General features: G+C 44.1%; 1 protein-coding gene across 1 annotated transcript; it reads right to left on the bottom strand.

Moving 5' to 3' along the window:
- Positions 1 to 33,151: 33,151 nt before the first annotated feature.
- GPA33 (glycoprotein A33) lies at positions 33,152 to 66,835 on the bottom strand. Its single transcript, XM_044916198.1, is given in 7 exon segments — positions 33,152 to 33,284; positions 33,734 to 33,860; positions 34,528 to 34,647; positions 41,417 to 41,569; positions 49,291 to 49,507; positions 64,419 to 64,573; positions 66,784 to 66,835. Coding segments are annotated over 7 exon segments (957 nt in total).
- Between the last annotated feature and the right edge of the window lie 5,254 nt (positions 66,836 to 72,089).

Here is a 72,089-nt window from a genome sequence, read left to right as displayed (position 1 = left end):
GCCACCCAGGCGCCCCAGATTGGATTTTTTAAAACCCAGTTATATGCGGTTTACAAATATACTGGAAGCAAATTTGATGGGAAAAAATGAAAAAAGGATAAAAAATACACATTTCCAGACAAAAACTTGCCTGAAATCTGTCCTACTAACATCAAACCAAAGAACGTTTAGGGTAAAAATCATTCACTTCGGGTTTTTTTTTTTTCTTCATAAGTTCATTGATTTTTCCTTTTATGCACCTAATATAATAGTTTTAAAAACTGCAAAGTAAAAGACAATAGAGCATAAGGAGAAACAGACATATTATCACATTGAAAGATTTAAATACAAGTCTTTTTTTTTAATTTTTTAAAAAAGATTTTATTTATTCATTCATGAGAGACAGAGAGAGAGGCAGAGGGAGAAGCAGGCTGCACGTGGAGCAGGGAGCCCGATGTGGGACTTGATCCCAGGACCCTGGGATCATGACCTGAGCCGAAGGCAGACTCTTAACCGACTGAGCCACCCAGGCATCCCTAAATACAAGTCTTTTATTGATAAGAATACTAGAAATCAGTAAATATAGACTAATTAGAAATATTATTAACAAACTCGAATTGGTAGTTTGTTGACTATAATCAAACACACGTGGACTTTTTTTCAAAAAATAGTAAAGGACCAAACTGCAAAATAAGTTTCAAATTTCAAGGAGTTGACAAGTCCTGTTCTTTCTCCACTATTCTATTAACAATATAGTTCTATGCTAGGAGGCAAGATGGTGGAAGTGTAGGGAACCTTGTTTCATCTGGTCCTTTGAATTTAGCTAGATAACTATCAAATCATTCTGAACACCTATGAATTCAACCTGAGATACAAGAAAAGAATTGCTGGAATTCTACAAATAGAAAAATGACCACTTTTTGCAAGGTAGGAGGCGTGGAGAAGTGAATCAGAGGGGATATATTGGAAGATAAATGGCAGGAGGAGGGAGCCTCCCTAAGCCTGCTACTAGAAAGTGATATAGCCTGGAGCGCAAAATTGGAACTTTTAGTTAGAAGTCTGCTCCAGTGAGAAATATCCCTGCCTGGAAGGTGCTCAGGTGGCAATGCAGTGCAGAATCCTAGGTGGGACAGTGTGGTCTCAGGATCTCCCCCGGTCACAGAAAAACAGAGGTGCCTAAACCAGCAGAGATCCCAAGCATCAGAGCAGGGAAACTGGCTATGGTCAGCGAGCCTGGGAATGGACTTTCAGCCCAGTTTTCCATAAACCACGAACAGCATCAGAACCGGTCGACCACTATCTGTGCGGGGGCCCTGCACCTTAAACCCGGGAGGGGTGGTGACTGCTCTTCGTTCAGGGGCCCTTCAAGCAGTGGACTATGGTGATCTTCCTCCCTCCCCTGAGAGGATAGGCGCGGGTGTGCACTGAAGGAGTTTGCAGAGTTTGGTGCACACAAAAGTAAAGACTGCTTTTCCCTGATGGTTTACTGAAGAGACAGAGCTACGATCTTTCAGGTCCAGGGCTGGAGATTGGAGCATGGCCATTTTTATTTTCATACTCTAAAGTGGTGCAGAAAGCCTTCAGGGAAAAAAAGCCACACAGAAGAAACCAAAGCAGCTTACACTGAGCCAGGCTCCCTGGCAAGGGGCGGTTCAACTACACCCAAGCAAAGACACCTGAGAATCAGCACAGCAGGCCCCTCCCCCAGAAGACCACCTGGAACATCAGGGGAATACCAAGTTTACCAAGCACATAAAACTGCAAAACTCCAGTGCTAGGGGAAAATAGTATATAGAATTTGAAGTTTTTTTCTCATGATTTTTTCATCTTTCAGTTTAAAATTTTCCTTTTTTTTTTTTTCTTTTCAACTGGTTTCTTATTTTATCAACTCTTTGTTTTTAAGGGTTTTTTTTAACTTTTATTTTTACATTTGCATTTTATAGATATAGTCTTCATTTTTGGCTTCTTTTGTTCAATTTTATTGTGTATATATGTTTTTGCTTCCTTTACAACTTTGGGATTTAGTGTCTTCTAACAAACAGACCAAAATATACCCGGGACCAAGTGGATCACCCTGTTTTGTCCACCTGGGAGATTATATTCTCTTTTCCCCCCAGTTTTTTTTTTCTTTTTTGGTTTCTGACCTTTTCAGATTTGTCTAGTGTGTATTTCATTTGGGTTGTGGTAGATATTTTTTATTTTGTTCTCTCATTCATCCATTCTTCACTGTGAAAAATGGCTAGAAAGAGAAATTCACAACAAAGAACCAGAGGTAATACTGTCTGCCATAGATCTAATTGATATGGATAGAAGTAAAATGTCAGAGCTGGAATTCAGGATAATGATTATGAAGTTACTAGCTGGGCTTGAAAAAACATAAAAGACACTAGAGAATCTCTTAGTGCAGAAATAAAATCTAATCATGCTGAAATTAAAAATACTTTAACTGAGATTCAGTCTAAAATGGATGCTCTAACAGCTAGAGTAAATGAGGAAGAAGAGAGAGTGACATAGAAGACAAGACGATGGAAAGGAAGGAAGCTGAGGAAAAGAGAGAAAAACAACTAATGGACCTTGAGGGGAAGCTTCAAGAAATCAGTGATACCATAAAGTGAAACCATATTAGAATTATTGGGGTCCCAGAGGAAGAAGAAAGAGAGAGGGACAGAAGATATATTTAAGCAAATCATAACTAAGAACTTCCCTAGCTTGGGGAAGGAAACAGGTATTCAAGTTGAAGGGTAGAGAGAACCCCCTCAAAATCAATAAAAATAGATCAACACGCCAACATATAATAGTGAAGCTTGCAAATTTCAGAGATAAAGAGAAAATCCTGAAGGCACCTTGAGATATGAGCTCCTTAACCTACAATGGTAGAAACATTAGACTGGCAGCAGACCTACCCACAAAGACCTGGCAGGCCAGAAAGGACTGGCGTGATATATTCAAGATATTAAATGAGAAAAACATGCAGGCAAGAATACTTTATCTAGCAAGGCTGTCATTCAGAATGGAAAGAGAGATAAAGAGCTTCCAGGACAAACAGAAACTAAAAGTATTTGTGATTACCAAACCAGCCCTGCAAGAAATGTTAAACGGATCCTTTACGTGAAGAGAGAGTCCCAAAGTAACATAGACCAGAAAGAAACAGAGACAATCTACAGAAACAGGGACTTTACAGGGAGTACAATGGCACTAAATTCATATCTGTCAATAATTATTCTGAATCTAAATGGGCTAAATGTTCCAATCAAAAGACACAGGGTATCAGATGGGTAAAGAAAACAAGACCCATTCATATGTTATCTAAAAGAGACTCATTTTGAACCTAAAGACACCTGATTGAAAGTGAGGGGGTGGAGAACAATTTTTCAGGCTAATGGACATCAAAAGAAAGCTGGGGTAGCAATCCTCATATCAGACAAATTAGATTTTAAACCAAAGACTGTAGTAAGGAATGAAAAGAGACACTATATCATACTTGAAGGGTCTATCCAACAAGATGATCTAACAATTATAAACAGTTATGCTCCTAATGAGGGAGCAGCCAATTATATAAACCAATTAATAAAATTAAATACATTGATAAAAGTACAGTAATAGTGGGGGACTTCAACACCCCACTCACAGCAATGGACAGATCATCCAAGCAGAAGATCAACAAAGAAACAAGGGCTTTGAATGACACACTGGACCAGAGGGACTTCACAGATATATACAGAGCATTCCATCCTAAAGCAACAGAATACACATTCTTCTTGAATGCACGTGGAACATTATCCAGAATAGATCACATACTGTGTCTCAAATCAGGTCTCAACCAGTACCAAAAGACTGGGATTCTTCCCTGTAATTTTCAGACCACAATGCTTTAAAACTTGAATTCAATCACAGAAGGAAATTTGGAAGGAACACAAATACATGGAGGTTAAAGAGCATCCTACTGAAGAATGAATGGGTCAACTAGGAAATTAAAGAAGAATTTTAAAAATTCATGGAAACAAATGAAAATGAAAACACAACTGTTCAAAACCTTGGGGATACAGCAAAGGTGGTCCTGAGAGGGAAGTACCTACCAATGTAAGACTTTCTCAAAAAATTAGAAAAGTCTCAAATACACAACCTGACCTTACACCTAAAGGAGCTGGAAAAAGAACAGCAAATAAAGCCTAAATCCAGGAGGTGAAGAGAAATAATAAAAATTAGAGAAGAAATCAATGAAATAGAATTCAAAAGAACAGTAGAACAGATCAACAAAACTAGGAACTGGTTTTTGCAAGAATTAATAAACCCCTAGCCAGACTTATCAAAAAGAAAAGAGAAAGGACCCAAATAAATAAAATCATAAATGAAAGAGGTGAGATCACAACCAGCACCAAAGAAATACAAACAATTATAAAGGATATTATGAGCAACTATATGCCAACAAATTAGGCAATCTGGAAGGAATGAATACATTCCTAGAAATATATAAACTACCAAAACTGAAACAGGAAGAAATAGAAAACCTTAACAGAGCCATAACCAGCAAAGAAATTGAATCAGTAATCAAAAATCTCCCAAAAAACAAGAGCCCAGGACCAGATGGCCTCCCAGCAGAATTCTATAAATAATTTAAAGAAGAACTAATACCGGTTGTTCTGAAGCTGTTCCAAAAAATAGACAGTGAAGGAAAACTTCCAAACTCATTTTATGAGACCAGCATTACCTTGATCCCAAAACCAAAGTTCCCACCAAAAAGGAGAATTAGAAACCAATATCCCTGATGAACATGGATGCAAAAATTCTCACCAAGATACTAGCTAATTGGATCCAACGGTGCATTAAAAAGATTATTCACCATGACCAAATGGGATGTATTCCTGGGCTGGAGGGGTGATTCAACATCCACATATCAATCATGATATACCACATTAATAAAAGAAAGGATAAAAACCATATGATCCTCTCAATAGATGCAGAAAAAGCATTTGACAAAATACAGCATCCTTTCTTGATTAAATATCTCCACAATGTAGAGATAAAGGGAACATACCTCAATATCATAAAAGCCATATATGAAAAACCCACAGCTAACATCATCCTCAATGGGAGGAAAACTGAGAGCTCTTCCCCCAAGGACAGGAACATGACAGGGATGTCCATTCTCACCACTGTTGTTCATAGTACTGGAAGTCCTAGCTTCAGCAATCAGACAACGAAAAGTAATAAAAGGCGGCATCTAATTCTGTGAAGAAGTCAAACTTTCACTCTTCACAGATGACATGAAACTCTATGTAGAAAACACAAAAGATTCCACCCAAAAATTGCTAGAATGGATACAGGAATTCAGCAAAGTCGCAGGATATAAAATCAATGCACAGAAGTCAGTTGCATTTCTATACACTAACAATGCAGCAGCAGAAAGAGAAATCAAGGGATCAATCCTATTTACCTTTGCACCAAAAACCATAAGATACCTAGGAGTAAACCTAACCGAAGAGGTAAAGGATCTGTACTCTGAAAACTATAGAACACTTGTGAAAGAAATTGAGGAAGACACAAAGAAATGGAAAAAACATTCCATGCTCATGGATTGGAAGAACAAATATTTTTAAAATGTCTATGCTATCCAAAGCAATATACACAGTTGATGCAATCCCTATCAAAACACCATCAACATTTTTCACAGAACTGGAACAAATAATCCTAAAATTCGTACGGAACCAGAAAAGACCCTGAATAGCCAAAGGAATGTTGAAAAAGAAAACAACAAAAGAAAACAAATCTAGAGGCATCACAATTCCGGTCTTCCAGCTCTATTACAAAGCTGTGACCATCAAGACAGTATGGTACTGACACAAAAACAGACACATAGATCAATGGAACAGAAGAGAGAATCCAGAAATTGACCCTCAACTCTATAGTCAACTGATCTTTGACAAAGGAAAGAATATCCAATGGAAAAAAAGACTGTCTCTTCAACAAATGGTGTTGGAAAAATTGGACAGCCACATGTAGAAAAATGAAACTAAACCATTCTCTTACACCATACAAATAAATTCAAAATGGATGAAAGACCTAAATGCAAGACAGGAATCCATCAAAATCCTAGATGAGAACATAGGCAACAACCTCTTTGACCTTGGCCACAGCAACTTCTTGCTAGATGGGGCAAGGGAAACAAAAGCAGAAATGAACTATTGGGACTTCACCAAGATAAAAAGCTTTCACACAGCAAAGGAAATAGTTGATAAAACTAAAAGACAACCTACAGATGGGAGAAGTTATTTGCAAATGTCTTATCAGGTAAAGGGTTAGTATCCAAAATCTATAAAGAACTCATCAAACTCAACACCCAAAGAACAAAGAATCCAATCAAGAAATGGGCAGAAGACCTGAACAGACATTTTTCCAAAGAAGACATCCAAATGGCCAACAGACACATGAAAAAGTGCTCAACATTGCTCGGCATCAAGGAAATCCAAATCAAAACCTCAATGAGGTACCACCTCACACCAGTCAGAATGGCTAAAATTAACAAGTCAGGAAATGACAGATGTTGGTGGGGATGCGGAGTAAGGGGAACCCTCCTACACTGTTGGTGGGAATGCAAGCTGGTGCAGCCACTCTGGAAAACAGTATGGAGGTTCCTCAGGAAGTTGAAAATAGAGCTACCCTATGATCCAGCAATTGCACTACTAGGTATTTACCCAAAGGATACAAACGTAGTGATCACAGGGGGCACCTACACCCCAATGTTTATAGCAGCAATGTCCATAATAGCCAAACTATGAAATGAGCCAAGATGTCCATTGACAGATGAATGGATAAAGAAGATGTGGTATATATACACAATGGAATATTAGCCATCAAAAAATGAAATCCTACCAACTGCAGTGACATGGATGGAAGTAGAAGGTATTATGCTAAGCAAAAAGAAAGACAAATATCATATGATTTTACTCATCTGTGGAATTTTGAAACAAAACATGATCATAGGGGAAGGGAGGGAAAAATAAAATCAGAGAGGAAGACAAAACTGTAAGAGACTCTTAACCATAGGAAACAAACTGAGGGTTGCTGGAGGGGTGGTGGGTGGGAGGATGTGGTAACTGGGTGACTGCCATTAAGGAGGGTACTTGATGTAATAAGCACTGGGTGTTATATGCAACAGATGAATCACTAAACTCTATCTCAAATTAATAATATACTATACGTTAATTAATTGGATTTAAATTAAAATTTTTAAAAATTAAAAAAAATAAAATGTCAGGGCCACATGGTTTAACTGGGAATTCTTAATTTTCAAGGAATAGATCTGTTCAATATTTTAAAAAAATAGTCTGGGGACACCTGGGTGGCTCAGTTGTTAAACATCTGCCTTTGGCTCAGGTCATGATCCCAGATCCCCACATGGTTCTCCCTGCTCAGCGGGGAGCCTGCTTTTCCGTCTCCTTCTGCCCCTCCCCCTGCTTGTGCTCTGTGTCTGGCTCGCTCTCTCTGTCAAATAAATAAATAAATAATAAAATAAAAATAAAAAATAGTCTGTATCCAATCTGGGTTTATTCAGGAGAGCAAAAGTGATTTAGCATTAGAAAATCTATAAATGTCAATTACTACATTAATAGACTCAAGGGAGAAAAGCATGTTATTATTAGAATGGATGGAGAAAAAAGCATTTGACTAAATTCAACACCTATTCATGATAAAAATTCCAAGCAAACTAGAAACAGGATTGGAACTTCCTTACACTGATGAAAAGCATCTACAAAAATTCTACAGTAAATATTGTTAATGGAGAAACTTTAAAAGCATCTCCTTTAAAACCAGGAATAAGACAAAATACCCTCTGTTTTGCTTCTATTCAACATTGTACTGGAGTTCCTATCACATACAATATAAGAAGGAAAATAAAAGATTTGAAAAGAAATAAATTGTCATTATTCACAGATACAGTTGTCTACATAAAAGCTCAAAAGATCTACAGATAATGGGCGGAAATAGTAAGTTTGGCTGGCTAAAAGATCAATGTAAAAAATCAAATGCATTTCTATACATCAGCAACAAATAGTTTGGAAAAATATTTTTAAAAAGAAAAGACAGCATTTATAATAGCAAAAAAAACCTGTGAGGTACCTAAGGAATAAATCTGGCAAAATAAGACATATAAGGCCCATATGTAGAAAACTATACAACTTTAGTGGAAAACATTAATAAAGTCCTACACAGAGATTGCTTTAATATTGAGTCTTTCTATAGATAGGTTATCTCTCTATAGATCAGTTTTCTAGCTATAAAAAACATAAAGAATTCAATTCTCCCTGGACTCATCTATAGATTGAATGCGGTTTCAGTTAAAATCCCAACCTTGTTTTTGTGGGACTTAGTAAGCCAATTCTGGGAAGAATTGAGGAAAAAGCTAGGACACTCCTGTAGAAGAATAATGTGGTAAGGAAGATGGGACTTGCTCTGCCAGATCTTCAATTTATTATAAAGATTATTATAATGATAATTAAGATTGTGAGATACTGCAGTAAGGATAGACAACAAATGGAACTGAGTCAAAAGACCCATGCATTTATGGAACTGATATATGACAGGAGTGACATTTCAGACCAATGAGACTATTTAGAAAATTGTCCACTTAGACAATTGTCTATTTAGAAAAAATTGATAAATGCATAAAGGGAAAACAACTGAAATTAGACCCCTTCCCTACTTTATTCAAAAAAGTAATTCCCGGGGCACCCAGGTGGCTCAGTCATTAAGCGTCTGCCTTCGGCCCAGGTCATGATCCCAGGGTCCTGGGATTGAGCCCTGCATCAGGCTCCCTGCTCAGCGGGAAGCCTGCTTCTCCCTCTCCCACTCCCCCTGCTTGTGTTCCCTCTCGCTGTGTCTCTCTCTGTCAAATAAATAAATAAAATCTTAAAAAAAAAAATTCCCCTTGGTCTAAGGATTTAAATATGAGAAGAAATTTTAAATTTTAGAAGACATATATGACTTTGAGGTCATAAAGATTTTTTGAACACATAATACAGAAAGAGTTCACTATAAAAAAATTGATACATGTGTTCGTTAAAGCAAGAACAAACTACAGAGATTGTGAAAAGACAATCCTCAGGCTGGAAATTATAAGCATGATGTAGTCAGGATAGTGATTGCCTCTGGGGAATGAAAGTGAGAAAGCAGAGAAATATATGTGTCAAATATTACATTTAAAGGGACAATACAAAGCAAATTTTAATAGAGGCTTTTTGGTGACTCCCGCAATAGTGAGATCGAGTTTCTTTCTCTCAAGTTACAATATTTTAATCTTTAAGACAGTTTCTGCTAGTTGGTATGGAAAAGACTAGAGTTAACGAGTCACCTGAAACTTCTACTTTAGAAGATAAAGGCATGGGGCGCCTGGGTGGCTCAGTTGGTCAAGCATCTGCCTTCAGCTCATCGTGATCCCAGGGTCCTTCAGGTCGTGATCCCAGGGTCCTGGGATGGAGCCCCGCCTTGTCCTGGGGCTCCCTGCTCGCTGGGGAGTCTGCTTCTCCCTCTCTCTCTGCCTACCGCTCCCCCAGCTTGTGCTCGCTCTCTCTCTTAAATAAATAAATAAATAAATAAATAAATAAATAAATAAATAAATAAATAAATAAAATCTTTTTTTAAAAAAAGGAAAGGAAAAGAGGATAAAGGCAGAAGTGCTCTATGTGATACATCAGTAAATTAGGTGTCTGCATCAGCTGCGGAGCTGAGACTTTGTGTCTTTCCTTGGTGTTAAGAAGAAAAACAAACCCAAAACTTTCTATCAGCCCCAGTTGGGTGCCACCTTGGGAATTTATTCACCCACCATTCTCAGTTTGAGGAACCTAAAAAGTCCATTTCTCCATTTGAGATGACAGACCAGGATAGCAATTTAAATAAATTTGGCTTCTCAGGAGCTGAGAGGCAAATCTGCCAGCACAGTCCAAAGAGCATCTACCATTTTTACTAGAATCTGCTAAAAATAACATACATCTTCTGTCTCCCACTGACACACAATGGAGTTAAGCACAATTATTTTACCGCCAGAACAGGTCACAAAGGAGGGTGATGAGCACTTAAAAAACCTTTAGTAGTATCAGGCCCTTGGCTTTTACCACATGCTATCCATGCTCTTGTGGAATTCTTCAAGTTTTCAGGCACCTGCTTTTAACCAGAAAAAAACTTGTTGGGGGCCAAAGTGCTGCTGAACATAACCTAAACTTAGAAATAAGCATACTCATTCCAGTTCCATTTGGGTATATTTAAATGAAATACAAGCACACTCCTGCTAAATTTCTACCAGCTCTTTCTAGCCAACAGAACATAATTTCATCTCTGCCTCTCTCAGGACACCTAACATTTTTCATCTTGTAGTAAAGCAGTGTATTATGTATATTTTGTCTCCCCAACTTGAGGACAAAAAGACATTCCTTTTAATATCACTACAATTATTTGGAATAGGTACTTTTTATACAAATACAAAAGATACAGAGGGTATGCCGAGCGGGGAGTCCGATGTGGGACTCGATCCTAGGACTCCAGGATCATGACCTGAGCCGAAGGCAGTCGCTTAACCAACTGAGCCACCCAGGCGCCCAAATCTTTTAAATATATTTTTACATATACTTGCTTCTCAGACTTCTAGAATTTCATTTTTCTATATTTTAATTTTTGATCCATCTAATTGTATCCTAAATTTTGATCCATCTAAATTGTCACAATGTGACATGGATTCAGATTACATTTTTTTCTAGGTGGTTACCAGTTTCCCCAGATCATTTTTTAAATCCATGTTTCCACAGTAATTTCAAAATGCTGATTTTTCATTTAATAAATTCCTATGTATATTTAGGTCTAATTCCCGACTTTCTGTTCTATTCATCTACTCATTGCCCTGTTTTACTTATAGCTTTACAACAAGTATCTGGTTGTATATACGTAATTATTTGGTATGGCAAAGGAAAGATTTTATTCGTTTTTAACCCAATCCCTACCGTACCGCAAAGTCAAGTTTGCTTATTTCATTTATCTACTTATTCATTCCATTCATGCACCCATTTATTTACTATTCAAACATTTATTAAATAGCTTCTAAATACTTGGCATCATGCCAGTGCAGGAGAGAAAAAGATGAACGGCAGTCCTTACTCTTAGAGAGTTCACGGAGAAGTGGGCACCCAGATGGTACCCAGTGAATGTCAAATATTGGTAGAGTTAGTGGTCGAGAGCATGGCCCTTGAGGCAGACAGTTTCCATTCAAATTTGGGCTTGACCACTTACTCACTGTATGGCCTTGGGCAAATTACTTAACCTCTCTGCTTCTCACCTAAAAGTGGTGATAGTAACACCTACCTGTTAGGGTTGTTATGAGGATTAAAAGATTTAGTATACTTAGAATATTCCTGGCACCAAGCAAGTTCTAGGTAAGACAACCTTGTCACCATTCCCCCCATCCAGCCTCTGGGGATGTCTCAGTGCTCTGATCAGATGTCCTCTGCCCCGCCTCCTCATCTCTGGTTGACAGGAATGTTACCACAGCCCAAGACCCTACCACTCCCTCACATCCAGCAGCTGTGAGTAGCTTCACCACCTCCTGTCTTGAGACTATTGAGACCAATCTCATTGGGCCATTTATTTCTGTTTACATCATCCACTCCCACCCCATGCTCCCAAACACAAGACTCTTAGGTCATCCTCTTTCCCCACATGAGGATCCCTATACAGCTCTGCACATTTCTTTTCTGGTCCCGTCTCCCAGCCCTCCCCATCTCATAAAACCCTTCTACTGGGACCTCTGGAGCTCAAGGGGGGTTGTGGGCGCATCCTCCATTATTTACCACCTCTTGTCAGAACATTCCCTTCTTCTTCATGTTTCTCTGTTCTCTCCGCTTCAGGTTGGCTCTTTCCCACCTTCCTCATACCCCTGGGCCTGGAGGTGAGAGGGGTGCTCCTCCTTTTCCCTCACCTCTCCCTAAGAACTTCCAGGTTGGAGTGTCCTGCGGATAGATTGTCACCTACCCCTCCTTGCTGTTGTCACCTACTCTGCCAGCACACCCACACTCATTCTTTGATGATTTCAGCTCCGGGCTCCCTGTCACACTCTCCGGTGCTACTTCTGCCGTGGTTCTTGGTGATTTCAGTCTCCATGGAGATGATCTTTTCAAATCCTGATGTCTCAGTTCTTTGACATCCTCTCCTCAGTGAACTTGTCCTGCATCCCACTTCAGTTACCCAATCTCCTACTCATATCCTGGTCCTTATAATTACCAGTAACACAACCCCAGAATACATTCATTTCAAATTCTGTGCTCTACTCACCACCTCAGTTTTTTAGTTCATATCTTCTGGCACCCCAAGTTCAACAATTCTTCTGTTGCATGTGGAACCTACAATCTATTGATTCAATCACCATTTCCCCCATCTCTTACCACACACAGTCTTCATTTTGCTTTTTACCATGTTAAAAATCCACAATCAAGTGTCACTCCCTTGCATACATTCTCATCTCCTTTGCTGATCTTTTCCTTTGTTTGGTACAATCCACTCCTTGCTAAACCCAATTCTGCCTACTCTTTGTCAACACCTGCACATCTGATAATAACTGGAGAAAGTCACATTACCAAGCTGCCCCATCTCACTATAAATTTATGATCATCACCTCAAAGGCACCCTTAATGCTACTGTATTCCCCTAGTCCCTCACTCTTCCACTCTTCTGGATGGCTCTTTCATACCTTCTCTTCTTTCCCCAAACCCCAACACCTCCTATTCCATCCTCACTCCTAGATTTGCGCTTTACTGAGAAAGAAGCAACATTCAGAAGAGAACTTATACAACTCCCACCATGCCATATACCCAGCCACTGGCCTCTGTCCTCTATCTGTGTCCTAGCCACCCCAGCCTGTTAGAAGGGATTATTTGCTCACACTTCTCCTTAAGGTCAACACCACTCCTTCTATCTAAATCTCATCCCTCTCACTCAGAGCATTGTACCTGCAGTTCTTTTTTCTCTCTTCATGCTTCCTTCTCTATTTGATAATTCCCATTACTCTATAAACTTGTTGTTATTTCTCCCATTAAAAATAAAAACAATTGGGGCACCTGGGTGGCTCAGTCAGTTAAGCATCTGACTCTTGATTTCAGCACAGATCATGATCTCAGAATCATGAGCTCAATCCCCGCGTCCAGCGTGGAGCCTGCTTGGGATTCTCTCTCTCCCTCTCCTGCAACCCCACTCTCTCTCTCTAAAAAAAGAAGTAAAATTTAAAAATAAATAAATAAAAACAAGTAATCCTTGTACTTCTCTATATTGCTCCATTATCCGCTCTCTTGGAGCAAAGCTTCTCGAAAGAATTGTCTTTTCTTCCTTTCCTCTCCCATTGTCTCCTGAGCTCAATAAGACATTTGCCTCTGTCATTCAGCTGTGATTATTCTTATCAAGGTCACCAGTGACTTTCATATTGCTAAGTTGAATGCTCAGTCTCAGTCCTCCTCTTAATTAACCTACAAGCAACATTTCTTAGACATAGTTGAAACAGGTTCTTCACTTGGTTTCTAGGACACCACATTCTCTTGGTTCATTCCTGTCTTACTAATTGTTCATCAGTCTTAGCTGTATTATCTCCCTTCCTCCAAATTTTATAGTTCCTCAGGGCTCAGCCTCCAGGAAGAATAAACCCTACTGACATCCTGATTTTGGACTTCTGGACTCCAGAATGTTGAGAGAATAAAATTTCTATTGGTTTAAGCCATCCAGTTTGTAGTAATTTGTATGGCAGTCCTAAGATATTAATACATACTTCAATAAACTACTGAAAAAGAGACCAACCTTTAATGGTGATTTCTATTTTAATTCATGTAACAGAGTCCTTTCTGTAGCCACCAAGACCCTGCACTACCTCTTTGACTTTGCTTCCCACCCCTTCCTTTGCTCGCTCTGCAGCAACCACACTATTCTCTTGCTGTTCCGTTAGCACTCCAGGCACACTCCTGCCATAGGGCCTGTGTGCTAGGTCCATCTGCCTGGAATGCTCTTCCCATAGATATCCATGCAGCTCTTCCCTTCCTTTCTTTACATGTTTGCTCAAATGCCATCTTCTCAAATGGATAAATTCCCAGAAACACACAAACTACCAAAGCTGAACCAGGAAGAAATAGAAAATTTGAACAGACCAATAACAAGCAAAGAAATTATATCAATAATGATAATAATTAAAAAAACCTCCCAACAAACAAAAATCCAGGACCAGATGGCTTCACAGGTGAGTACTACCAAACATTTAAAGAAGAGTTAACACCTATACTTCTCAAACTATTCCAAAAAATAGAAAAGGAAAACTTCCAAATGCATTCTATGAGGGCAGCATTATCCTATACCAAAACCAGGTAAAGACATCACAAAAAAAGAGAACTACAGGCCAATATCCATGATAACTCTTCTGTATAGATAAGTATTTTTATGATTTGTCCAGCAAACTGACCAGGTACCTAGACCTGCATATACACAGACAGGCTAAGGAATGTTTGTGAGACTCATGCTATATGAATAACCTTAGGAGCCTAATTGTTTAAAATATATTTTCTGGCCTCCAGGTCAGAACTGGCCCTTCTGTTCTGGACGCCAAGAGCTACAAATCTCATCTCATGTCCGCTCTTGCTCCAGGCTGGCCTGGCCCCCAGGAATGGAATTAGGGAGAGGAGGCAGACACACATAGCCCAGGCTCCTTGAAAATATAGAAACATGATAACATGAAAATGCAGCTCGCTCCAAACTGAACGTAGGGGAACAAATGTTTAATTTCAAGCTCTGTTATTTGCCCTATAAATATGGCCCTTATGGGGATGGTCAGTTGGAAGTCTCACCTGAGTGGAGGATGCTCTGCCCAGGCCTCTCAGTCAGGACTCCAGCCTGGCTGTTCCCACCGTGTTTCCCCAGCTGATGAGGTTGGATGTTTTAAGTACCAGGTTTGATGTAACATTGCCTTATTCTCATTTATGGCCTACTATTACCTTCATCTATATGTACCTTCCTTTCCTCTTCTGTTTCTATTAGGTTTCTAGAATAGTAATAATAAAGTTTTCTTTCCTTTTTGAACCCAAAACATAGCTATTGTGAATCTTTTGTGCAGAACATAAATATAGATGCAAAAATCCTCAACAAAAAACTAACAAACTGAATCCTACAATACATTTAAAAAATTATTTATCAAGATCAAGTGGGATTTATTCCTGGGTTGCAAGGGTGGTTCGATATTCACAAATCAATCAACATGATACAACATATCAGTAAGAGAAAGGATAAGAACCATATGATCATTTCAATAGACACAGAAAAAGCATTTGACGAAGTACAACATCCATTCAGGATGAAAATCCTCAACAACCATACACAAAAATAAATTCAAAATGGATTAAAGACCTAAATGTCAGACCTGAAACCATAAAAATCCTAGAAAAGAACACAGACAGTAACCTCTTTGACATCAGCCTTAGCAACTTTTTTCTAGATAGGTTTCCTGAGGCAAGGGAAACAAAGGCAAAAATAAACTATTGGGACTTTATCAAAATAAAAAGCTTCTGCACAGCAAAGGAAACAACCAACAAAACTACAAGGCAACCTACTGAATGGGAGAAGATATTTGCAAATGACATATCCAGTAAAGGGTTAGTATCTAAAATATATAAAGAACTGTTACAACTCAACACCCCCAAAAACAAAATCTGATTAACATGGTCAGAAGACATGAACAGACATTTCTCCAGAGAAGACATACACATGGCCAATAGACACATGAAAAGATGCTCAACATCATTTATCATTAGGGAAATGCAAATCAAAATCACAATGAGATATCACCTCACACCTATCAGAACGGCTAAAATCAACAAACAAGAAACAACAGATGTTGGCGAGGATGTGGAGAAAAAGGAACACTCATGCACTGTTGGTGGGAATGCAAGCTGGCGCAGCCACTGTGGTAGACAGTATGGAGCTTCCTCAAGTTAAAAATAGAACTACCCTACGATCCAGGAGTTGCACTACTGGTATTGGATATTTACCCAAAGAATACAAAAACACTAATTCAAAGGGATACATGCCCCCTGATGTCTATTGCAGCATTATTTACAATAGCCAAGATATGGAAGCAGCCAAGTGTCCATCAATAGATGAATGGATAGAGAAGTGGTGTATATATATATAAATGGAACATTATTCAGCTGTGAAAAAGAATGAAATCTTGCCATTTGCAATGACGTGAGTGTAGCTAGGGAGTATAATGCTAAGCAAAATAAGTCAGCCAGAGAAAGACAATACCACATGATCTCACTCATATGTGAAATTTAAGAAACAAAACAAATGAGCAAAGGAAAAAAAGAGACAAATCAAGAAGCAGACTCTTAATTACAGAGAACAAATTGATGGTTACCAGAGGAGAGGTGGGTAGGGGGATGGGTTAAATAGGTGAAGGGGTTTAAGGAGGGCACTTGTCATGAGCACCAGGTGATGTATGGAATTGTTGAATCACTATATTGTACACCTGAAACTAATTTTAACACTGTACTTAACTGGAACTAAAATAACTTAAAAACAAGAAAAAATTGTCGTCTTCGTGAGAACAACTTCTTCAAAATAACTGTTCCCCCACATTCTGTAGCTCCCTAGCCTGATTTACAGTCCACCATTGCAGTTAGAAGCAGCTGGCATACTTTGTTTCACTCACTCATTTTATTTACGATGGCCTTTTCCCATCATTAGAATGTAAGCTCCATGGAGACTGGGAATTTTTCCTTCTCTTCTGTTCACTGCTGTTTTTATGTTGTCTGGCAAGAGTTGATGATCAATAATTTGTTGAATGAATGAATGAATGAGGTTGCCTATTATTCCTTTTTTCAGTCAAAATAATGGGGCCATCTTGTTATTTGACACAGAGCTTTTGTTTTTTATTATAGAAATGTTCAAACATGTAAAAGTAGGATATGTAATGTACCTCTTACCCCAATTGAACAATTATCAATACAAGTTTGACCAATTTTGTTTCATCCATATTCCCACCCATTCCCTGTACCTCCCAGCAGATTAGTTTGAAGCAAATCCCAAACATCATATCATTAATTTGTAAAGATTCCATTGGGTATCTCTGAAAGATAAGGAGTCCTTTAAAAAGAACACTAAAAACAATTTCTTAATATCATCATATAATCAGTGTTCACATTTTCCCAATTGTGTTATGTTTTTGTTTTGTTTTTCACTTTTGTAGCTTGAATTTGGCTACAAATAAGGATATTCTAATTTGTTAGGTATCTATTAGGATATTCTGATTTGTTGATATGCCTCTTTTATTCTATAGGTTCTTCCTTTATATTCTGCAAATTTTTGGTTGAAAAAGCCAACTCCATATTATTAGTTTCTCATAATAGTACTGCATTTTCCCATAGTCTGGATTTTGCTGACTGCATGGCTGCATTCCTGAGTGTCCTTTAACGTGTTCCTTTGTCTCCTGTGTCACCTATGAACTGGTAGATGCTTGGTCACATTTTCGTTCTTCTGTTTTTCTCAAACCTGCTTTACTGGCAGTATTTGTACTTCTAATAGAAGGAACAGTCTCTAGTTTTCTCTCTCTCTCTCTTTTTTTTTTAGGGGTGATGATCACTGCCCAAATCCCGTAGTTTAGTAGTGTTTGAAAAATAGTGACATTCCTCCCCCTCTCTTTTTAGTTGAAATACTTCCACAAAGAGAAGCCCTTCCATATTCACCCCATATCAACTATCTGGTTTCTCTGATCATTTAGAAAAGAGAGAGAAAATGTTTCATTTACCTACTTCCAAATTAACGATTTGTGTTGCTCCTAGCATCTTCCGAAGGTGACCAATGAGTTGTGGTTATTTTAATACCATTATGAATAATCGATACACATATTTTTATGTGTTTTAATCTACTGTAGTAATTATCTTTATTGTTGCTCAAGTCATCCTCTTTGGCCAATGAAAGGTGATTTCTGAATCCTACTGACACAATTCCAATGGTCTTTGATAACTTCCTTACTCTCTGGTATGACAATATGTTCTAGGCTTGCCTTGTACATTATTTCCTGCCCTAGACCCGATTTAAGCAATTTATCCAAGGAGCCCTGTTTTCTTTTGTGAGAAGTAGTATTTAAAAGCCACACTCTGAGTATTAGTGGTTCCTCACTGGTACTGAGTCAGTGTGCAGTAGAGAATTAACTCAGCAGCCCTGGGTTATCTAAACCCTGCACATTTCAAAGAAAGGTTTGGCCCGTGACCAACTCCTGGGAGATAACCTCTAAGCCCTTGAAATATCCCACCTGATAAGAGTGTTTATCTAGGACTTTGGGCCACACCAGGTAGTCTATGCTAACAATGTGATTTATGGGGGCGGGAGTGTGGGGAGGGGGTTCTTGGGCCACAGAGTGTCAGCTGACCTCAGGAGGGTCATTCCTACATGACTGAAGCCCTAATAGAAATCCTGACAAGACCTGAATAAGATTCTGTGGTTGGCAATATTTTGTGCATGTTGCTATACATCATTGCAGGGAAAATTAAGTGCTGTCTCTATGATTTCACTCAAGTGAAGGGACAACTGCAAGCTTATTTCTGGTCTCTCCTGGTCTCTGCCCTATGTGCCTTTTTCCACTGCTGATTTCACTCTGTAATCTTCCGTGGAATAAACTTAACTGTGAGTGTAACAGCTTTGCTGAGTTCTGTAAATTTTTTTAGAGAATCAGTGAACCTGAGGTTGGTCTTGGGGACCCCTGAATACAGTCAGAAACTGTGTTTGAGCCTTTTCAGTAGATACAACTAGGGAATATGTATTTTTAAGATCAAATAAATCATGATTTCATACTATATTACAAACAAAGTGCAAGTCCCCAGGCTTAACTTTACTTAACTCACTAATCCTATATCTGTATCTCCTTTCAACCACACCAGAAATAGTTGGTTCTTAATGATAACAAATATTCACTTTTCTTTACTCTTTCAATACAACAAACTCAAAATAGCAGCACTAAATCTACCAGCAACACTATAATTATTGAGAACAGTTTAAGGTTTTGTTTTTGTTTTTGCTGTTATTTTTGTCCTTAGGGTTGATCCCAGTGGGAATATATGGTCAAATTACTATTTTAAAGTCACTCAAAATAGTTCATCTCTGTGCAATTATGCTATTAACTGGATATGCAGATATTATCACTTGTATTTTATTTTTGCTTTATAGGGGTTTTTATTTAATTTTGTTTTATAATTTTGTGAAATGTTTGTTTCTAAAGACAAATCTTCATAATATTTAAAGAAGTTCCTCCCTCTACCCCTCTATATAACCATTTTTAAATTTAGTACTATTCTTTTAGTGATTTTTATCACATGAGCAAATACATACATGTGTATATGTATGTCTGTATCTATATCAACATACAGATATATGCAAATCTTCCCTTTCTAAAATAAATGGTAGCACACTATACATGTTCTTCTTCACTATGCCTTTTCTACTTGACAATATACCCTAGAGATCGCTGCATTGTAGAATGTAGAGATACGCCTCATTCCTGTTTACACTGTATTATATTTCATCGTGCCCCTGAAGCGCTTTTTGTTTAACTGTTTTCCTATTGATTCAGATTATTCCTAGTCTTATTTTTTTTTTAAAGATTTTATTTATTTGACAGAGAGAGACACAGCGAGAGAGAGAACACAAGCAGGGGGAGTGGGAGAGGGAGAACAGGCTTCCCGCGGAGCAGGGAGCCCGATGCGGGGCTCGATCCCAGGACCCTGGGATCATGACCTGAGCCGAAGGCAGACGTTTAACGCCTGAGCCACCCAGGCGCCCTACTGCTAGTCGTCTTATTACAGATAGTGCGCTAATAGTACCTTGGACATACATCTTGTCATATTTTTGTTAGTGTGTTTTCAGTATAGTGTCTTGTTTTCAGTGTAATTATTGGACCACATGGTACATATATGTATAATGTTGCTAAATATTGCCAGTTTCTCCTCCGTCAGGACTATTGGGCCATTTTGCTTGCCTACCAGCAATGTATACAGGTGCTTGTTTCTCCACAGACCCACCAGCAGAGTGTATGGTCCAAATTTTGGATTCTTGCAGATCTTACAGGTTGGAAATATTTCTCAGTGTAGTTTTAATTTACGTTTATCTTATAGTGAGTGATGTTGAACATATTTTTGCATGGTTAAGGGTAATTTTCACTCCCTTTCTCTGCACTGTCTGTTCATATCTCTGATAATGGATTCTTCCGGCTTTTCCTTATGTTTCAAATTATTATCTTTCTGCGAACACAGCCTCAAATTTTAGCAAGAATAGGATACACTAAAGAAAGCTTAGGTCCTGGTAAAACTGCAATTGAAGGGTGGTATATACAGATATTTTAAAATATTGATTAGGGTTCTGAATTGTGAGATTAAAAATCTTGGATTTCTTGGGTATTTACATTAATTTCATTTACTCATTAATTTAACTGATATTTATGGAGCACATACTATATCCAAACGCTGTTCTAGGCACTGGAAATCCAACAATGAGCTTATTCTCCTACCTAAGGGAGCTAATGAAGAAGGAAATGACATTATTCTGATTCAGGCTGAAAGACTGTCCCTAAAAGAATATACTCTTGGTTCATATGATTTTCTCCATGTTTCCATCTGTGATATCCAGAAATTTGGGGTCATCCCTACTAGAGAGTCAAAAACAGTGGTAAAGTTTTTGCCATAGAGATGACTGTTAGTCACCTCATTTTGTCTCACTGGCTTCTTTTATCAATGAAGGAAAAATCCCGCAGATCTTATTACTGCTAAGTCACACAGCCAAAGCCCCTGGTTTTCAGGTCTTCCTGGGTTATTTCCACAGCATCAACATTGTAGAGAAGTTAAGGGAGCAAAAATAATGCAAGTGCAACCCCATCTGTTTGTCCCCATCTGATCTAGAGAATAACTCCAATTAATGCCGTCTTGCGCACTTTTTGGTGGTGGTATTGTTTCTGCCTGACTCTTCCCTGTCTCCACCCTACATGTGAAGCCACAGAGCTCTCCTGAGTCATGGAATGGGTTCAAAGGGACTGCAAGATGTTTTTAATTTCATAAGAGAGATAATAAAACCCAGTTAGAGAAAAGTGGGAACAGGAAGATAAAAACAACATGCTGGGAGAGGAGGAAGGCTACTCTGAGCTAATAAACCATATAGATTGTTCCTGAAGGAAAGGACTAAGGGTCATGGCATGTAGAATGGTACTTAAGAAACTAACATATTGTTCAAGGGTTCTGGATCTCTCTCTGAGAAAAAAGTTCGATAATAAAGCTCAGGACTTAATAGTTAGACCTCTGTTTGGGCCCCAGCTCTGTCACCAACCAGCTGCCTGAATCCTTGACAAGTCACTTTAATTCTTCTGAGCCTCAGTTTCTTCTGAGATGGTGTGGTTATCTGGCTGACTGACAGTGTGACTGTGAGGATCAAAATGGGTCATGTCTTTGAATATGCTTTTTTTTTTTTTTAAGATTTTATTTATTTGAGAGAGAGAATGAGAAAGAGAGAGCACATGAGAGGGAGGAGGGTCAGAGGGAGAAGCAGACTCCCCGCTGAGCAGGGAGTCCGATGCGGGACTCGATCCCGGGACTCCAGGATCATGACCTGAGCCGAAGGCAGTCGCTTAACCAACTGAGCCACCCAGGCGCCCTGAATATGCTTTTTAAAGTTCATTACTTTCTTTAAAAAAAAGATTTATTTATTTATTTGAGAGAGAGAGAGAGCAGGGGGGAGGGGAGGGGCAGAGGGAGAGGGAGAAAGAAACCCAAGCAGACTCCCTGCCAAGTGCGGAGCCTCATGCGGGGCTGGATCCTACAACCCCGAGATCATGACCCCAGCCAAAACCAAGAGTTGGGCACTCAACCAACTGTGCCACCCAGGCGCCCCCATTCATGAACTTCTGCTACATAGTTCCCACCCCAACAACCTCAAGCATGTGTATATATACCACAAAATATTTAGATAGGAAGACTGACTAGTTGCAAGTCACTGAAGCTGATCTTTCTAGAAGTTGCTCAATTAATGTTTCAGCAGGTTCTTTGAAGTCTCTTCCTGGGTGCTGGGTGAGATGAGACCCTTTGAATCCACCTCTGAACGCTCCTACTCCAAGGCAACTGCAGTCTGTACTCTGTTTAGAGCGATATGAAATAATTACCCATTGGCACAGCAAGCCCATCTTTTCTCCTGGCAGCACACGAGAAAGCTCAAAAACATCTCCAGTTTTGATTGCCAAGTGGGGTAGGAAATGACCACAGCTTAAATTGTAAGTCCAGGGGTCTCTGCAGAAAACCACTTCTGCCTCTCTGTGAGGCTGATGTCACTTTCTACCACAACTGCTTCCTGAGCCCTGCTCTTCTGCTCCCTGGGAGATCCACCTGTAGTCTGGGCATGCTCTCAGCCTGGATGTATTGGAAGGCTTCTTAACCTGGCAGTCGACCCAGCTGATACGCGTCTGTCAAGGCCACTGGGAACATGGGGAGTGAACTCAAGGTGGAAATAAAAAGGTTTGTCTCTCCATAGGTAGCCTTATTTCAATTAAGAAAAAAAATCATAGAAGGGACACCTGGGTGGCTCAGTCTGTTAAGCATCTGACTCTTGGTTTTGGCTCAGGTCATGATCTCAGGGTCATGAGATTGAGCCCGCCTTAGGCTCTGCGTTCAGCGGGATTCTGCTTGAGATTCTCCCTCTCCCTTTTCCTCTGCCCCTCTCCTCGGTTAAGTGCACATGGGCGCGCGCTCTCTCTCCCTCTCTAATAAATAAATAAATTAAATATTTTTTAAAAAGGAAAGAAAAAAATCATAGAAGATTGTCATGCTGGGCAAGTTCTGCTCAATTAATACCTTCAACATGCCGGGGTGGCTCAGCCTGCTAAGCATCTGCCTTAAGCTCGGGTCATGGTCTCAGGGTCCGGGATCGAGCCCCGCATCGGGCTCCTTGCTCAGCAGGGAGTCTGCTTCTCCCTCTGCCTCTGCCCTTCCCCCTGCTCATGGTCTCTCTCTCTCTCCCTTTCTCTCTTCCTCAAATAAATAAAAATATTTTTAAAAAGTGAAATACTTCGTGTTAATTTTATGAGAAAAAGGTGAAATAGAAATATGATGGGTTTGTTTAAGATATTTTAAAAGAGAAGAACCTATGTTCTTCTGCTGTGTGGGCTATCCTCTCTTGGGCTTTCCCCCAGCCTTGCTGCAGGCTTCACTTTCATCTCCTTTGCTGAGTTTTCTTCCTCCATGTGTCATTAGAGATGTCCTCAGGACTCCCCCTTGGCTTCTTTCTCACCACTCAGCCTCATGCTGGGCATCTCCTCCATATCCATGACTTTACCCCCTCCTGGATGCCAGTGATCCTTGAAATGCTGAACCAGCCAAAACTCTCTTTAGAGCTCCAGGCACTTAGACCTCGAACCCCATAGCTGTTTTTTTTTATTCTTATTACTAATCAAACCCATCTTATTTTCAAAATAACTTACTTAAGGTGCATTCCAAAAATACATAAAAGATGAAAATAAATAAAAGCAAAAGCATTGTGAAGACAAAAAAAAAGGTAAGGTAATGGAAAAAGTTAGTTCACAAATCTATTTAGAAAAGTTCTATAGAATTGCTTGACCTGCATCACAAGTTTGACTTTGAGCCTCCTATTAACCATTGCAAAGAGGGAAACACAAGTTCACAATTCATATAAAGTTAAAACAATATGTCTATAGCAAATTTGTTGTAGTAGCAAAAACCTTTCGAGTAAGCAGAACCAAGAGAAAATTCTCTAGTGAGTTCTCTTCAATAAGAAGTTTACAATGTAATGATCAGTGTCCTCAACAGCATCCTAAGGGCAAATACAAAAATGAGAGACCTAATGTTGTTTCTAATAATCTTCTACAATAGTGTCCAGTGGAATAACATAGCTATGTAAAAGAATATGTATAATGCAGTTAATGTAAAAGAATTCCAGAAGAAATTAAGATGATGCAAACCAACTATGCAGATCTGATGGTTTGGCTTGAGTCAAGGGTAAAGACTATTATATACTCTAAAATATTCTGTACATTTTATTTTTTTTAGTAAAGATTTTTATTTTATTTTTTTAAGATTTTATTTATTTATTTGACACAGAGAGAGAGCACAAGCAGAGGGAAAAGCAGGCTCCCCACGGAGATGGAGCCCGATGCGGGACTCGATCCCAGGACCCTGGGATCATGACCTGAGCTGAAGGCAAACACTTAACTGACTGAGCCACCCAGGTGCCCCTCAGTAAAGATTTTTAAATTTATTGACTGGTAGTGAGTCCTAAGTTATAGTTGCTTGACGTTTCTGGTGTACAGATAGTCTTTCTTAGCAGTTAATAACCCAGCTGGTCATCCCTTCTGTGGGAAAATTCTGAGGCATGTTCCATACAGTTTCTCAGAGGGTCTCCAGTGTAATTGAGCCCCAGATGCCCACAGCAGGAGCCAGCTCAATAACACAGATTTTACTGACCTTTTCCCTATCCCATCCTACTTGCTGCATCACTTCAGCTTCCTGATATCAGCTCATAAGACAAGCACCTTGATCTCAGGCTCTGCTTTTGGGGAAGCTATAGGAAGCCAGCCTAATCCCAAAATTAGAGCTAGAAGATTGAATTAAAGAACATTCCCAGAAGGTATCAGGGAAAAATGAATGATGGAAAATCTAAAAAGTGTTTGGAGATCTGGCTGCTAGAAGTGGATGTGTTGTTATTCAAATAACAGAAGTTCCAGGGGGAGACAAGCAGGTTATTACAGTAGTTCAATTTAGTTGGTCTCTGTGTGACTTTATTGAGTAGATATCTATCACCTTCTCACAACTCTTTATCTTTATTTTTTTTAAAGATTTTATTTATTTATTTGAGAGAGAGAGAACACATGAGAGGGGATAGGGTCAGAGGACGAAGCAGACTCCCTGCCGAGCAGGGAGCCCGATGCGGGACTCGATCCAGGGCCTCGATCCAGGGACTCCAGGATCATGACCTGAGCCGAAGGCAGTCGCTTAACCAACTGAGCCACCCAGGCGCCCAACTCTTTATCTTTAATTTCACCTCGCAACCCTTTACCTTCAATTTCTCTGCCTTCCAGCAAAGGAAGTGGAGAGGAAATAAGCTCAGTGGGTCAGGCATTTTGCCCTTGGGTCATTTCCCTTAGCATTGGGTAATCAAAGCCACTCAGACCTCAGTAACGGTTGGTCACCTCTCTATTCTATAGCTAAGACATGATTGCTGCTGGCTTTCAGTTACCTCAACGCATCAGCCTCTTTGCCAAGACATTTGTGTAATACCTGTTCTTGTACCTCATTCTATAGCAGCTTCTGGTCATAATGGGGAATGCCTTTTGGAGCTTCTGGTCATAATGGGGAATGCCTTTCAGAGAGAATAAGGCTAACAATCTGGATGGGTACTAACTTCATGAAGGAAAGAGGAACCGACGTCGGCCTGTTTTCCCTGCTGTAAATTCCCTAGCAAGCTCAGAGAGGACAGTTTTTCTGTCTAGGATTAGGAGCTTCAGGCCATGCCATACTGCTCAGAGTCAGAATCAGCAAAAGATGTCTAGAAATTAAGCATTCATTTTGTTGGCTCCGTAGACTAGCCCAATATCAACATCACTTTCGTCCCCTCCCTTTTTCTTCTCACTGATCTTGTTGTTCCTCTGAAGCTCTGGGTGAAGTCTTCATACCATAAAAATGGCAAGCGACTTCGGGACTACTGCTGAAAGCCAAGTGGAGTGTTTTCTCACAATTTTTTTCATTCCTTTTTTTTTTTTTTTTTTGAGGAGGGGAGGTTTGCTGATAGAGGAGATCAGGGACAAATTTACTGTGGGAAATCGTCTCCAAACTTCTCGCATATCTGAAAGGAGAAAGATCCCTGCCCCATGGGTTCCCACTGTTGGAGGAGGAAGCTACAAATATAGAAGGGGAGAAAACTCGAACCCTGTGGCCTGTTGGATTGGAATAGGAGACGTTGGTGTGAACTAATGATCTTCAATATATAGAGATTATTAATATAGAAATAAATATAGAGGGAAAGTAAAGATAATGTTTATGTAGAAAAATTATTTAACAATTATATATATTATTTAAAGTTACATATTATTAAAATTATATGATTATATATTACATATAACTTTTTATATATGATATATACATAATTCATTCACTAAATCTTTACACTGCTGAGAGGGCCTCGCAAACAATAACAATGAACACACCTAATTCTCAGATTTTCATTTCTGAACACCATTTTTCACTAAAACAGACAAGTGCTCCTTGGGGAAACAACTGATTTCAGGGCTAAGAAAGAGAAAGTACAAAAGGAACCTGAATACCTTATGTCAGAAAGTGACGAAATGTAAAAAGAATGATAGGATTGTCAAAGGTCAAAGAAGTCAGCTAGAAAGGAGCTCCCAAGGCCAAAATCTGGGACTATTTGAGCATCAAAATAAGTAATGACAGCAAAGGATTATAACCCAGGAGATAAAATAGAAACACAAGAGCCCATAGAGATTTAATCAATTGATGAGTAAGTTAAAACTCTGATGAGAAATGGTATGTTTACATAGTCTCTAAGAACCTCTCAAAAAAAGAAGTTACTTATTGCAACGGGAAAACAGTAACTTTAGAGTGGAGAAAACTTTCAGACACCACTTAAATCCAGTGATCAAAGTTAACATTATCAGTAAGAGGAAAATTAAAATCCTGTGCCATCCCATAGGATGCAATGAGAAGAACACAGTTCCATTTCTGTGATGCTCTTCTCAAAAACACATGAGGTTAATCATGAAGAAATATCAGACAAACCCAAATTGGGAGACTTTCTACAAAATACAGACAGACAGAGATATTATATCTAACTAGATGCAATGAGTAATTCTGAACTAGATTCTCTTGCTCTAATGGATATTACTGGGAAAATCGGGAAAATTTAATGGGGTCTGAGGGTATTGATGCTGATTTCCTGATATCGATGGTTGTATTTCAGCTACATAGGAAAATATCCTTATAGGGAGGAAATGCACATTAAATATGATACATATATAATAACATATTTAGGGTGATAGGGCATTGTGTTGGCATTCTCAAATGGTTCAGGAAAAGTCTTTTGTGTTGTGCTTAAACATTTTTTGTAGGTTTGAGATTATTTCAAGAAAAATAGTGGAAGGAGAAAAAAATCCAGTGGAGGGATACCATAGAATCACACCACCTTCCTGTGTATGTTTGGCGTCTCCATATGCACCCCTCCTGCAGCCTCTCCCAGTCAACTATGATGCTGTCACAGGACCAGCCATCTGAAGAATCAGTCCCCCATTTTCTGGAATTGGAAAGACATTGAAAGGCCCTTGTTCTTTCAGCCCTCAAAATAGGCTGAGTGTTTCTAAAATTCCTTATTTGGAACTTAGACTGGGTTATCTCGGAATGAGCTTTAACTCTTTTAGAAGTAGAATGAATCTCTCTTCACCCCCTTAAGAAGGTGCAGGGGGTGCAGAGGAGTGGGGATGAAGAGATTTAGTACTTGGTAGAAGCAGAATACTCATAATTGGTTATAGGTGAAGGCAGATGTGTCGGTTATTCTCCATTTGCACTCCCCACCCCCCTCCTCTTCCCCTTTCTTCCTTGATTTTTACTCCAAGAGGCTGATCCCCACAGAAGGCATGACCTGATGTCTTGCCATCTGGCTTCTCCTTGGGTTCTGCCAGTGGGAGGCGGGTGGGGTGGGAGAGTAGTGTTTCCTCCTCTGCCCACTCCTTCCATTGGTGCTGCTATTTGGCATTGGCATCTCTCCATGACTCCACCTCCTACTGGAAACCCCTTCTCCATGTTGCTAGCTCTCACTGGGTTCTGGAAGGGTTTGCCCCCTTCCCTCCCCTCGTCCTTTTGGGCGTTGGGAAGGTGATGGCTTTCCCAGACATGAGGAGCAAGCTTTCCCACAATGAAAGACAAACCCTGAGCAATACATGATGGCCTTAATAAAAGAGCTAAAGATACTGCACAAGTGCCTTCCTTTCATTCAAGAAGTGGCTTCAAGTTAAGTGATTTCAAGAATCGATCCACTTTGTTTTATGGTAAACCGTATGGGGATGCTATGAGTATAGAGGAGGAGACAACGAAGGTTTGATGATTCAATATATTCACTGTTTCTCCCTGAGAAGGACAGTGGGCCCATGTCCCAATGACATGTGACTTGCTCTGTGCCACAAAATAGGAGCAGAAGGGGTGGCAGCCCTTGCCAAGCAGAAGCTTTATGAGTCTCCTCAAAGTCTTTCATTTTTTCTTTTCCCTCTGCTGTGAGATGCACTGTCCCAAGAGCTGGGTTAATCTTCAGCCTGCATCCCAGAATGAGGAAGATGTGCAGCAGGGCTGAGCCAACCTGAGATAGCAGGTAATACGAGCAAGAAATAACCCTTTGTTGTTGTAAGCCACTGAAACTTTACATTGTTACCAGGACATAACTTGGCTTAAGTTGACTAATACTAAAAGACCCCTTGCATAAAAAAAAAAAAAGAGGAAGGGGGTGCCTGGGTGGCTCAGTCTGTTGAGCATCCAGCTCTTGATTTTGGCTCAGGTCATGATCTCAGGGTCCCGATCCAGCTCTGTGTCCAGCTCCACGCTCGGCGGGAGGTCTGCTTGAAGATTGTCTCCCTCTCCCTCCAGCCCCGCCCCCTGCACTCTCTCTCTCAAATAAATAAATAAATCTTTTAAAAAAAGAAGGAAAGATTGTTTTTTAAAAAACACGAGCTAATGGTAAACCCACCTTGCAGCATATCCTGGCCCTCTCCCACAACTGGCAAAGGCAGGATATATCCACACACTAACAAGAGAATTCAAGTACAAAGATAAGCACATAGCTAAAAATCAATGCACTTGATAAAAGCCAAAATTTTTAAAGGGAGACCCCCCCAACTCTATAGCCAGATGAATTTCTTGGATCATTTTTTAATTTTGGTAAGTCAGTCGCTATAGAAAGGAAAGCCAAAAGGTCTTGAGGGTCAAAGTTTGATGACTATGATATTTGCTGTTAACGGCATAGATTTAATACCACTGTATTTTTACCAGGACTGTTGTTTTAAAAGGATCCAGTTACAAAGTTCCACTGGTTTCCTGTGGTCTGCCTCTTATCCTAGTTTTCTTGTAAGTCCTCTTATTTTTAGCATGTGATTTTGCAGAATGCAGCAGTTTTTGGAAATGCACATCTAGTGTTATATCTGAAATGCCTGTATTTTAATAGGTAACAATCCCCATATACCAATTTAAAACAAATAAAAACCCTGTAACTCTTTCTCCATCCCTGTCTTTTCCCCGTTCAGTCATCTTGTACATATGCATGGGGTCAGGAGGACATGTGCTCAAGTGGAAAGAGCGTGGCCTTCAGAATCAGACAGAACTGAGTCTGATCCTTATTCTGATACCTACCAGCTATGTTAACTCTAATGATGCTATCTCCCTGAGCCTCAGCTTCCTCGTCTGTAACGGAGAGGGTAGAAAGACCTCTCTGGAAATCAGCCAGAAGATAGCCAATCTCCGCGAGCAAACTCAAGAGCCAATAGCAAGTGTCCCCGAGGAGGTCCTTCCCACAGGACAGCACTTTCCAGTCGGGACTGGGCCTCACCCCTGCAGATGCTCAGGGCCCTGAACCAGAACCTGCAGGGATGGGGCAAGGCTGGTGAATGCTTCACAGTCCCCCCAAGATGACACGATGCCTGGTGATACACAGTGCTGTAGAGAAGCTGTTCCCTTGTCCTGACTCCATGTTCAGTAAGCAACTGAGGGCACGGAGCTAATGGGGTGAGAATGCCTTGGGTAGGTAGACAGTCTGGTCTGCTTAATAGCTGCAAATCACAAAGTGACATTCTGTGCTTATTCAGCTTGCTCAAACTCACTGTGCCTCAGCTTCCTCCACTGTAAAATGGGAATAATAATAGCACCTAACTCGCAGCATTGCTGTGAGGATTATGAGAGCTATATGGGAAGTGTTTGGAACAGTGGCTGGTCCAGAAGAAGTGCTATCTCAGTGTTCACTGTTAGTATTGTACATCAGGCTCTGTGAGGTTGGTTAATGTCACTCTGCCTTCGGAAGCCAGTGCAGTGGGGACACACACAAAAGCAACTTAAGACCACGCCCCTGAAGAGTGGCTGATTTACCAAGTCCATACAACTTTGAAGGGACCTCTCCGGGCAGCCAGAGTCCTTCCTTTGGTGATAATATGCACGCCTCGTCTTGCCATGTGCCCTAATATTTGAAACTGTCAGTAAGGATTGTATGAAAAATTGTTTCAAATGCCTAGCAAGTGTCTAGCACACTGTCTGTCCTCAAACAATGGTGCCTTTGTCTCTCTTCTCAAGCACCGTTAAGTCTCTGACCTGTCAGCTGCAAACCATGCACTGGGAAGGGAATGCCTGGCAGCCTACGACACTGGATCGCTAACTTTGACTCTAAGAGAACCTGCAACCGTCTCATTCCCACCGTTTCTGGACTGAAATAAGTTCAGCAGGAGACTGTAGCCTCAGCAGCTGATAACGTGATTTGAGACTCACGGGAGAGAACGCCAGTTAGACTTCAGCTCCTCCTGAGTAATGGTGTCTTGGTGACCGTTATATACCCTGCAGCCAGCACATAGTAGGTGCTCACAAACGATTTGTCATTTTAAATCGAGGCAGTAGCTGATTTAAGGTTATTGAATGAAGGCAGTGGGTCCTGATTTCCCTCATTTTCTTACACGAGCCTGGAGCTAAGGCACGTGAGCCTTAGAGCCTTTCCGGGACGGCGAGCCGAGCCAGCCCCAAGCGGGGGAGGGGGCCGCCCCCTGCCACAGCTCCGTCAAGAACACGCTTCTAGAGCCTTGCCCGCGAGGCCGGGAAGGCACCTCAAGGTGCAGAGGCCCAGGAGATGCCCTTGGGCAAGAAATGTTGGCACCAAACATTATTTATTGAGCACACATGTCTCCAGTGCCAACATGAGCCAGGCCATGAATGAGATTCAGCTCCTGCCCTCACAAATCTCAGAGGCCGAGGCAGAAACAGCCCGTGGGGGGACAGTACCACGTGATGGGTGCTGGGACAGGAGGGGGCACAAGGTGCCATGGGAAGGGACATGGCGAGAGGACTTTGAATGGGTGGCAGGAGTGACAGCGTCGCAGGTTTGGGGAGCGAGAGCCGCCTGTTCTGTCCGACAGCTGGAACAGGAGGATTGCCTCCTCGCCTCTCAGGAGGGGCCCATCCTGGGTATAACTGGTACGAACATCGCCACCCCCTTCCCGGAAGCCCGCTCGCCGACGGCCAGGCCCACCGCCGTCTGTCCGGCACTTCGCCTGGAACATTCCTCTGCTACCAGGGCGGGTTCTGTCCTGGCCGCAGCACCCACTAGAGACCCGGCCTGACCCTACTGCGGACACAGGCACTGCGACCCACAGATCCCACCTTCTGCTCCCCCGTCACCCTGCCTCGCCCTTCCTAGGACGCAGAGAGGCGTGCGGTAAGTAGACACAAACCCACGGGACGCGAGCTTTCCCTCGGTGTGAACAAACCCACGTTAAAAAGGAAATAAGAATTTCCACTAACAAATTTATCACTAATCGCATTTTGAATGAAGTGAAGAATGTAACAAAATATATACATATATGTGTATGTGTGTGTGTATATATATATATTTTTTAAAGATTTTATTTTTATTTATTTGAGAGAGAGAGAATGGGAGACAGAGAGCATGAGAGGGAGGAGGGTCAGAGGGAGAAGCAGACTCCCCGCCGAGCAGGGAGCCCAATGCGGGACTCGATCCCGGGACTCCAGGATCATGACCTGAGCCGAAGGCAGTCGCTTAACCAACTGAGCCACCCAGGCGCCCCTATATATATATTTTTTAATCATAAATGGATGATAGATTTCGAGAACTAGTTTGCTGACCATCCAGAAAAGACAATGATGTAACTGCACTTGGGTGAAACTAGCCACCAGGCCACGAGCCCGAAGCTGGGACAGTGCTTGTGATCTGACGGTGGGCGACACGCCAGGCTGGTGGGGGAGCAGGGCCAGGGTTAGGGGTCAGGAAGCAGGGGAGGTCATGCCAGGTATTCTCGAGAAGAGTCATCATGAAGTGAGCATGTGGGACCAGCCGAAACAATCCCCTGCTTGTGCACACGTGTGTGTTCACTTACATCAGCACACACTCCCTTCACTAAAGTAGCCAAGGGGTTTGGGGGGAGGAGTCGTGAGTCTACAAACATCTCAGAGAAACCAGGGAGGGGGAGACGCAACCTATCAAGATAGGCACCCAGATTCAGCTGGAGTGAGCACCTGCTGGGAGGGCTCCTGGGATGTGGCGAGGGGAGTGAAGGCTGGGCTCTGGCCCAAGGAGCTCAGACATTAGCTTAGGGATAGGCTAATGCTCAGAAAACTGCCGTGTGGCCCATGACGAGTGTGAGACAAGGTGACAAGATTGTTCCCATGTGTCGGGGAGATCAGGGTCCAGTTATAGGAATCACTGGGATTTTGAGGCGGGCCTGTTGGGACAGGCGGCGATGGAAACAGCATCCCAGCCAGGGAGAGAAAGTGAGGGGCCCCTGAGGATGTGTGCAGGGGAGCGGAAGGTGGCCCTTGCGGAGAGTTTCTGGACTGTACAGGGAAGTGGCGGGAGATGAGCTGGAAAGGGAGCTTGAGGCCAAAGTGGGTCCTGAAGCAGGAGTTTTCATTTAGGTTGGATAAATAATAGGGAGTCCTTCCAAGACTCATTTATTCAACAAGTATGTACTGACTTCAACCCCTCCCCCAGGGGCTCCCCCAGGTGCTGTGCGTGCGGGGAGCACACATTTCGGAGGGCTCACAACCAGGGGCACCCAGGCTCCGCCCTGGGCCTCAGGGAGCCCCCCCGCCAGCTACACAGGAAGGTAAGGCTGGGGGCCAGGCTGTGAGCTAGGCATGGCAGTGGGAAGGGGCCACTTTGTGGGTGAGGGCCCTTGGCAGGGTCAGTCACCAGTAAGGTCCCCTTAGCCAAGTCCTCCAGCAGATGACATAGGGAAGAAGCATCCCATCAATGACGGGAATGGAGGGCCAGAAAAATGGGGCAAGGAAAGGGGAGTCAGGCGGCAGAGGAATGAGCACCCATCTTCCCCCCACCTCAGCCTGCATGCGGCATGCTCCGGTCACCGGTCAGCGTGGCAGGGGGACTCCCGCCCAGCGCTCTTCTGGTCTTCTTGCCCCTAGTCATCCTCCTCGTCCTGCTCTGTCTGAAGCTCTTTCACCTGCTTTGGAGCCTTCTGGTAGGCCGCCCGATTCCTGAGAGCAGTGAGGACAGAGGGGAAGGATTTGCCCTCGCTCAGGCTGGGGGAGCTGGGCCCAGTGCTCCTTATGGGAAGATCAGCCATCGCACCTGCAGCCCCTCCCCGCCCAGATGCGAAGGGACCCTGGGCTGGGGGGCTGGCTCCGAGTGGACAGGCGGGTGGCACAGACTTGCTCTGCTCATGAGCTCAGAGTGTTGTAGGAACGGGCCGGCTCCGCCAGACCAGGAGGGACCAGCCCCTGGAGGGGGCCCCACCCGCGCTTGCCCCGGACAGGCCACAAGAAGCCTGGGGAACTACGGGCCTTGCAGTCGGGCACCAGGACGGCAAGGCCACTTGGGGGCCACTGTCCCCAGGGGTGGTGTGAGTGGCAAAGGCCATGAGGTGCTGTGACACGTCCTCGCCCCCTGCTCAGGCCCCCGCCAACAGGTGCCCGCAAGCACTCACGGCTCCATGTCCTCAGCCTCGTCCTCCTGCTGGCGGCAGCAGCAACAGTAGACGACAATGCCAAGGATGATGATGGCTGCAATCAGGCCGCCCGCAATGCCCGCATACAAGGCCACGTTCATGGAGGCTGCAAGAGACAGAGCAGGGCAGCGGCACCTCCCGAGTCCTGACCTGAGCCCAGGCATCTGGGGCTGGTGAGCCAGGGTGAGGGAAGCCTCTGCGCAGGCCCAGCCTCCCTCCCAGCCCAGGGAGTACTGTCAGCTTCTAGTAACACGCCATGAAGGGCATGGCCTTGCAGAAAGGTGACCAGGTAGGTCTAGAGACTACGCTTCAGGATGGAGGCGGATGCGAAGATGCACAGGCCAGTAGATCTGCATCTCAACACTCCCTGGGCGACCCAGGCTCCTGCCAAGTCCTCAGCTGTCAGCCATGCCAACTCGTAATCTAGCTTGTCCTTGAGCTGCTGGAGGTGACCCACCCCAAAAATAAGGTCCAGGCTCCGTGGCAGCTGACTCTGGACACTTCCCTCAGGCCCACTGAGTGGCCCTAAAGGCAGGCAGGGCTGAGCAGGTCTCCAGAAGTCAGCCTGAGACTCTATTTGCAAAGAACCAAGGGACCTGGACTGACCTCTAGGCCGGGAGCGTCTGGCTGAGGTCACCCCAGCTACCCTGCCGAAGAGGCTCCCCAATTCACCTCCACAGCGTCTCTCTCAGCTGCCTCTTTGGACCCCAAGCCAGTGATCTTTCGGCCTTGGTCCACTCCCCTCCCCCGCTCGGCCCCCAACCCGCTCTTACGAGGTCTGACAGCCACAGTGATGTTACAGGACGCGGTCCCCACCTCATTGCTGGAGGTGCAGATGTAATAACCCGACATATCTGTGGAGATGTTCTTCAGAGACAAGGTCTGGCCTGTGACTGGGAAGGAAGAACAGTGAGGGTGAGGAGCCCAGGCACCACAGGTCAGTGGAAACACCTAGGAATCTGGAGACCTGAATTCCTAGGCAGACACGAGCACTGCGGCTGAACTTGTCCGAGCCTCCTCTGAAACATGGAGAGAGGCAGAGTATCCACCTCTAGGCCTCCCAGGACAGCTGCAGGCAGGATGCCCAATTCTGAAGTGCTCAGAATTCAGTCAGGCCCCCTGGTTCTGCCCCTGATTAATTCTGTGACCTTGGCCCAGGAACTTAGCTTCACTGAACCTTAGCTTCTCTATTTATAAATAACAAGAGTCTGTGTGAGGCACGCTAATAGCATAAAATGAGGTACTGATCAATGCAAGCCCACATCGGAACACCTGATGTGTAGTAAGTGCTCGGGAAACATAAAATACATATGTATTACATGAAAATGCTTTCTAATTAGAAGATACGGTTATAACCACTTCTATGGTCTTCCGAAACTGAGTCCTTGAGCTTGGACTCGTGGAAGAAGTCTTTGAGAAATCAAGAATGGTCCAATAGTCCTCATGAGAAACCTTCCTGCCAAATCTGTGATCCTATGAATCTCTTCACCTTGAAAGGGAGAGCTTTATGCTTAGACCTCTTTATATGCCCTGTCCTCAAAGATGCTTTGTCATAACTGCTATCTTGAGTGGAGAGTTAGAGACCATTTCCTCTAATCTGCGGCAGAGTTAGCCTCGTAAGATCTTCTGCCACCAGGTGGTTGCATTTCATCCAGAGGAGATGTTTGACCTGGCAAGTGGGACCCAGTCACTGTACGGCTCAGACATTCCAGAGGTGGCTCCTAATCTTCAACAACAAGTCCAGGCTTTCTCTGACTCACTTATTTCGCTTAGTATTATACCCTCCAGTTCCATGTTGTTGCAAATGGCAAGATTTCCTTCTTTTTTTATGGCTGCATATTACATTGCATACACATAACACTTCTTCTTTATCCATTCATCAGTGAATAGACACTTGGGCAGCTCCCATAACTTGACTATTGTAAATAATGCTGCTACAAACGTAGGGGTGCATGTATCCCTTTGAATTTGTGTTTTTGTATTCTTTGAGTAAATACCCAGTAGTAGGATTACTGGATCATAGTGTAGTTCTATTTTTCACTTTTTGAGGAACCTCCGTACTGTTGTCCATATATGTGGAATTTAAGAAACAAAACAAATGAGCAAAGGGAAAAAAAGAGAGACAAATCAAGAAAAAGATGCTTAACTCTAGAGAACAAACTGATGGTTACCATGGGGGAAGGTTAAACAGGTGATGGGGATTAAGGAGCACACTTGTGATGAGCACCAGGTGATGTGTGAAAGTGTTGAATCCCTATATTGTACACCTGAAATTAATATTACACTGTGTGTTAACTGCAATTAAAATAAAAACGTAAAAAAAAAATAACAAGTCCAAGCTTCTTAATGCCATCACAGGGTTACAGATCTGGTCCTGCAATCACCTGAGCTTTATCTCTGGCCAGTCCCCCTGCTGTGCGGCGCCCCCCCCCCCTTGCCCCACCTCCAATCTCTTGCCAGATTGTATCTGGTGCAGATTTCCCTTGTCTGGATGTGCTACTCTGTATACTTCCTCAAATGTGACGTCTTGTGATTTTGTCAGCAATCTTGTACGGGAAGTGGGACAAATATTCAATCTCCAATGTCACAGATGTAACTGGAGGCTTCGAGAAGTTAAGGTACTTGCCAAATGTCACAAAATTAAGAAATGATCCTGTTTTAGGTCTAGAACTCTCTGGAGCAGTTGACAATTTTCTTTAAAAAAAATAGGTATTACACAACTAAAGTAGGTTCATTATAAGAATTTGTACATGATATGAAGCTATTATTTAAATCAATCCAGTCCAGAAAACCTTTAGAAGCTTGATCGCCATAGCCCTAAAGATGAAGACAGTCTCTGTCCTGGCCTGAGGGCTGACAGACAAGAAACCAGGGTGATCACAGGGTGATTAGAGTTAGAAATGGAAATGCTATTTGAGTTTATAGCAAGGGAGTTTAATCTCATCTGAAGGGTCAGGGAAAGCTGGTATAAAGAACAGAGAATAAAATAAAATCATCCATAATTTCACCAGCTAGAAATAACAGCTGATGATTTGGGTTATTTTCTTCCAATCTTTTCCTATGTATTTTCTTCAGATTCTTCCCTTGAAACCCCCAGCTGTATCTTCTGGATGCTCATTCTCTATATGTTTCTACCCTAGAATTTCATGCCTCCAAATGCTTTCTGGAATATTGCTTACACGTGACATTAACATACGGTACTATAAAAGCAGTCCATGACCAAAGCAAATTTCAAAATCATTGAGAGAGGGTTAAATACATTTTTTAACAACAGAACTCTTAGAGCTTCTAATTTGCTAATGAGCACTGGGTGTCCCTAAATGGAGGTTATAGTAATAATGGTCTTCTTTTCTTTTCTTTTAAAATTTTTAAAAATTAAAGTTAGTTAACATACAGTGTATTATTAGTCTCAGGGGTAGAATTTAGTGCATATAACACCCACTGCTCATTACCTCCTGTGCCCTCCCAGTGCCCATCACCCAGTTACCCCATCCCCCCACCCACCTCTCCTCGGTTTGTTTCCTAGAGTTCAGCAACTCTTATGATTTGCCTTCCTCTCTGTTTTTCTCTTATTTTCCCTTCCCTTTGCCTATGTTCATCTGTTTTGTTTCTTAAATTCCACATATGAGTGAAATCATATGATAATTGTCTCTCTCTTGACTTATTTTGCTTAACATAATACCCTCCAGTTCCATCCACATCATTGCAAGTGGCAAGATTTCATTTTTTTTTTGATGGCTGAGTAATATTCCCTTGTATATATATACACCACTTCTTCTTTATCCATTCATCTGTCAATGGACATCTGGGCTCTTTCCATAGTTTGGCTATTGCGGACCTTGTTGCTATAAGCATTGGGGTGCAGGCGCCTAGTGGAATCACTATGTTTGTATCCTCAGATCATGGTGTCACATCTGGGATTCCGCCCCACTTTGCCACCTGAGCACCTTTAAACCAGGCACGTCCCCCACTGCAGTGGACTTCTAAAAGTTCCGATTTTGCACTCCGCTGCTTATAATGCTTTGTAGTAGCCTCCTTAAGCAGGCTCTCTCCCTGCTGCCGTATACTCCGCTTTATCACACTGGATTCAGGTCTCTGCACCTCCTAACTTCCAAATGGTGGTCACTTTCCTGCTTGTAGACTTGCAGTATTTGTTTTCTCAGAAACTCCAATTGATTTCTTAGGTGTTCAGAATGATTTCCTAAGTATCTAGTTGCATTTGAGGGACGAGACAAACTTAGGGTCCCCCTACTCCTCCGACATCTTAACTCCTCCTCCCTAATGGTCTTATTTTCTAAACTAGTTGGATTTTTTTTTATTTTTAAGAGGCATCTTGGGGCACCTGGATGACTCAGTCGGTTGAGCGTCCAACTCTTGATTTCGGCTCAGGTCATGTTCTCAAGGTTGTGAGATTGAGCCGAGTTATTAGGCTCCACACTCAGCATGGAGTCTGCTTGGGATTCTCTCTCTCCCTCTCCCTCTGACCCTCCCCTGCTCTCTCTCTCTCTCAAATAAATAAATAAAATCTTAAAAAAAAAAAAATAGAGATTCAGTCTATGTGTGAGGTGTACACAGCACACTGCCGACCGATCAGGACAGAAGACTTCGGACTGCCTCCAGGACCTTTCCGGTTATCAGAGCCCAGCTTTGGGCTCTGGGCCTTGTTCCACAAAGGAAACGGTGGACATTAGAAGCTTGTCTGGAATTAACCAGGGCATATCCAGTGCCACAAGATCTGCTCTGACTCTGAGCTTGGGCTCCCAAGCCCCTTTTCCTCTTGGAAACGACCTAATACAGTTTCTGAAATCCGGCTAAAGCTGATGTTTTCGCTGCAGTGGCGACACCTTGTGGTCAAGAAGAGGAACGCACAGGACCGTCAGCCTCCCACTTCCCTGGGCTCCAGCTGGGGAGATTTCGCAGAGAGAAACCCCGTCTCCCAGAGGCACTGATGTCAAATTGGCAAGGTTTAACTTTCCTGTCCCCGGCCGCTCTCCACCCCCACAACCCTGACCCTATGGCTGCCACCTTTCACTCAGGATGCTCAAGATCCTCCCTGGCTGCAGGGCGCATACCCACCCTTTGATCCTTCAAGAACCTCCTCCTCTAAAGTGCTCTAGCCCCCAGAATTACCCCTCCCTCCTTCCTTGATAGCCAAATTCCTACTCCTTCAGTACATGAAGTTCAGCTGCCTTACAAAGGATATTCAGAACTATCACACATGGGATCTCCTCTTTCCTCTTCCCAGCCTTCTGGGTTTTCATCCCAGGGTTTTCAGATGAGGATACTAAGGGTCAGAGAGGCTGTGAGTGACTTACAGCTACAAGGTAGAAACATTAGGACTGAAATTCTTATTCACTGATTCCAGAGTCCCTGTTCTTTTCGCTGCTGGCTTGTTTCCATTGATTACTAAGTGAAAGGAAGCAATCTCTTCTGTCTTCAGATAGAGAAGGGTGGAGGAACCCTTCTCTCAAATTGTCCACTGTGGACTGAAATGTTTTAAAAATCAGAACTGGGTTTGATCTGACTCTGGTGCTCCGTGAGGCAGGTGGAGTCCGAAGGCTCTGAGAACAAACCCCACCCCGTTCCATCCAACACCAGATGCAAGCTTGCCTAACTTTTACCATTAACCACACTCTTGGCTGGCACTCCCAGATCTGGACTCTGACTCTGAGCAAACCTTAACTTGAAGCAGGATGAAGCTTTTCCAAAGTATGTGAGTCTCCCTTTGACCCTCTTTCATGTCCTCAGGTTTCTCCTCTTTTGAATCACTGAAAGACGAAGGTTGGAAGTCTTTCCTGATGGAGGCCGGAGAGCATGAGCAGGGCAGTCATCTGTGATGCCCCTCAGAAGGTGCCTGGGGCTGCAGGGCAAAGGCCGGCCTCTCTGGCCCCATGCACAGGTTCTTCATGATCCCCCATCGCTGCTTTTCTTAAAGTGGTACCCCCTCCTCCCTGCAACGCATGCTCCCTACCCTCGGCTGCACAGAATACTCGCGATTCCCGGGATATTTGCCATGCCCACCCTACTCATCCTTAAGGATCTAGCTCACGTACCCCATAGTTAGTAACACCTAGCATTAAGGAGTTCCATCTACCTACCAGGCATGGTCTCCATGCTTTACATGTACTTTTATTTAATCTTCACAGGAACTCTGTGAAGTAAGTACTAGTGTTATGTCCATTTTACAGATGTAGAAACGAAGGCACAGAGAGGCTATTGCCATGGCCACGTAGCTAACAAGTGGCAAGGCCAGGATTCAAGCCCACACCATGCTCTTAGCCACCATGCTACCCTGCTGCCTCAGGGGCCCCCTGCTTGGGGAAGCCTTTTATGCCCTTATGCCTCCCCTGGTTTACAACAGCCCTGGCTATAAAACCAGCATGGTGCTCACCATGTAATCTTCGCCAGCCTTGGGTGTCCCTACACACACTTCGCTGGAAGGACGGGCCGACCAGCCACTGTCCGTGGCACACCGTGGTGACCATTGCTGGAGTCACTGGGTCATGCACAGGCCAGAGAGGCAGGGCCGTCGAACCCAGACGAGAGCTGCCAGGTGGTTTCCAGAAATTCCAGACACACTCGATAGTAATTTGCCAGCCAGAAATTTGTCAACAGAACTGGAAACTTGTTGAAATCCACAATATCCTTTCTAATTTACATTGGAGTGAGTGGGTTTTATTTATTTATTTATGTATTTATTACTTTTAAGAAGTTCTCTTTTGGCCGCCAGGTGAGTGAAGGACAGACTGACAAAGATCGTCCTTGCTTGACCAAAGCCCAGCCTGTCCATTCAGCCGGGGCGTCTCCACCCTCTGCTCCCCTCTCACTGCCCACTTCCTCCTCACCCACACCGAGCAGAGAGACCGCCCAGAAGTTAGGCCAGCCGGCAGCTTTCAGACTTTGTCTGTTTTGATCTCCAGGAGTGCTGGCTGTGCCAGGGGTTACTGGGGCCCAAAGATAGCACCGAGGAATCCCCCCCACCAGTGGGCACCAAGGTAATGACAGTAAGATATTTATATAGGGTTGTTTTGTTTTGTTTTTCAGTTTGTTTCCTGACCAAAGGTCAAAGAGCAAGCTGCCTAGTACAAAGCAGGTCTCTGGGCCACCACCACTGAACCTAACGTCTCCTTCCCTGAGACTGAGGGACCCTTCCAGCTGCCTGGTCGTGCAAGGGGCTGTGGCCACAAACGGAGGGCAAGTTTGGGAAGGAGGGCTTCCGTGGAGCCTGAGCCGGACCAGCCTGGATGGGGCATGCCGACGGGAATTGCCGCCCTTGAGTGGAGCCCCAGAGCTAGGCTTGAGGCTTCGAATGTATACTTTAGGACATTATCACAGTCAAAATGAAAACCCCACCTGGTGCTTTTGCATGGAGTGGCTATCCAGACGTGCCTATTCAAGGAACTGAGTTGTGCGGAACAAAGATAACAGATGAAGATTTATTATGCGCTTCCACAGAGTGCTTTATGTGACTCACTTTTATTTTCCACAACAACCTGTGAGATGGGGATTATCATGAGAAGACTCAGAGATGCTGCAGCGGGGAGGAGGGCGGGGGAGGAAACGGGCAGCCCTTCAGGGAGACCTGACTGGTCAGGCCAGGATCTCCCCTGGCGGCCCTAGCATTTGCGGGTGGGGGCCTGTCCTCCCCACTGACCCCGTTACCTGCTGGGGTTGGCCGCTCCTGGTTCAGGACGTCGTAGACCTTCCATCTGTACTGAGGGGCCGGAGAGCCCTCCTTCGATTGGCAGGTCAGCTGGATGTCATTCCCGATCACGGCCTCCCCCTTGATGCCGCAGTCTGGCTTGGAGGGTAGCACTGCACAGGGGAAGGATCAGAGGGAAGGCACGCATCAGGTTGGGCGCGGTGACAGCCCCCTCCCGCCTCGGACACACACTCATACCGCTCTGTTTGTTCTCAGGCAGAGAAATTCATAGCCTACTGGTGAGAAATAGTGCTGTAAGGTCGATCCACCGCAAAAGATCTCGGTGGCCCTGTCACCATCACAGAGATGCAGCACGCACCTACATCAGGAAGCATCCTGAGTACAAGATTAGAGTCACCACCATTATAAACGGTGGGGACACTGAGGCCCAGAGAGGAGACTGGGTGGGACTAGAACCCAGGTCTCCTGACTCCACGTCCAGGGATCTCTCCACCAGCCCAGGAGAGCTCCTTCTGCTGTTGGCTCGTCTGTGCCACTTTAGGGAAACCTTGCAGTCCCCCAGTGTTCCCATCTGTAAGATGAGGGGACAACAGAATTTCTGTAAAGGGTCAAAGGTAATATTTTAGACATTGTGGGCCACGTTATGGTCTCTGACACTGTTTCCATGTTTTCAGTAACCCTTTATAAATGTAAAAACCATTCTTGGCTTGCAGGCCATGTACGAAGAGGCCCAGGCTGGATTTGGCCATGTTTGCCTGCCTCTGGGTTAGGGAAAGGCCCCTCTCTCTGAAGCCCTTCAACTCAGACTTCTTAGGAAGGTTCCCTTTGTGTTAAGCACTGCCCTCGTCCTGGGTTTTGCTGAGAAAATGCAACTGCTCTGAGTAGCTGGGTGATTGGAGAGACCCCAGGTGGCAGCAGAGTTGCATGCTGGGTGAGAACGAGGCCCGAAGGGGTGGGGGTGGGGGCAGAAAGGAAGAGACAAGGAAAGGGAAGCCTACAGAAAGGAGGTTACAGAAACCAACAGGCCCCTCCACTCACAATCCTGACGTGATCTCCCACAATTCCCGAGGATCTTAAGCTGGTGCCATTCACTTGGCATTGCCGCAGGATGGCTTATCCTACACCACTGGGTAGGATGGCTCATTCTACAAACCTTGTTGGGCACTTCCTGTACGTCTGATACCGCTAGGCACTGGGATGACATAGTGAGTGAGTCCCTGTGTTCGAGGAGTCCAGTGGGGGCAAAAGACAAGTAACTGGACTATGACCGGGCAGGAGGCAAGGCTGCGGGGGCGGGGAAGGCACAAGCAAGGGACACTGACCCCCACAGCCTGGGCTGTGACCTGGAGGAAGAGTGAGAGTAAGCAAGGCCAATAGTGGAGGTGGTGGTGGTCAGAGAGAGGTGAGGGCCCTCCACACAGAGGGAACAGCGTGTGCAAAGGCCCTGAGGCAGGAAGAAGCATCAAGTATGCTTGAGACTTCAGGTCGTGTCCTTGGGGCTGGGAACGGGAAGAACACACAATGCAGAGGGCTATTACTGAATCCCCCGTGGCAGGCCTGTCCCCTCCACCTCTTTCTTCAGACCCCTGGATGGTCTGCTTGCCCCGGTCAGTAGCACCACCCACTGTACCATCCAGACTACACGGATGCACGGTCACTGAGCACGCAGAACGGCGCAGCCCCCCGTTCCCCGCACCCCCCCGCCGGAGTGGCTGGGGGAAGCTACCCGGGATGCACCCGGCCGCCACTTCTGGTTTTTCTCTGTAACAGGCAAGGGGTTCTTGGGTGTGTGTGCCCCACAGCTCCTTCTTCTCTCCTGAGGGCCACCAGGTGTGGGACAAGCGTGGAGAAAATGACAGGCCCTCCCCCACACCAGCCCCAGCTGCACAGTCCCTAAACCTAAGAGGCCCAAGCTTGGTTCACAAGCCACCTTTTTATATCCTGATCCAGGCCCCAGGGACTGAAGCAGCCTGGGCAGGAAGAGACTGCTGCCTTCGGACCACTCTGACAAGCGGCCGTCCGCCTCGCGGGCCCTGCAAACGGGTACAAGGGAAGGTGAACACTGCTTCCCCAGAGACTGACTCTAGGTCAGGGTTGATGAGCCAAGTTTGCCTCCTGAACTCTCCAGAGGTACAGGAACAGCCCTCTCCACGCATGAAAAGCACTCAGCCTGCTTCCCAGGGATGCCTTGACCAGGGGGCTACAACTTTCCCAGTTAGAGAGCCCGCCTGAACTATGACACCCCCGAAGAAGTGTCACATGGAGCCAGCCTTATACTTGGTGTGCATGACCATTGTCAAGCCTTTCCGTGACCAGCCTTCTCTGGGATCCGAGACAAAAAGGAGAGAGAACAGACCAAGGCAAAGGAGCATCTAGCACCTACAGAAACATAAAAAAGCAAGCTGGACATATCTGGAGGCTAGCTTTGCCAGGAGAAATTATTAAGGCAAAGCCTTCACTCACTCTGGAGGCAGTAGAGGTAACAAGAGACCAGCCTTATGAAGGAGTGTGTCAGGTTTTTGTCCGTACCCCCCCCCCCCACACCTGGGGCCCTTACCCCTCAGCCCGCAGGCTGTCCTCCCACCCCAGCTCACCCTAGGCACAACCCCCCCAACTCTGTCCTGATCCTTCTCTAAGGATTCCTTCCTCAGCCCCCCACCATCACAACCAGCTAGCACCTCGAATCAGCTCTAGTTTAAACAGCCCTTCCTGCGGGGCTGTGAGGCCTGCGGGGCTCCTGGAGATCTAGGGTTCTGGGTGGGCTCTTCCTACCTCCCAGACCGAAGGCGGCTGTACCTGGAGCTTTCGGGACGGGGCACCGCGCGGCTCCAAAGCCTGCGCCTCCCGCTGCGGACGCCAGGGGGCGCCAGAGGCCGGGGAGCCGCCCGGTTCCCCCCCCCCCCCCCCCCGCCCACCCCGGAGCGCCGCGTGCCGGGCCCCAGGGCCAGGTGGCTTCCCCCGGTGACCTGCTCTGCGTGCTCCGCCCCTGTCCGGAAGCTCTCCGCTCCCTCAGTTTACTGTGAGGTCGCCCAGCCCCGTGTGGGCGGCCCCGTATAATTAAAGCCCTTCTACCTAAAAATAGCCCAGTAGCAAAAGCCATTTGGAAACAAAACTTTCTTTTAAAGATTTTTACTGGATTTCTGAACAGAGTACAAAATGCTTTCTCTCTCTTTCCTTTCCTCTCTTTCTCTCTCTCTCGCTGTAAAGCAAAACACTGAGTTCCATAATCTCTGATTTAACTTGTATCTTTGCCTTTCTAGTTAGCTAGTTCCTGTCTTAAAATGAAACTGGCCCTGGGAGGGAAGGAGGAATCGGACATTCACACGTAAGTGAGGTCTTGCTGCCTTTCCCCCAACCAGCTTGTTGCCAGAGGAAAGTGGGAGCTACTTAAGGGAAGCCAGAAAGAGACGGAATCAGCCAGAAAAGGACCAGATCCAGAGAAGTGAGGGATTCAGGGCCATGGGTTTGGAGGAAGACCTACAGAATAGAAACTAGATAAAAATGTGCATTTTCTTAGCTTATAATATCTCTCCAAGGAGCTAACGCAAATAAAAATTAAGAGCTATGTACACAAAACAATTTGTTACAACATTATTCATAATGGTTTTGATTGGAACAGGCTGAATGTTCAGCCAGGGACAGAGGACTCTACCCACTCACCCAAGTAGCAGGGAGCTTAAGGGACTGTAGGTGCTAAGACAGCGGAAGGTGCTACCTGGTGAGGAATGAAAAGAGCAAAGAACCAACCCATTCGGCTACAAACTCAGTTATGGACATGAATAAGCATGTGCAGAGGAGCTGGAAGTCAACGTGGACAAATATAAAACCTAGTGATACGAGTGAATGTTTTTCTTTTTTAGTTTCTCTCTCTTTTTTTCTAATTAGTATTTTTAACAGGCAAGGCAAACACAGTTATTTGTTTGGGTTTGGACTAAGGTTGCTATAGCAGCAAGAGGGAAGAGCAGAGCTCCATTTCAACAACTAACAGCCTTCTGTGCGCTACAGATCTCGACCTGAGGGGCCCTCCAGAGAGCAGGCCCCTTGCTCTAAGGGTCCTGGATAGACAAACACATCAGGCACCCCAGCTAGATTGGGAGCAACTAAAACACGGCTATAAAAATGCTAGAAGATGATAATGTGTGATGGTGACAGCCTCGTCCGTGAGGTGAGAGGGGCTGTGAATGTTCCTAAAGGTCTAAGACCATCAAGAGCCCCCACTGTGAAAACCCAGAGACAATGAGGCACGCACTCATGGGCCAGTGGGGCTTCCATCTCCTGGACCCTAAGCAAAGACCTCCCACATGGAAGAGCAGGTACAGAACCTCAGTTATCAATGAGTGATGTGTCCAAGATGCAGGTGCTCTGTGGACAAATGAGGGCAAATGGCATATCCAGGGCTCTCTTGGCTCTGCCCCGCCAACCTTCTGCTGGCATGGATCCAGGAAGGGCAGAGCTCAAGTTACTGCCGGGGCCAGCTAAAACATCACTGGCAAGCTTATGTCTGCTATCAACTGACAGAGAGGGTACTTTGAAAAGGTAAGTAAACCTAGAAGAATTTGGGAATCCTCCTGACCTGGATCAATTACTGGCCGGGGGTGGCAGGCTTACGTGGCGGAGCAGTGCAGGGCTTTGCATTTGGGCCACGCTGTTTTGACGGAAGCTTGCACACTTTCTACAGGTGTCTCGAGCCTCAGCGTTCTGTTAAACGTGTTAGTACCCACTTCCACAGATGGATTGCAGAGATTAAAAGAGACAGTAAATGTAAAGCTCTTAGATGCCTGGCACATACCTGGTCCTCAGTAAATGGGAACTATTATGCCCATGAATTTGTGGCAACTTTCCCATAGACCAAGGTCATTGCAAGTTGATGGTAGTTTTCTCTCTATTTAAGATAAAAACCCCTCTGTTTTAGGACTCGGAGAAACGGGAAATTTGGCTACATGGATGGGTGCAGAGTTGTGAAAGAGGTCCTGTGCCTTCCTTCTACAAACCAAAAAAAAGGGCTCTGCTTCTGTCCACGGGAGGCCTGGAATTCTATTAGAGATCCCTTGTTATTGAAGGTCATTAAATCTGAAATACTTCTTCCTAGATGAGAGGACTTAATCTTTTTAATATGTCATTCCTTTGCAAATTAATTTGTAAATTGACCATAATTCCAATCAACTTCTATTTTTAGCTAAGCAAAGTGATTTAAAAAATTAACATGGAAGAATAAATGTGTAAAAATTGACAGAATTTTTTTGGAAAAGTTTAGTAAGAGAAGATATTACACAGTGCCAGGTGTTAAAAGCTATTCAAACACTGATAGCTCTAACTAAAAATAAACAAAAAAACAAAAAACAGAAAAACAAAAAATTAGATAAATATGCCTATATATATATCAACACTGAGTATAAACATGCTGTAATCAAAACCATGTAATATCAGCATAGGAATAATCAAAAGAAAAATGAACAAAAAAAGGAGTAAGAAAGCAGCCATTCTGTGTAAGAACTTCCTATGTGACAAAGCTAGCATCCCAGTGGGATGATCAGTGTTTCTGTGGTACAGTGAATGATGCTCATGCAGTTGACTATCCATGTGGAAGAAAACAAAGTTAGACTCCTAGCATCTTATTTACAAAAATAAATTCCAGGTAAAATAAAAGTCTAAGTGTGAAAAAAAAGAAAAGAACATTAAGTTCATTTTTAGACTCCCAGAGGTGGTGGTACATGACAAGGGACCTCAAATGCGTGATAGAAAACATCAGCATGATACAGATCGGGACTTCTCCTGTGCCTCAGAATTTCCACTACAACCTCCAGGGGAGTAAGTGTCCTCAATATTAAGGAGAAGCATGAGAAACATCCCAGCAGCCTTTCCAAGAGCGAATCCTTAGGTTATCAGTGACCCTCCTCCCACCCAAGCAAGAGAAGCCTGGAGGTTCAGCAGGGAGGAGATCTCTTTGAAGAGGATGCTTAGGAATAAGGACACATGAGCATTTCCTCTCCTTCTCTTGGGGGAAGGGAAGGAGGTATTTCCCCCATCTTGGGTCAAGCCAGGGAGGCACCAAAAGAATCCAACATGGAGATTGGGGTTCCCTACTGTTGGGAGCTGACATCTCTCATTCCCTGGCTGAGGCTCGCTGAGTGACAGAAACCTGTAAGTTCTTGAAGTGCTGATCCTGCAGTGTGAGGATGGAAGGGCTCTATAGATGCCTCTGGGTCCCTGGGGATCCCCCTGAGGACTGTGGTGCCTGCCTGTTGCCGAGAGAAGCGAGAGAAGCCGGCTGGACCAGGCTGCAATGGCAGGGTGGGGGTGGGGGCTGATTCATGTCACGAAGGGGGTTGGGCCCAAATGGGGGGTAGTGAAGCTTATTAGTGGCTAGATTAACATTTTGATTTAGACTGCACTGAATTTTTTCTCACCTAACAAATTAACAAAATTTACAAAAACTAAAAAGATTGATAACATTCAGTACTGGTAAAGATATGGGAAAACAGCCATGCTCATAAAATGCCGTAACAATGTAAGTTGCTTCAAGGAAAGTAGTTTGCCAGTATGGATTAATATTTAATGAAGGCATCGTCTTTGACCCAGAAATCCTACTTTTAAGAATCTATCCCCTAGAAATAAAAACAACAGAGTGGAAGAATATCTATATATATCAGTATTGTTCACACACAAAACTGGAAACAGCCTGAGGATATCCATCTGGATGGAACACTTGAATAAATCATAGTACATCCACGTGATGGAATGTATGCTGCTAACAGGTAGATCTATAGGTATTGATCTGGAGAAATATGCATGAAACATTACCCAAAAAAACATTGCCGAGTGATCTTTATAATATGATCTCTCTTTTTTTTTTTTCCAAAGGAAAGGAAAGAAAGAAAAAGTGTTTGTGTGCATGCACACTTGCATAGTTGAAAAGGACGTGGAGAGAAGTATGGAGGAATATTACCGTTGGCTACCAGGCTGGTGGTAAGATGGAAGGAGACGGTTAATTTCTCTCTTCGGGGCTACATTGTTTGATTGACACAATGTTTCAAAAAGCCAGGCAGCCACTTCCCGCAATTTAAAAAATCCCACTAAGGAGTATAAATGGAAAAAATAAAGGAAAAATGATCCATCATTTTGGTTTAAAGCATTGCTACCTTCCAGGGTGGAGGCCACTCCTTATATTGGACCTAGAGGAGCCATTCCTTAAAATGCATCCAGTAACTGACTCTGAGTCAGGTGCCTACTTTCTCTGGGCCTCATCTACAAAATGAAGATACTAAAGTAGATGATTGTTCAGATTCTTCCAAAACTATAAGCTCCAATAATAAGTTATCTGTATGAAAAGAATGTCATCTTGGGACATATTTCAAAGGTGGTAGAGCCTGATCAGCGGTGTGTGGTTGGGGCCCGGCGTGGGGAGATGCTGGTGTGAAGGGTTTCTACTGATTAGCTGAACTTATGACGGGGAAGTTCACAATCTGGCTCTCAGCACCAAAGGAAGGCCCAGTGAGAGTCCTTATTTAGGATCTAGAACTTCCCTTTTTCTTCTCCCTAATAAGTTGGCCATGAAAAGGAAGGGAGCTGGGTTATGGGGAAGAGCACTGGACAGAGCACGGGCAGAATGTCCCAGGCTGACCCCGGGGCTACTCCAAACCAGCCTTCTCCACTACCCTGGAACTGTGTGCCATTGGTGGGCCACTCAGAATAGTCTTCGGTTAAAAAGGGAAGAGCCGCCCCCTGCCCAGGCAGATGGGATGAGGGGAGGAGTCTGAGCTCCTGGTCAGGTCTGGCTGCCTCTGACTTTACCTTCCCACGAGGGCACTTCTTCTCTGAGCACGCCTCCCTGCCCCACCTCCCTGCCACCCAGGAAGGAGACGGAGATGCTCACCGAGGACCAAGAGCCGGACACGTGACTTAGAGATTCCCGCCAGGTCTGACAGCAGGGAGACTGAGCACTCGTACGTGCCGTTGTCATCCATGGTCAGCTGGTCAACAGTGATGGAGGCATCTGATTGCTCAGCATTGCTCGATATGTTGACGCGGTTCTTGTAAAGGTCACCATAGATGTAGCTTTTCAACGAAAATTGCCAGGTGAGCACCCTTTCCTGGGAGGAAGAAGAAACACCACTCGGTCTTACCCCAAGTCTTGGCATGGTGCTTGCAGCCTGTTCTGAGTAGCCTCATCCACCATTTCCCAGGCCCAAAGGGCGGGCTCACCAACCCCTAAGAACAAACAGCTCTAATATGTAGTGCCCATTTGTGGGTTCCTCTTATAATGTATGTGTCCTTTTAATGAAACTACTGAAGGACCAGGGCAGATAGGCAGTTCATAACACAGAAGCACATATGGATAAAGGGCTTTCTCGGATCCCCAAACCTTCACCTCTGGTAACCTCTGGCATCTCTCTTACCCTTTTGATTTCAAACTGTTCTCTCATTCAGACAACCAGAGTTTAATGAGCACCTATTACGTGCCACACATTATGCTAGGCGGCCACCACTGGCTTCCAAGCCCACTTTATTTACTTGACTCTTGCCTTTGGAATTTATTTATTCACTGATCTACTCATTGTTTACCAAAAAGAACATGAGACTGGCTAAGATCACTACTTTCTAGCCAAACCGCCCAAGTACAAATCCCAGTTCCGCTGGGATTAATAGTCATATGACCTTGAGCAAAATGTGACTCTGTTTCCTTTTCTACAAAATGGAGATAAAAACAATAACACCTATTTTATACAATTTCTTTTTAATTTTTTTATAGATTTTATTTATTTATTTGACAGAGAGAGACACAGCGAGAGAGGGAACACAAGCAGGGGGAGTGGGAGAGGGAGAAGCAGGCTTCCCGCCGAGCAGGGAGCCCGATGTGGGGCTTGATCCCAGGACCCTGGGATCATGACCTGAGCCAAAGGCAGAAGCTTAACGACTGAGCCACCGAGGCGCCCCGTATTTTATACAATTTTTGTGAGGATTAAAGTATATATGCAAAACAGGGCATTGCCTGACACGGTAGGTTTGCTGTAAGTGCTAGACATCATCACTCCTGAGTGTGATATTCAAAGACGAGTAACTCGTGATTTCTGCCCTCAAAGAATAAATGTTACGACATCCTATGATTAGCTATGGGGCCTCAGAATAGAGGCATTACACCTAAACTGGGAAGCCTGGGAAGGCTTCCTGGAAGAGTTCCCAGAAGACAGTGTCTGGGATCCTGAAGGACAAAGGAGAACCGGCCAGGCAAAGGGCTAGGGGGTTGGGGCCGTGCACGTTGGAGGAGGACAGATGTATTCGGCATTTTAGGCAAAGGGAGAACATTGAAGAAAGACCTAGGAGTGGGAAGCTCTGGGTCAACCCCAAGTGGTTCAGTATGAATGGAGGTGAGTGTGTGAGGGTGGGTGGAAGATGAGCATGGGCAGGTAGCAATAAAGATCATAGCTGCTCTTTACTGAGTGTGTGCTCTGTGCTGGGTACTATTCCAAGCACTTTGTGTGTATTATCTCACAACACTGACGTGATGGAGGTATTATGATTATACACATTTTACACATGAGGAAACCAAGGCACCAAGAGGTGAAGTACCTCTCCCAAGTTTACGTGGTTAACCAAATGGCAGGGCAGGAATTTGAACCAGACGTCTGGCTTCAGAGCCCCGACCCTGGCGATTCTGTATTGCCAGACTGCAGGACGTGTATACAGACTGAATCGGTTGCACTTTATCCTGAAAGCACTAGAGAGCCGTGTATTTTAGGAAGTTAGCTCTCAACACAGGGTGGAAAATGAATTAGAAGGAGAAGCAAAGGCAGTTAAGAAATGAGTTGAGCAATTCAGATGAAAAACGATGGGTCTTCGGATCAGGCTGTGGCAGTGCAGATGGGAAGGATGAAGTGAATTTAGGGAGGGTGAACAGGGTAGACCAATGGGACTGGGAGTCAGGGAGTGGCAGACCTCAAGGGGGAGGGTCTTTGGCCTGAATATTCTGGGTGTACGGTAATGTCACTTCCAAGAGAAGAAACACCTGGACAGAGAATGTTTTAAGAAAAAATGATGCATTCTGTTTAATACGTGATGTGCCTGAAGTGTCGAAGGGACACCCAGGTGGAGCTCAGTAGGGGTGGACAGGGCAACTGAGTGCACCTGGGAATGAAGGTATTGAAGTCAGTGACTTAGATGTTAACTGAGCCGTGGGCTGGAGGAGGCCATCCCAGGTAAATGAGTATGGTATGCCAAGTCCCCAGCGTACTTCATTCTGAAAGGTCGGGGAGAGCTCAGATGGATCAGAAGAAAACCCAAGATGGGACTGCCAAAAAGCCAAGGGAGGAAGATTCCGAGATGGGAAAGTGGTCAATCGTGGGAAATGCTAGCGAGAGATGAAACAAGAGAAAGCCTGAATGAGTACATTGAATCAGCAAAAGAGAAGTTGCCGGTGACGTCAGTGGGTTGGTAGAGGCCAAAGGCAGAGCCGGCTTGGGTAGAGAAGGGAGTGTGGAGACACAGTGTCAGGTCTGATGCTGCACAGGTCCTTTGGGCAAAGTAGGACCGGGTGCCCTAGTTTTCGGACCGACACAGCTTGTGCCAGGGCACGCAAGTTGGCTACTGGAGTGCAGCCTCCCTGGGCTGGGGACCCTTGGGCAGGGCATAACTGCAACCGCCCTGGGAGTGGCAGATAATTCTCGGGAAGCTTGGCTGAGAAGGGGAGGAGCATCCGGGTGGGAGAGGAGGAGGTGTCTTGAGCTGAGGACCAGTCCATGAATGCAGATCCTTCCCAGCTCAGCTCTTTTCTGACGGGCTGGCTGTGCCTGGGGCTCTTGATGCCCCAACCGTTCTCCTAATCACAGCTATCCCAAGGCTTCCTCCCTGGATCCCGCACCCCTGCTCCCTTGCCCAGACCTGTCACAATAATCTCCTTGAGGACACAGATTTAATCCCTTTCTCCGCACCCTCAAGGGGCTTGCCTCAAATCCTTTCGGAAGTGGGGGATCCATCAGTCAACAGAAGAACTTTAGTGTTTAAGCACTCAGAGAAGTGCCTGGTGAGACCTTACATCTGGTTGGCTGAATACATGTGATGGTGGAAGAGACAGCCTTCAGTTTCTTCAAGCTAAAGGCCGCAGCTTCCCTCTCTAGGTTTTACCCTGAGATTCTGGAAATAGATAGGACCTGTGCCCATGGCCCATCAGGGTCCCCAGGTCAACAGACAACAGGGTGCATCAGGCAGGATTTACTCTCCTTTCCCATGGGTCCTGCTGCTCTAGGCCTTGGGCGTCTTGGGTCACCCCTTCTTTCCTGTCAGGGAAAAAGGTAAATGCTTTCACTCTGGGTATTCCAGGGACCTAATGCTTACCTCTGGCAGGCACGTTTGCATTTTTTGTTTCTTTTTTGTTGTTGTTGTTATTAAGTAGCTCCACACCCAGCATGGAGCCCAACAGAGGGCCTGAACTCAAGACCCTGTGATCAAGACTGGAGCCAAGATCAAGAGTCCTTTGCTTACACTGAGATACCACCTTACACCAGTTAGAATGGCAAAAATTAACAAGGCAGGAAACAACAAATGTTGGAGAGAATGTGGAGAAAGGGGAAACCTCTTACACTGTTGGTGGAAATGCAAGTTGGTGGGAATGCAAGCCACTTTAGAAAACAGTATGGAGGTTCCTCAAAAAGTTAAAAATAGAGCTACCCTATGACCCAGGAACTGCACTACTTGGTATTTACCCCAAAGACACAGATGTAGTGAAAAGAAGGGCCACATGCACTCCAATGTTCATAGCAGCAGTGTCTACCATAGCCAAACTGTGGAAGGAGCCGAGATGCCCTTCCACAGATGAATGGATAAAGAAGATATGGTCCATATATACAATGGAACATTACTCAGCCATCAGAAAGGATGAATACCCACCATTTGCACTGACATGGATGGAACTGGAAGGGATTATGCTAAGTGAAATAAGTTAAGCAGAGAAAGACAATTACCATATGGTTTACCTCATATGTGGAACATAAGGAATAGCATGGAGGACATTAGGGGAAGGAAGGGAAAACTGAAGGTGGTGAAATCAGAGGGGGAGTCGAACCATGAGAGCCTATGGACTCTGGGAAACAATCTGAGGGTTTCAGAGGGGAGGGTGGTGGGGGATGGGGTAGCCCGGTGATGGTTATTAAGGAGGGCACGTGTTGTAATGAGCACTGGGTGTTATACACAATGAATCATGAAACACTACATCAAAAACTAATGATGTACTGTAGGGTGACTAACATAACATAAATAAATAAATAAATAAATAAATAGTCCGGTGCTTAACTGACTGAGCCACCCAGGTGCCCCCACGTTTGCCTTTTAAAAGTAGACCTCACTCTGGAACTTACTGAACCACAATGGAAAAGACAACTGTTAGCCTAATGGGCTATATACTTCCCTGATGACCATATGCAGGTACATGAACAAGATCTGGCATCTGTTTAGGGACCTGTTTTGTATGACCCCCAACCCTACACCCATCCTCTCTTTTTTTCTGAATGTACTTAAAAAACAACAACAACAACTAAGGTTGTAGAATTACAAAATTCCTTCTACCTTGGGACCTTAAGTAGGATGCCCTCAACTGATTTTAGTCCTTTGGAGTCAATGTGTGTTGCTGCTTATTTAAAGACAGTTCAGCTAGAGCTCCAAGAGTGGCCAGTATTTTTTTTTTAAGATTTTATTTATTTATTCATGAGAGACGAGAGAGAGAGAGAGAGAGGCAGAGGGAGAAGCAGGCTCCCAAGAAGCAGGGAGCCCAATGCAGGACTCGATCCCAGGACCCTGGGATCATGACCTGAGCCGAACGAAGGCAGACGCTTAACCATCTAAGGAGTGGCTGGTATTTTAAAATAAGTATCTCATTAAAAAAAAAAAATGAGATACTTTCCTGAACCACCGGGAGGGGTAGGCACCTGAGCAGGGAACCTCGGGTGAGTTAATTTAGTTCACCAGTGCCTACTCATTGGAAGAGCTGGGTTTTTATTCTTGAAGAGACTCATGGAAGGGCATGTTTCTTATAGGTTCACATACTAGTTTTTTTTTTTAAGATTTATTTATTTATTTGAGAGAGGAGAGAGCACACTGGTGGGGTGGGGCAGAGGGAGAGGGAGAAAGTAGAGACTCTCAAGCAGACTCCCCCCGCCCCAATCCCCATGAGTGCAGAGCCCGACTAGGAGCTCACTCGATCTCATGACCCTGAGATCATGACCTGAGCCAAAACCAACTCAACAGACTAGGCACCCCTGGGTTTACGTACTAATTTGTACAAAAATGTCCTTGGTGCAGCTTATGCCAAGTAATTATGAAGATTGTTCTTGAGTATTGTGTGAAGGTTATGAAGTTGGAATAAGCAAGTCATGGGTGTGAAAGCTCTCATTTATCCACCTCATTTAATTTTTAGCTTTGTAGCCGAAGTCTCTATTTTCCTATTTTAGGACGGCTGAAGTGTCCTGACACCCTTTCTTAAACCTGAATTGATGTATGGTGGGGCCATGCAAGATATTTTTTGTGATTTTTTTTTTAAACTTCCCCTTTTTGTATATGTAATATTAAGCAAATGATGAAACATTGCTCTAATGGTTTAACAAAAGAAGGAGAACGAAAGACCCTAATTTCTGGGTGGAGAAGTCAGTCTCCTTCAATGTGGAAAAGTAGATCAAGACTGTTACCAAAAGTTCTTCTGTGTTATTGTACCTGACTTTAGGATCCAATTTTTTTTTTTGGCCAAGTCGTGCCTTTCCTCCTGGAATTGTAAGTGGGACACAAGACTAGCACTTTTTTACACTGTGAAGTACATATTGTTACAGAGAACATACCAGAGCCTTTCTCACTGTTAAGCAAATGATGCCTCGTGAATATATGATCTATGCAGAAACTCCTGCAGTTTTACCTGCTGATGCTGGCTGTCTGTTGGAAAATAAATTTTGAATGTGTTCTTCTTCCTCCCACCCCAAAAAATAAAATAAATAAAAATAAAGTAGACCTCACTCAAGCTTATGAATAGATGCTCCATTTCTAATAATTAGAGAAATGCGAATGTGATTTTTAAAAATGAGATACTTTTTTCACTTACCAAAATGGCAAATATCAAACAGTTTGGGAATACTGTGTGTTGGAGAAGTAGGTGTCCTCGTATTGTTGGTGAACATGGAGATTGGCATGACATCTAATGAGAGCAATCTGATCTTATTTATCAAAATTTTAAATTCACATACCCTGTGACTCAGAAGTTCTATTTTTAATAATTTATCCTCCATGTATATACTTTATATACACACTTATGCCATATATGTGTGGTACATATGTCCATAGACATTCACATAGAGATATTTACTGCAACATTATTTGTAGCAGCAAAATACAGGAAACAACTCAAATATGCATCATTGGTACATATAGTACATTCATAAAATGGAACACTTTGTGCAAATGTTTAAAAAATGAGACAGATTGCCTCTAGGCCTTTTGGCTAAGATCAAGGGTAAAAAATGAGATAGGTATAAATGTACTGACATATGGAAAGAGCTTCATGACATGTATTAAGAGAAAAAAGCCAAGTGCAGAACAGTGTGTGTGTAGTCTCTGTAAACATGCATATTCATATATGTATGTTTACATATGTGCACAGCATGTATTGAAGGCCACCCCAAAACTCGTGAGAATGGTTCCCTTTGGTGAGGGGAACAGGAGACTGGGAGTTCAGGGTATGGGGTAGACATACTTTAAGTATTACTGCTTAATCTTTAGTCATATGCATGTGTTACTTAAGACACACACATACACACAAATGAGCACTCAGGTTCTGCTGGGGGGAGCACAGAATGGAGGCAATTTGCTAGTCTCTATGAAATTATCAGAGCATTTTACCCTTTCTGGGAGTGTATTCTAGCAGTATACCTGTCCACACCCAAAATGACGTATGTAAATGGTTATTCTTGGTAACTGGACGATTGGGAATAAAAAAGTGCCTATCATTATGGGGCTGGTTAAATACTAACAGTGTCTCCTCACAGTGGACTCCTATGACGCTCTTAAAGAATGAGGGAGCTCTCTATTAACTGATGGAGAAAGCTCTTCAGGAACTATGTTAAGTGAAAAATGCAAGGGGCAGAACAGTGCCTGGAATGTGCTACTTTTTGTGTAAAAAGAGGGGGAAATAGGAACACACATACATGCACACAAAACATGCTAACATTTTCTTGAATTTGCATAGAGTCAATGGAAGGATACACAATAACTAAATTGGTTCTCTTAGCCGAGAGTAATATTCAAAATACGTAATAATTGCAGCAGAGATACCAACCAATCAGAAAAGAGGCTGTCCCAAACAACCAGAACCAGTGAAAATCGGCCTTCCCTACAGGTAGGGAGTGTAGGGGGGGAGGGGCGGAGATGGTGAGGAATAGAAGGATCGGGGTAGACAGGAGGGGCAGGGATGGGAATGAGACTTCCCAATGTTCGCTTTCAATGATGTTTTAATTTTGGACCTGTGGGACTGTATTACCTATTTCAAAATAAAAAAAAATAATAAAATACAGGGGGAGCAGAGCAAGATGGCGGAGGAGTGGGAGACCTGGATTATGTCTGGTCTCAGGAATTCAGCTGGATAGGGATCAAACCATTCTGAACACCTACAAACCCAACAGGAGATCGAAGAAAAGAATAGCAACAACTTTCTGAACAGAAAAGCGACCACTTTCTGGAAGGTAGGACGTGTGGAGAAGTGAATCCGAGGTGATATTCAGGAGGATAGAAGGCAGGGGAGAGGGGCTCTGTCAGCCACTTCTGGCAAGTGATAGAGCCGCGGAGCACAAAATCGGAACTTTTAGAAGTCAGCTCCGCTGAGGGACATCACTCCAGTGGCTAAGTGGAGGGTGGAACCCTTGTGGGACAGTGTGGTCTCAGGACCCTCAGGGTCACAGAAAGACTGGAGGTGCCTGAGTGTGGCAGAGCTCCCAGGTATTGGAGCGGGGAAGCCGGCTGCCAAGGCAGAGCCCAGGCGCGGGCTCTCAGCTCGGGGTTGCCATAAACCGTGATCCGGGGCACAGTTGGGCCACTGCTCCTCCAGCAGGGACCCAACAAGCGGCACATCCGGGGAGACTCCCCTTCCTCCCCTGGGAGGAGTGGTGTGGGAGCACACCGCAGGGATCTGCTGGGTTTGAAGACTCCACACCGAGTCAGGTGCCAGAGATAGAAACGCTCAGTCACAGGCCGGGTGAGCACAGAGTGCGGCCGGAGACTGGGAAGACGGGAGTGACTGACTGCTTTTCTCTGGGGGTGCACTGAGGAGAGGGGCCCCGAGTTCCCGGCTCCTCCAGGGCGGAGATTGGGAGGCCGCCATTTTCACTCTCGGCCTCCAAAGCTGTACTGAAAGCTTGCAGGGAACAAAAGCTACGAGAGCAAACCCAAGCAGATTACTTAGCCTGGACGGGGCAAGGGTGGGGCAATTCTGCCTCCGGCAAAGACATTTGGGAACCATGGCAACAGGCCCCTCTCCCAGAAGATCCCCAAGAAGGCCAGCCAAGGCCAAGTTTACCAATCAATGAGAACGGCAGAACTCCAGCGCTAGGGGAATACTGCACTTAGAATCCATGGCTTTTTTACCATGATTCTGTAGTCTTTCAAAGTTAATTTTTTTTAACTGTCTTTTTTTTTTTAATTTTTCTTTTTCCCTTTTTCAACCAACATCTTATCAATCACTTTTTTAAAAAACATTTTTATTTTTCATTTTTAGAGTCATATTCTATCCCTTCATAGTAGTTACCCTTATTTTTGGCATATATATATAAGTGGTTCTCTCTTTAAAATTTTGAGATAGTTTCTTCTAACAGATCGAAATATACCCTAAATCTCTAGTATATGGTTTTGTTCTACTCTCCTGCCTGATCACATTCTCTTCCTTTTTTTTCCTTTTTTTTTTAAATCCTCTTCTTTCTTTTTTCAAACAACTTCTTATCAATTCCTTTTATAAAATTTTTTATAATTTTCATCTTTACAGCCATATTCCATCCCTTCATCATATCAACCCTTATTTTTGTACATATATAAGTTTTTCTTTCTTTAAAACTTTGGGAGACACTTTCTTCTAACAGACCAAAATACACCCAAAATCTAGGGTGTGGCACTGATCTATGCACCAGCCTGATCATATTTGATCATATTCTGGGTTTTTTTTGTTTTGTTCTGTTTTTGTTTGTTTTTATCTTTTTCTTTTTTTTCTCTCTCTCTTTCCCTTTCTTTTCCCTGGCTTCAGGTCTTTTCTGATTTGTTTAGAGTATATTTTCTGGGGACGTTGTTACCCTGTTAGCATTTTGTTCTCTCATTAATCTATTCTCCTCTGGACAGAATGACAAGATGGAAAAAATCACCTCAACAAAAAGAACAAGAGGTAGTACCGACTGCCAGGGACCTACTCAATACGGGCATTAGTACGATGTTGGATCTAGAGTTCAGAATCATTACTTTAAAGATACTGGCTGGGCTTGAAAAAAGCATGGAAGTTATTAGAGAAACCCTTTCTGGAGAAATAAAAGAACTAAAATCTAACCAAGTCGAAATCAAAAAGGCTATTAATGAGGTGCAATCAAAAATGGGGGCGCTAACTGCTAGGATAAATGAGGCAGAAGAGAGAATCAGTGATATAGAAGACCAAATGATGGAAAATAAAGAAGCTGAGAAAAAGAGAGATAAACAACTACTGGATCACGAGGGCAGAATTTGAGAGATAAGTGATACCATAAGACGAAACAACATTAGAATAATTGGGATCCCAGAAGAAGAAAGAGAGAGAGGGGCAGAAGGTATAATGGAGCAAATTATAGCAGAGAACTTCCCTAATTTGGGGAAGGAAACAGGCATCAAAATCCAGGAAGCACAGAGAGCCCCTCTCAAAATCAATAAAAATAGGTCAACACCCTGACATCTAATAGTAAAACTTACGAGTCTCAGAGACAAAGAAAATCCTGAAAGCAGCTCAGGAGAAGAGATCTGTAACCTACAATGGTAGAAACATTAGATTGGCAACAGACCTATCCACAGAGACCTCGTAGGCCAGAAAGGATTGGCATGATATATTCAGAGCACTAAATGAGAAAAATATGCAGCCAAGAATACTATATCCAGCTAGGCTGTCATTGAACATAGAAGGAGAGATAAAAAGCTTCCAGGACAAACAAAAACTAAAGGAATTTGCAAACACGAAACCAGCCCTACTAGAAATCTTGAAAGGGGTCCTCTAAGCAAAGAGAGACCCTAAAAGCAACATAGACCAGAAAGGAACACAGACAATATACAGTAACAGTCACCTTACAGGCAATACAATGGCACTAAATTCCTATCTTTCAATAGTTACCCTGAATGTAAATGGGCTAAATGCCCCAATCAAAAGACACAGGCTATCAGATTGGATGAAAAAACAAGACCCATCAATATGCTGTCTGCAAGAGACTCATTTTAGACCCAAAGACACCCCCAGATTGAAAGTGAGGGGGTGGAAAACCATTTACCATGCTAATGGACACCAAAAGAAAGCTGGGGGGGGCAATCCTTATATCAGACAAATTAGATTTTAAACCAAAGACTATAATAAGAGATGAGGAAGGACACTATATCCTACTTAAAGGGTCTATCCAACAAGAGATCTAACAATTGTAAATATCTATGCCCCTAACATGGGAGCAGCTAATTATATAAGGCAATTAATAACAAAAGCAAAGAAACACATTGACAACAATACAATAATAGTGGGGGACTTTAACATCCCCCTCACTGAAATGGACAGATCGTCTAAACAAAAGATCAACAAGGAAATAAAGACTTTAAATGACACACTGGACCAAATGGACTTCACAGACATATTCAGAACATTCCATCCCAAAGCAACGGAATACACATTCTTCTCTAGTGCCCATGGAACATTCTCCAGAATCGATCACATCCTAGGTCATAAATCAGGTCTCAACTGGTACCAAAAGAGTGGGATCATTCCCTGCCTATTTTCAGACCACAATGCTTTGAAACTAGAACTCAATCACAAGAGGAAAGTCAGAAAGAATTCAAATACATGGAGGCTAAAGAGCATCCTACTAAAGAATGAAGGGTCTACCAGGAAATTAAAGAAGAATTAAAAAAATCCATGGAAAACAATGAAAATGAAAACACAACTGTTGAAAATCTTTGGGATGCAGCAAAGGCAGTCCTAAGAGGAAAGTATATAGCAATACAAGCCTTTCTCAAGAAACAAGAAAGGTCTCAAGTACACAACCTAACCCTACACCTAAAGGAGCTGGAGAAAGAACAGCAAATAAAGCCTAAACCCAGCAGGAGAAGAGAAATAATAAAGATCAGAGCAGAAATCAATGAAATAGAAACCAAAAGAACAGTAGAACAGATCAACGAAACTAGGAGCTGGTTCTTTGAAAGAATTAACAAGACTGATAAACCTCTGGACAGACTTATCAAAAAGAAAAGAGAAATGACCCAAATCAACAAAATCATGAATGAAAGAGGAGACATCACAACCAACACCAAAGAAATACAAACAATTCTAAGAACATATTATGAGCAACTCTATGCCAGCAAATTAGATAACCTGGAAGAAATGGATGCATTCCTAGAGATGTATCAACTACCAAAACTGAACCAGGAAGAAATAGAAAACCTGAACAGACCTATAACCACTAAGGAAACTGAAGCAGTCATCAAAAATCTCCCAACAAACAAAAGCCCAGGGCCAGATGGCTTCCCAGGGGAATTCTACCAAACATTTCAAAAAGAATTAATACCTATTCTTCTGAAACTGTTCCAAAAAATAGAAATGGAAGGAAAACTTCCAAACTCGTTTTATGAGGCCACCGTTACCTTGATCCCCAAACCAGACAAAGACCCCATCAAAAAGGAGAATTACAGACCAATATCCTTGATGAACATGGATGCAAAAGTTCTCACCAAAATACTAGCCAATAGGATCCAACAGTACATTAAAAGGATTATTCACCATGACCAAGTGGGATTTATCCCTGGGCTGCAAGGTTGGTTCAACATCTGCAAATCAATCAACGTGATATAATACATTAACAAAAGAAAGAACAAGAATCATATGATCCTCTCAATAGATGCAGAAAAAGCATTTGACAAAGTACAGCATCCTTTCTTGATCAAAACTCTTCAGAGTATAGGCATAGAGGGTACATACCTCAATATCATAAAAGCCATCTATGAAAAACCTACAGCGAATATCATTCTCAATGGGGAAAAACTGAGAGATTTCCCCCTAAGGTCAGGAATGCGGCAGGGATGTCCACTATCACCACTGCTATTCAACGTAGTATTAGAAGTCCTAGCCACAGCAATCAGACAACAAAAAGAAATCAAAGGCATCCAAATCGGCAAAGAAGAAGTCAAACTCTCACTCTTTGCAGATGATATGATACTTTATGTGGAAAACCCCAAAGACTCCACCGCAAAACTGCTAGAACTCATACAGGAATTCAGTAAAGTGGCAGGATATAAAATCAATGCACAGAAATCAGTGGCATTCCTATACACCAACAACAAGACAGAAGAAAGAGAAATTAAGGAGTCGATCCCATTTACAATTGCACCCAAAACCATAAGATACCTAGGAATAAATCTAACCAAAGAGGCAAAGGATCTGTACTCAGAAAACTATAAAATACTCATGAAAGAAATTGAGGAAGACACAAAGAAATGGAAAAACGTTCCATGCGCATGGATTGGAAGAACAAATATTTTGAAGATGTCAATGCTACCTAGAGCAATCTACACATTCAATGCAATCCCTATCAAAATACCATCCACTTTTTTCAAAGAAATGGAACAAATAATCCTAAAATTCGTATGGAACCAGAAAAGACCCCGAATAGCCAGAGGAATGTTGAAAAAGAAAAGCAAAGCTGGCGGCATCACAATTCCGGACTTCAAGCTCTATTACAAAGCTGTCATCATCAAGACAGTATGGTTCTGGCACAAAAACAGACACATAGATCAATGGAACAGAATAGAGAGCCCAGAAATGGACCCTCAACTCTATGGTCAACTAATTTTCGACAAAGCAGGAAAGAATGTCCAATGGAAAAAAGACAGTCTCTTCAACAAATGGTGTTGGGAAAATTGGACAGCCCCATGCAGAAGAATGAAACTGGACCATTTCCTTACACCACACACAAAAATAGACTCCAAATGGTTGAAAGACCTCAATGTGAGACAGGAATCCATCAAAATCCTAAAGGAGAACACAGGCAGCAACCTCTTCGACCTCAGCTGCAGCAAATTCTTCCTAGAAACATTGCCCAAGGCAAGGGAAGCAAGGGCAAAAATGAAATATTGGGACTTCATCAAGATCAAAAGCTTTTGCAAAAGAAACAGTCAATAAAACCAAAAGACAGCCGACAGAATGGGAGAAGATATTTGCAAATGACACATCAGATAAAGGGCTAGTATCTAAAATCTATAAAGAACTTATGAAACTCAACACCCAAAGAACAAAGAATCCAGTCAAGAAATGGGCAGAAGACATGAACAGACATTTTTCCAAAGAAGACATCCAAATGGCCAACAGACACATGAAAAAGTGCTCAACATTGCTCGGCATCAGGGAAATCCAAATCAAAACCTCAATGAGATACCACCTCACACCAGTCAGAATGGCTAAAATTAACAAGTCAGGAAATGACAGATGTTGGTGGGGATGCGGAGAAAGGGGAACCCTCCTACACTGTTGGTAGGAATGCATGCTGGTGCAACCACTCTGGAAAACAGTATGGAGGTTCCTCAAAAAGTTGAAAATAGAGCTACCATACGATCCAGCAATTGCACTACTGGGTATTTACCCCAAAGATACAAATGTAGGGATCCGAAGGGATACATGCACCCTGATGTTTATAGCAGCAATGTCCACAATAGCCAAACTGTGGAAAGAGCCAAGATGTCCATCGACAGATGAATGGATAAAGAAGAGGTGGTATATATATATACAATGGAATATTATGCAGCCATCAAAAGGAATGAGATCTTGCCATTTGCAACAATGTGGATGGAACTGAAGGGTGTTATGCTGAGCTAAATAAGTCAATCAGAGAAAGACGTGTATCATATGACCTCACTGATATGAGGTATTCTTAATCTCAAGAAACAAACTGAGGGTTGCTGGAGTGGAGGGTGGGGTGGGAGGGATGGGGGGCTGGATGATAGACACTGGGGAGGGTATGTGCTATGGTGAGTGCTGTGAATTGTGCAAGACTGTTGAATCTCAGATCTGTACCTCTGAAACAAATAATGAATATATGTTAAGAAAAAAAAAAAGAAGAAGATAGCAGGAGGGGAAGAATGAAGGGGGAGAAATCGGAGGGGGAGACGAACCATGAGAGATGATGGACTCTGAAAAACAAACTGAGAGTTCTAGAGGGGAGGGGGTGGGGGGATGGGTTAGCCTGGTGATGGGTATTAAAGAGGGCACGTTCTGCATAGAGCACTGGGTGTTATGCACAAACAATGAATCATGGAATGCTACATCAAAAACTAATGATGTAATGTATGGTGATTAACATAACAATAAAAAATAGGTACAAAAAAATAAATAAAATAAAATACAATGTCTTCTATATTCCGCAAAAGAACCTAAACAGAAAAAAAAAGAAAGAAAGAAAGAAAAAAAACTCCAAAACACTATTCAATAAAATCTGACCTTAAGGAGAGCTCTGTGCTAATCAAAAGGAATGACTGTCTCAGATGATACAATTTAGGTAACTTGAGACTGACCAGCAGAAGGATATTTTATGGAAGGTCACTTTTTCAAAATAAAGGTGGCATATTATGCCCCTCACTGGGTCCAACACTCACTACTCTCTCCCCACCCAGTCCAGCTTGGGTGCTGGTGTTTATTCTAACATTTATTGAAAGACTTATAGTCCTTGTCGTCTAAGAGGTCATGGTCAGGTAATATTCACTTCCATGATACCCTCAGCTTTTTAAGGTGCTTACCGAGTGACTCCTTAGAAGCTTATCCCATTGGATAAATCCATTTCGGTCAGAGGCAGATGTGTGGTAGGTGCATGGAAGGGTAACGCTCTTTCCCCGGGCAGCCCGAAGAACATCCTGTGGGGTTTCCACAGAGATGGCATTGACAGTCGCCCAGACTGGAAAGAAAGTGGGAAGTGGGAAGAAGTAAATGACATGGCATAGCCACTCATTGCCCAGAGGACCTCTGAGGGAATGCCCAGTGACATTCTCCTCCTGCAACCACAGCTAGACACACTACAACTGTGATCTTGGCCATGGCACACCCTCTGTTCTCCATGACCAAAGTGAAGACGATCGTGTGCCTTGGTCCACCCTATACCCATCCTGCAACATCACAAAGAAGTTAAATGCATTGTATGGTAGCTAAAAGCCCAGCTTTGAACCTCAGCCCCACCTCTTACCAGCTGTGTGAACTTCTCTCATCCATAAAATAGGAACACCAATACTTCCCAGAGTTGTCGGGAGAACTTAGTGAGATAATATGTATAAATACATTTTTTAGTGTCTAACAGAAAGCTCTTGATAAATATTCCTCAGCACCTTTTTTTGTTGTGATGATAATGTAGCCATACATTTAACAAAGTTTTATGGAGCACTTAAATGTGGTAAGGAGTTTTATAAATAAGATTAAATCAAGGTAAAGAGAGAGAGGGTATTCCCAGGTGAGTTTATTCTACATATGTTTACAGGAAAAGGTGAGAAAAGCAGTGTGGTCACACCAGTATCTCCCGTCATGTATATTCATCTTTCCACATGGTGGTGACTCACCTCCATCTGTGTCCCCTCCTCTTGAATCTGAGTAGGCTGGGACTACAGTCTGAGGGGCACCATATGGCTTCTCATGCTAACTTGTAAGAGGCCATAAGATTTGCTTGGTCCTCTTGAGATGCTCCCCAGAGGGAGCAATAAGATTCTGTGAGAAAGTGAAGCAGCCACATGGAAAGACCACATGTTATTTGGGACAGAGCTCGAGCTGAGGTCCCTTGGAAGAGCCAACATCCATTCCCAGCATGTGGATGAGCATGCTCAGCTGTCTAGGAAAGCAGGGCTGAGCTATCCTTAGAGAGCCTGCCCAGAGTGAAGATTCATGAGCAAAATATATACTGGCATTGTTTTGAGACACTAAGTTTTGGGGTGATCTGGTTTGTAGCAATAGATGCTTGAAACAGAAAGCCATGTGGATACCTGTCATGAGAACTTTCTAGGCAGAGTAAGGGTGGTCCATGTGAGGAACAGCAAGGAAGCCATGTGGTAGGAGGGGAGAGAGGAGGAGAGATGAGGAGGTGGGAAGCCCTTGGAGGGATTTAAGCTGAGGTAATATACTTGACATACATTTTTAAAGGCTCAACCTGGCTGAAGTGAGGTGCAAGGAAGGAGGAGATTGGGGAACAGAGTGGAAGCAGGGCAACCAATCAAGAAGCTATTCCAATTGTATAGGCGAGTGTTAATGGTGGCTTGGGCGCAGGTCAGGGTAGTGGAGGTGGAGAGAAGTGATCCAAATTGGAATGTATATAGAAAGTCGAGCCAATGGGATTTGATTGCAGATTAGATTTGACATATTAGAGGAAAAGAGAAGTCAAGGATAGATAAGGGGTTTGGCGGAAACAACTGGAAGGATGGAATTGTCATGTATGGAGATGAGGAAGACTGAGAGGGGCAGGTTTTAGGGGGAAGATCAGGAGTTTGTTTGTGGACATGTGAAGTTTGAGATACTTATTAGACACTCAATAGAGGTGTTGAGGAGACAGTTCCCTGGGGAGGTCACTGAAGGCCAGAAGATGGGGAGGAAGACAGAGAAGTGCACAAAGACAGGGAAGGTATCTGGGATGGAGCCCTGGGGCACGCCAGTGCTTAGTGGTGGAGAAAATGAGGAGAAACCAGCAAGGGAGAAGGAGAACTGGCCAGGGGGCTAGGAAGAGAGCCCAGAAAAAGTGGTTCCCAGTGGCCAAGCAGGAAAAGTGTTTCATGAAAGCAAAGGGGGTCAGCTACGCCAAAGCTGCTGATCTGTTGGGCCAGGGAACTGGGAACTGAGGGATGACCACTGGATGTGGTGACATGGAGGGGACGAGGGGACCTTGGCATGAGCAGATTCCATGGAGTGGAGATGGAGCCTGGGAAGATGGGCTCAAGAGCAAGCGGGATGAGAAGAAGAGGGCAGTTTTTGCCAAAGAGACGTGGGGGTTAAAGGAGTCTGTGGGGTCAAGAGAGGTTTGTGCCTTTTAAAAATATATGATGATTTAAAAAAATATTTTTGATACCATGGCCCTCATGTTTTTCTCTTCTATGCGATCTTTGCCTCTCTACTCAGTGGGTGTGACAAAAGTACCAGATGGAACATCTAATCTGTAATTAGACAAGTAGGAAGTAGAGAAGTTCATTTCGAGAACCTTCCAATACCTCCCTTCCTCCTTCCTTGTGTGGGTCTACACTGGGTATCTCCTTTCTAGCGGTTCAGAAAAGAGTGGGTTCTGCCATCCTGCTGCCGCCTGAAAGCTGTGGATGTCCCATGCTCCAGAAGAATTCTTTCTCACCCTCGCCACTCCCCTGCTCTCTTCCTCCAGGCTGATGAAGAACATCCATCTGATGCTCAGCTAATTCCCCCCCCAAGAGTCTACAAACAAAGAGTTCAGGGTTGTGTTAACTTCCCTAAGGATAGACAAACTGGGAGAGTGAGTGCTTTTCACCTCCAGGAAGAAATCAAAATCTCCCGGCACCAGAGTAGTTTGCTGAGGAAGAAGTTTAGAGCGCATTCACTGTCCCAGAGGAAATGTCCAGACTCTCCCCGGCAGAATCAGTACCTACTACTCACAAGTACTCGCCTCCTAGGACTTCTGTCTCATGCAACTTTATTACACGCTACACCAGAGTGGCCAAATGCAGGAACCAAACTGCCCGGGCTGCCATCCTCATTCTTACTTTTTCTAACTGTGTGACCTTGGCCACCTTAATTAACTTTTCTGTGCCTCAGCGTTCTCAACTCTAAAATGAGGATAACAAGATTACCTAACAATATTGTTGTGAGGGTTGAATGACTCACCGTATTTAGCGGGCACATCCTCTAGCCTGGCACACAAGCCAGAACCATACCAGCCCTCTCTATTGTCACATCTTTCTGCCCTGCGACTCTGTTTTCTTCATCTCCACGTCCCCAGGGCTCAACAAAGTGCCTGACGTAGGAGGTGCTCAAGTAAGTGCTCTTTGATAGCAAATACATGAGTGACAGAGAATTTAAGCTTAAAAGATGGGGAGGATCACAACCAGAGAAACTTGTTGGAGAACCTGCCTTACAGATAGCTAGAAAATGTCCCAAAAAAAAAATCAAATACCCCCAGAGCAAGATACCTCAGAAGGAAATGAGAGAGGTCATTTTTTTAAAAAGATTTTATTTATTTATTTGAGAGAGAGAGTGAGAGACAGAGATAGCGAGAGAAAGCACGAAGGGGGAGGACAGGGAGAAGCGGCTCCCCGCTGAGCAGGGAGCCCGAGGTGGGGCTCGATCCCAGGACCCTGGGATCATGACCTGAGCCGAAGGCAACAGCTTAACTGACTGAGACACCCAGGCGCCCTGAGAGAGGTCATTTAACCTCCCTAAGAGGGCGTGGTGTGGGGGACCCCCAGCCTGAAGCCTTGTTTATTGCTTGTAAATAACGAAGGTTTGTTAAGAAGATAATAAACTGTCTCTTGAGAGCTAACCAGAAAGTAATACATCCAAGGAGGATAATGAAATGCTTGATGGAACTGGCTGCTTGAGGCGTACACAGCACATTATGGGAACCCTTGGGAAACTGGCAGTTAATACCTCCACTTAGGCAAATCCATTTGCTCAGAGAAACCACATTCTTAGGGAGGAAGGGCTGGAGGCTGGAGGTGTCCCAGCCTGCCCCAGGACGAGGCCGGGGCTCTTCGTTGAGAAAGTACGGGGCCCCTAGCTGGGGAGGGGCAGTTCACACAAGCGGGTTGGGTCGTCCCACCTCCCCTGGGGTTGGTGCAGGGCTGCGTGGTTAGAACTCAGTTCTGGATGGATGTTTAGGAATCTGCAAATTCCAATCAATTCAATGCATTGTTTCTAAGGTCCTAGTCCTAGGCCCCCCTAGCAAGGCACTGGGAAAGTGATCAGAGGCATGTTCGTGAGCCACCTCTTCCAGAAACCGCTGGGACCATCCCAGCCCAGCTTGCAGGCTCGCAGGCTTTTCAGAGCTGCATCTGGTGGCACTCTGCCAAGTGCACACAATTCTCACGTTGCTGGGGTTTGGGGCAATGGGGCCTCCTCCTCTCAGCAGACAGTATGCCCCTTCTCGCAGGGTCTGTGTCTCGAGTTTCTCTTGTGTCTACTCTTTGACAGTTCCCACTTCAAGGTTTCTAGAGAGCTGGGTGCTAATAAGACCTTGTGGATTCAGTGGCCTGGGGCACAGTCCCTGCCCATGAGGCAGGTAGAGGTCACTGTCAGTCAGCAGCCTAATGGAGCCTAATTAAGTGTTAAGTGCAAGGGTTAAGGAAGTAAAGTGGAGGAGGAGAGAGGGGAGGGGCTGTGTCACCTGAAGAAGGATTTTAAGAGAAAGGCTTACCAAGGAGGTGGGACTTGAAATTGCCCCCAAGGGAGTCACTTCACTACGTTGAGCTTGTATATGTAAGAAAATAAAGCAGAATGCACAATGTATATACAACAGTATCCCATTTCCTCATAATCACAGAAAGAGAGCAAATTCTAGAAGCAAATATACCAAAACACAGTATTAATAACAGTTACCTCTGGATTCTGGGATCATGGATAAATTTTGGATTTCTTGTTTGTATATTTTTATTTTCCAAATGTTCTGTACTAAACATGTGTTACTTTTGTAATCACAAAGCCATGTTACAGTTTTATAAATCAAGCTGGACTTGAGGAAGCAGAGACAGGGAGGGCAGCCTATTTTGCCAAGGAGCTCACTTAACACAGGGAAATGAAAAAGCTGAAACGAGGGGCGCCTGGGTGGCTTAGTCATTAAGCATCTGCCTTCGGCTCAGGTCATGATCCCGGGGTCCTGGGATCGAGACCCGCATCGGGCTCCCTGCTCAGCGGGAAGCCTGCTTCTCCCTCTCCCACTCCCCCTGCTTGCGTTCCCTCTCTCGCTGTGTCTCTCTCTGTCAAATAAATAAATAAAAAATAAATAAATAAATAGAAAAAGCTGAAATGAGAGGGCCTTGAGAAAGTTTCTTTAGTCTCCTCTGGGTTGGAAGATGGGGAGACTTATGCAGGTTTGTAGATTATAGGGAAGGAGCTCCTAGAAAGGAAGACACTGAAAATAGAAGAGAAGCCAAATGGAGCAAGACTCCAGCCTGGGTGAGAAGGGGAGTGGGGGCAGGGCTCAGGGCAGAGTGGAGGACCAGTTTTGCTCACAGCATGTGTAACCTGTTTCCACATGTGCCGAGAGATAAGTCCCTAAGTGGGAGCATCTGTCTGTCACTGTGTTCTGCCCATGCCAGGTATTTATGGCATCCCTGACTCAACCAAGGCCAAAATGAGAAAGCAGCCCGGAGGTCACCAGGTGGCAGAGGGGAGGAAGGAGGCGGGTTCCAAGCGTGACAGTTGGTGCTCCGGGCAGAGAGGGCTGCTCCAGGGACAGGGTGTTCTGGGAACAGAGACGAGCTCAGCAGGCAGAGAGGAAATGGGGACAAAACCTGCGCTCTGCCAACATGGAGTAGTTTGAGGGGCAACTTTCTTTACTGACCTCCAAGTCAAGTATGTCCTCCACCAACCATCTCAGTACTGAAATCACCACTGAAGCTGCTGCTAAAATCCAAGTGCTATTTGGGAGGGAGGGAAGGCACACTGAGTGACTCCCTTTCCCTTGCAGGACAAACCCATTTCCCTAATCCATCCCTCTTATCCGTCAAACCCTAGAAAGGGACTCAGAATGCGTAACTTTTGATAGAACCATCTGAAAATAGGAAGTTGAGGCTTGGAGAGAAGCTGGAACTGCATAGAGAAAGAGGGAAAGGAAGAAAGGCAGGATAGGAGACACTAAAAGCAAACCAGCTTGCTGCCTAGTGAGGTTCAAAGGGTAGGTTCTCATTCACTAACACCCATAAAGCAAATGGCTGCTGGGCACCCGTGTTGCAGGGACTGTCCTGGACTCTGGGGAGAAAAATGACAAGCAGAGACAGACCCAGTCCCTGCTCTTATAACATTCGGTCTTCTGGCTGAGTCAAACTGGAATGAATAATCCCAGAGAAAAAAATGTAAAACCACCATGGACACAAGTGTTACACATTCGATGATGACAGGATATAACAAAAGATTTGGGGATGGGAAGCAGTTGTCCTAAGGAAGGGCCTGTTGAGCTGACATTGGAGGATAGCAGGAGCGAACCATGTGAAAATTGGAGAAGAGGTGGGTAGAGAGAGAAGAGCACTGTGCAGAGGTCAAGGCATGGAGAAGGTGGGGCACATTACAGAAAGTAAAAGAAGCCAGTCTGTAGCAAGAACAAGGTTGTTCTGCGATGAAATTCTGGAATTCCAGAATTCTGTGGGGCCAGAAATGTGGGATGGGTCCAAGTGTAATTGGCCATGATGACAATTTGAAGGTTTTGGTTTTGTGTGTGTGTGTGTGTGTTTCCCCTGCTATCTGCATTGATGGTTTATTTGAAACAGTTCCAAATATGAGGGTTCTTTCTTGCATCAAGTGAATGAAGACTCGAGGGGGGGGGGTGGAGGAAGGGTACTTATTAGTTTGAAAGGCAGTTTATCTTTCATAAATTAGGAGAAAAGTGAAGAACCCACTGATAGCAGGAAAAAGCATCTTCTAGGGTCTAGCATGTGAATAAGAGAGATACTCAGTTATTGTGCATTTCCATTTTTTTCCACAGCAGAGCATACAGCGAAACTTGGGAATGTGCATGCCTGAAGCCAGGTCACTCTTATGTTCCCTAACTATGCTGTTTGTGGGGCTGTTGTTGCCACAGTAGTTGGCCTTGCCCAGACAAACGGGCGTTGGTCTGTTCCTACAAATCTTTATCCCAGTCTTCATGGCAAGGAAGGCACTGCCATGTGCTCTCAAACAGTCTCTTGTCCAAGGTTCCTGGTTTGGTTGACAACATCCCCCCAGTACAACTTTTATCATCACAGCTTGAGATGTGATGACTGGTTTCAGCCCAAGGAACCCGGGGTGGGCTTCAAAGGGACAAGTAGCCAATTTATTTGCGACAACAGCATGATTTGTAAGGTTCCTCTGCCCATCCAAGGGCTCCGTGGAGACACAAACGCCCTCACCCCACATCCGGGCCCCAGCAATATTCACTTCCGGCCCCTGATGTTGGGCCATGAGGCCCCACTTCCTGTGTCAGGCAGGAGGGCTGTGGCCAGAGGGGAGGGGGCGGGTAGTTCTGGCAGCTAGGACAACGGCCTGACAGGTCCCCCTCTCCGGCCCTTCCCACTCCTCAGGCGCCCGACTCCTCGGGCCCGTCGTCCTCCGGCCCCCAGCGCGGCAGCGTCGCTGCAGGCTGGGACTCACGCTGCCTTCCCTGCGCTCCACGGCGGCCATCTTAGGAAAGAGAAGGAGCGCCTGGAAATGGGCGCGAGGAGGCGACGGAAGCGGTGAGAGGTCGACTGCTGGTCGGGAAGAAGCCCTGTTTGTGGCAGCTGTCCGCATAG

Source organism: Neomonachus schauinslandi, chromosome 6 (assembly GCF_002201575.2).
Source record: "Neomonachus schauinslandi chromosome 6, ASM220157v2, whole genome shotgun sequence".
Classification (NCBI taxonomy): Eukaryota; Metazoa; Chordata; class Mammalia; order Carnivora; family Phocidae; genus Neomonachus; species Neomonachus schauinslandi.
This window is presented reverse-complemented; position numbering and strand designations above follow the sequence as displayed.